The sequence below is a fragment of the Erythrolamprus reginae genome, unplaced genomic scaffold (genome assembly GCF_031021105.1).
Source record: "Erythrolamprus reginae isolate rEryReg1 unplaced genomic scaffold, rEryReg1.hap1 H_1, whole genome shotgun sequence".
NCBI lineage: Eukaryota > Metazoa > Chordata > Lepidosauria > Squamata > Dipsadidae > Erythrolamprus > Erythrolamprus reginae.
In genome coordinates, this window is record NW_027248462.1 from 2844808 (window position 1) to 2908693 (window position 63886).

At 36.5% G+C, this 63886-nt stretch overlaps 4 protein-coding genes across 4 annotated transcripts; 3 read left to right on the forward strand and 1 right to left on the reverse strand.

Annotated features, from left to right (window-relative positions):
- Window positions 1-5097: 5097 nt before the first annotated feature.
- On the reverse strand, window positions 5098-13581 carry LOC139155317 (vomeronasal type-2 receptor 26-like). The gene is made up of 6 exons (XM_070730437.1): window positions 13303-13581; window positions 11920-12777; window positions 10231-10458; window positions 7405-7531; window positions 7028-7033; window positions 5098-5999 (listed from the first exon to the last, which is right to left on the reverse strand). Exons 1-6 carry the CDS (start codon window positions 13579-13581, stop codon window positions 5098-5100), a joined length of 2400 nt encoding a protein of 799 aa, XP_070586538.1.
- Window positions 13582-20607: 7026 nt separating this feature from the next.
- On the forward strand, window positions 20608-31049 carry LOC139155318 (vomeronasal type-2 receptor 26-like). Its single transcript, XM_070730438.1, has 8 exons — window positions 20608-20777; window positions 21165-21223; window positions 21627-21795; window positions 22474-22765; window positions 23828-24658; window positions 24959-25264; window positions 27707-27833; window positions 30136-31049. Exons 1-8 carry the CDS (start codon window positions 20608-20610, stop codon window positions 31047-31049), a joined length of 2868 nt encoding a protein of 955 aa, XP_070586539.1.
- A 10171-nt stretch (window positions 31050-41220) lies between these two features.
- On the forward strand, window positions 41221-49510 carry LOC139155319 (vomeronasal type-2 receptor 26-like). The gene is made up of 5 exons (XM_070730439.1): window positions 41221-41508; window positions 42207-43064; window positions 45633-45737; window positions 47312-47438; window positions 48597-49510. Exons 1-5 carry the CDS (start codon window positions 41221-41223, stop codon window positions 49508-49510), a joined length of 2292 nt encoding a protein of 763 aa, XP_070586540.1.
- A 1945-nt stretch (window positions 49511-51455) lies between these two features.
- Window positions 51456-60184, forward strand: LOC139155320 (vomeronasal type-2 receptor 26-like). Its single transcript, XM_070730441.1, has 5 exons — window positions 51456-51743; window positions 52432-53289; window positions 54748-54963; window positions 58667-58793; window positions 59286-60184. Exons 1-5 carry the CDS (start codon window positions 51456-51458, stop codon window positions 60182-60184), a joined length of 2388 nt encoding a protein of 795 aa, XP_070586542.1.
- The last annotated feature ends 3702 nt before the right edge of the window (window positions 60185-63886 follow it).

The window sequence follows — 63886 nt, forward strand, 5'->3', positions numbered from 1 at the left end:
GCAGGCGGGAGGTATCATCCCTTTTATTTAAAGAAAAGGGTCTCTTTTCAATTTCGATAGCTTCTAGAGAGATTCTTTTATATACATTCTCTGTTTTGTGGAGTAATTTAGTTTTTTCAAAGTCAATTTCGTGCCCTGTTTTTTTAATGTGCTGGACAAGGGATGAGGTCTTTTCTTGTTTTTTGACTGCATTCACATGTTCTGCTATGCGTTGGCTCACTCTTCGGTTAGTTTGTCCAATGTATGTGGCTGCACATGTTTTGCAAGGGATTTCATAGATTCCTTGGTATTCCAATTGGATTTTATCTTTGGGGCTCCTTAGGATATTAGATATTTTTTGGTTGGTGCAAAATGAGGTTTTGATGTTATGTTTGTGTAGAATTTTACTAATTTTATCCGTGGTGCCTTTGATGTAAGGAAGGATGGTGGTGCCATTGTCCTGTTCTTGATCTTGTTTTTTGGGGGGTGTCTCTTTATTGATTAGGTTTGTTATTGTTTTCTCTTTGAATCCATTAGAAATTAGTACATCTTTGAGTTTGTCCAATTCAGTTTTTAGGTGCTCATGGTCAGCTAAGCGTTTGGTTCTGGTGATGAGAGTTTTGGCCACTGAGGTGATTTGTGCGGGGTGGTGGTGTGAGTGTGCATTTAGATAACGGTTGGTATGGGTTTTCTTTTGGTAGATAGTATGTCCTAGGCTGCCATTGGGTTTTTTATAGACCAGTACATCTAGAAAGGGAAGTTGATCATTGATTTCTGTTTCCATAGTAAACTGTATTTTGGGGTGTAGGCTGTTGAGATGTGTGAGGAAATTGTCTAGTTTTTCTTTACCATGTGGCCAAATTACAAAGGTATCATCAACATATCTCAGCCAAAGTTTGGGTTTGTATTTGGCTTGCTCTAAAGCATTATTTTCGAAATATTCCATATAGAGGTTGGCTATGACAGGTGATAGAGGTGATCCCATGGGGGCTCCCTCTATCTGTTTATATCTTTGTTCATTATAGATGAAGTATGTATTGGTCAGGCAGTGGTTGGTAAGGTCTAGGATATATTTGGGGGGTTTGTGTTTGTCTTGGATAGCTGTCAAGGCTTCTTTAATAGGTATTTGTGTGAACAGGGACACGACATCGAAACTGACAAGTAGGTCATCGGGTTGTAGGATTTGTTTTTTAATTATTTGTATAAAGTGGAATGAATTTTGAACATATGAGGTAATAGTTTCTGTATATGGTTGAAGGTATTTGGCTAAAAATTTGGCAAGGTTTTGTAGAGGGGAGCCTATAGAACTGACTATTGGCCTGAGAGGTATTCCTTCTTTGTGTATTTTTGGAAGGCCATAGAGTTTTGGACATATGGAAGATTTTTCTCTGGGGATGATTTTTTGCTGGATTTCTTCGCTGATGGGAGAGGCCTTGATTTTAGATTTGGTGGTTTTTTCCAGGTAGGTGGTGGGATCTGTGCTTAGGAGTTTGTAGGCAGGGTTTTGTAGTAGATTTGTCATTTTTTCTTTGTATTCTGCTGTGTTCATTACTATAGTGGAGTTTCCTTTATCAGCTGGGAGGATTATTATATCCTGGTTTTTCTTTAGATTGATAAGTGCCTCTCTTTCTTCCTGCTGTATGTTGCTTTTAGGAGGTTTGCTAGAACAGAGAATATTAGTGACTTTGAGTCTGATTTTGTTAGCAGTGTCTGGGTTGATTTTATTTAAAGTTGTTTCAATTCCACATATGATGTTTTCAGTTGGTATTTGTCTTGGAGTTATTGCAAAATTAAATCCTTTTGAAAGAATATTGGTTTCTGTAGTGGTGAGTATCCTGTCTGATATGTTATGTACTGTTTTGGTCATAAGTTGTTGTGGAGGGCTGGGTTTTTGCTGTACCTCTAGTATTTGGAGTTTCTTATTATGTGTGTCTGTTTTGTATTGGGTTTCTGTTTCTGCCCTCCAGATTGATATTTGTTTGAATTTATCCCAGAGTAAAGGGTGTATTTGGTTACTGATTTTAAGGTGAAGAGAGAGTAGACTTTTGTTGATTTCATCAAGAATGAATCTTTTTTTGTGGAGTTCATTTCTGATTAGGGCTAATTCAGTTCTTTTTAGGATCCTCTCTATGGTTGGGGTTTTTGGGTGGAATTTTAGTTGGAAGTATTTGGGAATTATTTTTTTGTCCCTGCAGTTGCGTAGGAATGTGAGATCACATAAGATGGAGGCTCTTCTGACTTCAAGTCTTTCATAGGCTCTAGTCAGTAGGAAAGTGTCCTCCACGTAGAGGTAAGATATTTGTTTTCGTAAATTTTCACGGGTATATGTATGTAGATTGTTCTGAGTTCGGGTTTTGCCCTGTGTAATGTTTTGCATGTCTATGCGACGTTTCGGTGAAATCTCATTCACCATCTTCAGGCTGGAGTTCCAATCTTTGTGTTGTTGTAAATGAAATATTTGCAACTGACTTTTCTTCCTGGTATGTAGTGTGGGGGTGGAGATTTGCTTTGAATGTAGCAAATAGATTGGGTGACTATGCTTCAGTGATCTGATTGGTTGGTGTACTCATAGTTATTAGAAGGAATGACATGAAGATTTTATGAAGATTTTATGAAGGCTGATTTCCAAATGTAAAATTCTAAAATCATAATAATTAAAAGGATTGACATGTTGATTATTATGAAGTGTTTATTTTGTTTAAGGCTGGTTTCCAAATCTCTGGCAGGCGGGAGGTATCATCCCTTTTATTTAAAGAAAAGGGTCTCTTTTCAATTTCGATAGCTTCTAGAGAGATTCTTTTATATACATTCTCTGTTTTGTGGAGTAATTTAGTTTTTTCAAAGTCAATTTCGTGCCCTGTTTTTTTAATGTGCTGGACAAGGGATGAGGTCTTTTCTTGTTTTTTGACTGCATTCACATGTTCTGCTATGCGTTGGCTCACTCTTCGGTTAGTTTGTCCAATGTATGTGGCTGCACATGTTTTGCAAGGGATTTCATAGATTCCTTGGTATTCCAATTGGATTTTATCTTTGGGGCTCCTTAGGATATTAGATATTTTTTGGTTGGTGCAAAATGAGGTTTTGATGTTATGTTTGTGTAGAATTTTACTAATTTTATCCGTGGTGCCTTTGATGTAAGGAAGGATGGTGGTGCCATTGTCCTGTTCTTGATCTTGTTTTTTGGGGGGTGTCTCTTTATTGATTAGGTTTGTTATTGTTTTCTCTTTGAATCCATTAGAAATTAGTACATCTTTGAGTTTGTCCAATTCAGTTTTTAGGTGCTCATGGTCAGCTAAGCGTTTGGTTCTGGTGATGAGAGTTTTGGCCACTGAGGTGATTTGTGCGGGGTGGTGGTGTGAGTGTGCATTTAGATAACGGTTGGTATGGGTTTTCTTTTGGTAGATAGTATGTCCTAGGCTGCCATTGGGTTTTTTATAGACCAGTACATCTAGAAAGGGAAGTTGATCATTGATTTCTGTTTCCATAGTAAACTGTATTTTGGGGTGTAGGCTGTTGAGATGTGTGATCTTATTTTCAAGAAAACAGAGAATAGAATAGAATAGAATAGAATAGAATGGAATGGAATGGAATGGAATAGAATTCTTTATTGGCCAAGTGAGACTGAACACACAAGGAATTTGTCTTTGGTGCATATGTTCTCAGTGTACATAAAAGAAAAAGATACATTTGTCAATAATTATGAGGTACAACACTTAGTGATGGTTATAGGGGTCAAATAAGTAATGAGGAAGCAATCAATATTAATAAAAATCTTAAGGATAAAAGCAACAAGTTATAGTCATATGGTCATACAGTCATAAGTGGGAGCAAATGAGTGATAGGAATGATAAGAAAAAACTAGTACTAATAGTAGGGCAGACTTAGTAAATAGTTTGACAGTGTTGAGTGAATTATTTGTTTAGCAGAGGATGGTGTTTAGGAAAAAACTGTTCTTGTGTCTAGTTGTCTTGGTGTGCAGTGCTCTGTAGCAAAATTCTGAGGGTAGGAGTTGAAACATTTTATGTCCAGGATGTGAAGGGTCAGTAAATATTTTCCCAGCCCTCTTTTTGACTCGTGCAGTATACAGGTGCTCAATGGAAGGCAGGTTGCCGGTAATTAATAATAATAATAATAATAATAATAATAATAATAATAATAATAATTTATTAGATTTGTATGCCGCCCCTCTCTGAAGACTTTTCTGTTTTTTCTGCAGTTTTGATTATCCTTTGAAATCTGTGTCGGTCTTGTTGGATTGCAGAACCAAACAGTTATAGAGGTACAGATGACAGATTTAATGATTCTTCTATAGAACTGTATCAGCAGCTCCTTGGGCAGTTTGAGCTTCCTGAGTTTGTGCAGAAAGAACATTCTTTGTTGTGCTTTTTGATGACATTTTTTATGTTAGGTTACCATTTTAGGTCTTGAGATATGATAGAAGCTAGAGATTTGAATGTCTCTACTGTAGATACTGTGTTGTCTAGTATAGTGAGATGTGGTAGGATGGGAGGATTTCTCCTAAAGTCTATCACTATTTCTATGGTTTTGACTGTGTTCAGTTCTAGATTGTTCCGGTCACACCACAAGGTTAGTTGTTCAATCTCCTGTCTGTATGCGGTTTCATCATCTCGAATGAGACCAATCACTTTTGTATCATCTGCAAACTTCAGTAGTTTAATAGATGGATCGTTTGAGATGCAGTCATTGGTGTATAGAGAAAAGAGAAGTGGGGAGAATACACAGCCTGGGGAAGGGGGGTGGCTGTGCTAATTATACAGGTATTTGATGTGATTTTGCCTACCTACACCTGTTGCTTTCTGTCTTTTAGGAAGCTTGTGATCCACTTACAAGTGTGTTCAGGTATAGGAAAAAAACCTCACACAAACAATTACAAACAATCTAAAGATGTTTAATTAAATCTGAGTACAAAAAATCACTAATCACATTTCTTTCCTTATTAAATATTCCTTCTTGTTCATCTTGACATAAATGAAATTATAACAAGATCAGGGAGATTTCTCTAAATTCCACCAAGGTAAATTAATGTATGAAATAACCCATAAAAACAGATCATAATAATCTAACAGTAATTCATTAAGAACAAATACAAAAAGATAATTACTTTTCTTTCCTTATTAAATGTTTTTTCTTGTTCATTTCAGGTCTCAGTAAAATGATGTAGCATTTGGGGAAAAATATACACCCTAGTATACCAGCACTGGAAGATAAGATAGAGAAGATCTCCACAGCTACCATGTATTTCCCTTTGGTGCTCAGGTAGGTTGGAACAAATGTCAGCCAAACACTACAAAAGACCAACATGCTGAAAGTGATGAACTTGGCCTCATTGAAATTACTAGGAAGCTTCCTGGATCGGAAAGCAATATTAAAGTTAACAATAGCCAGGAAGCTCATGTAGCCCAGGACAAAGTAAAACATGATCACTGAGCCTTCATAGCATCCCATTATGATTTCTCCCTTCAGTGAATGCAGGTCTTTATCTGGAAAAGGAGGAGTAGTACTCAGCCAAACAGTGCAAATTCCCACTTGGATGAAAGAACCCAAAAGGACAATAGAAATGGTTAGTCCTTTGCCCACCCATTTCCTCAGTGCAGATCCTGGTTTAGTTGCTGTAAATGCCAGAATTACAGTCATGTTTTTTGCCAATATAGATGAAAGTGCCACTGAGAAGGTAATGCCAAAAGTTGTTTGCCGTAGAAGACATGTCATCTTTTTAGGTCTTCCTATGAAAAGGAAGGAGCAGAGGAAGCAGAATAGAAGGGAAAGGAGGAGGATACAAGTGAGGCTCCAGTTGTTGGCTTTGACAATTGGAGTTTCTTGATGCATCCAAAATATTCCAAGCATGAGGATTGTAATCAAAGATAAAACAATAGCCAAAATAACAAAGAGGATTCCTAAAGTTTCATTATATGAAAGATAGGTAAACACTTTGGGAATACATTGATTTTTTATATCATTGGGATACTGATTTTCTGGACATTTCATGCAGATATCCATATCTGGAAAAAGAAAAAAAAATGTTTTTCCCCAATATAGCATGCTTTCTATGATTATAGAATAAATTGAATATGAATAATATAAATACATGTTACACATTTTGTAAACAGAGAAATTAAATAAAATAAAATAATAAAATAATAAAATAATAAAATAATAAAATAATAAAATAATAAAATAATAAAATAATAAAATAATAAAATAATAAAATAATAAAATAATAAAATAATAAAATAATAAAATAATAAAATAATAAAATAATAAAATAAAATAAAATAAAATAAAATAAAATAAAATAAAATAAAATAAAATAAAATAAAAAAATAAAATAAAATAAAATAAAATAAAATAAAATAAAATAAAATAAAATAAAATTAAATTAAATTAAATTAAATTAAATTAAATTAAATTAAATTAAATTAAATTAAATTAAATTAAATTAAATTAAATTAAATTAAATTAAATTAAATTAAATTAAATTAAATTAAATTAAATTAAATTAAATTAAATTAAATTAAATAGTTCACAAATGATGTCAAACCTGGAAGAAAGAATCAATCCCAACCACCCTTAATTTTATAACAAAAGTCCTGGAATGCACAGAAATGACAAAACTGACTATGGAACTTCAAGATAGAGATGAATCAGATTTTTACAAAGCTTGGAAAAAACTGTATAATGACTTAAACAAAAGTTATTGATCAAGGCAAATGGTGAAGACATAATTGGAACCCTATTATCTGGCTATAATCAATTGTTCATCATCATAAATATGATCTAATAGATATTAAAAAACAATAACAAGAAGAACAAGTAAGGGGGTAAAATACATCCATCATAGAAACCATAACACTAGATCGCACACCAATGACAATCAACTGAATAAGAACATAAGGACATAAGAAGAGCCATGTGAATCTGGCCAAAGTCCATCGAGTACAGCATTTTGTGTCACACAGTGGCCCATCAATATACACAAGGATCTTGAGTAGGAAGAAAAGGCAAAACCTTCCCTTAGTATAATTGATACATTTATCTTCAAGGTTGAATAGATACACATATTCATACAAAATTAAAATCATCTGGAATAAATTTAAATATCTTAAAATTTGAGCTTTAAACCAATTCCAAATGGTGATAATACATATTATTACAGTTATTTATGCGCTCTCCTACCTGATTTTCCCCCCTGAATTTTATGTCTGTATTATGTTTATATACATATTTTTTCTTTCTGTTTTTCTTTTCTTTCTTTTGCTCTTTCTTTTTTTTCTCTCATTTTAATGTGTATATTTAATAAAGATTATTTCTTTTTTTAAAGGAAACAGAAACAAAAAAACAAAATAAAATGATTGGGCTGGATTTTTGCTGGTCATTTTGGCACAGTTTTATCTTGTTTTGTCCTACCTATTTCATCAGAGATCTGTCCTTCTGAACATGGCACACAATCATAGCAACAAAATTTCTCTCCTTCCTTCTTCTTTCTGCTGGAGCCTGGATAGCAGTGCTCATTGCACACAGAAAGAGGAAGCACCTGAACAGTAATATGTAAGAGAGAATCAGAGAATAAAACATCTGCATTAAAACAGCTTTATTATCTTTATAATTATTATCATTATTTTTATTCATACCCACTGTAGATTCAGTGGGTATAAAAAAGGTTCATGGTATATATTGCCATCCTATATGAAACCCTTCCACCTCTCACAATACTAGACAACACAGTATCAACAGTAGAGACCTTCAAATTTCTAGGTTCTATCATATCTCAAGACCTAAAATGGTCACCTAATATCAAAAACATCATCACAAAAGCACAACAAAGAAGGTTCCTTCTGCGCCAGCTCAGGAAGCTCAAACTGCCCAAGGAGCTGCTGATACAGTTCTATAGAGGAATCATTGAGTCTATTATCTGCATCTCTATAACTGTCTGGTTTGGTGTTGCAACCCAACAGGACTGATACAGACTTCAGAGGATAATCAGAACTGCGCAAAAAACAATTGCTGCCAACCTGCCTTCCACTGAGGACCTGTATACTGCACGAGTCAAAAAGAGGGCAGGAAAATATTTACTGAGCCCTCACATCCTGGACACAAACTGTTTCAACTCCCACCCTCAAAACGTCACTACAGAGCACTGCACACCAAGACAACTAGACACAAGAACAGTTTTTTCCTGAATGCCATCACTCTACTAAACAAATAATTCCCTCAACACTGTCAGACTTTTTACTAAATCTGGTCTTCTATTTCTACTAGTTTTTCTCATCATTCCTATCATCCTTTTCCTCCCACTTAGGACTGAATGAATGTAACTTGTTGCTTGCATCCTAAGATTTTTATTAATATTGATTGTTTCTTCATTGTTTATTTCACCTCTATGACAATCATTAAGTGTTGTACCACCTAATTCTTGACAAATGTATCTTTTTCTTTTATGTATGCTGAGAGCATATGCACCGAGACAAATTCCTTGTGTGTCCAATCACACTTGGCCAATAAAATTCTATTCTGTTCTATTCTATTCTATTATTTTGGGCCAGCCCGGTGGCAAGAAACTATTGGAAAAAGATTAAGACCTGGGTAAAAGAAATGACAGAATATGACATAGAGTTAAGACCCAAGAAATACTGTACTTATTAGGGATTATTAAGGGGCCACACACCAAAGCAAATCATATCATTATACATATATTAACTGCTGCCAGACTAGCATTCACACAGACTTGGAAGGATGGAAATACTCTGACAGAGAATATGATAATAAAAATAAATTGATGGACTGCACTGAAATGACAAGATTTACCTATGAACTACAGAATAGACAGAGTTTTTTAATGTTTAGGAAAATTTTTATAAGTGGCTAAAACAAATAAACAAACAAACAGAAATAAATAGTAAATGTAAATACTAACACCAATGAAAATTAATATTGTGATAATTAAAAATTTGGTAGATAGACAAATTTGTGCTGTAGAAATATGAAATGTAAAGATATTTGTGTGCTTCGTTATTGTATTTTGTTTTTGTATTGCTTTTAAAACTCAATAAAACTATTAAAACAAAATAAAAGAGCTTTATTAAACAGCTTAGTTGAAGAAGCAGAAGAAAATGAAAATAAAAATTTTAGTTAATGAGAAGGAACTGGCATTGACTTCTCTGGATGTTGTACAGAAGACCTGAATGGCAGAAAGTTGTCCATTCATAGAATGTGATAAGCATTTGGACTACTTCTAATGGATTCTTCAGCTGATGCATTTTCTGAAGATGACTGAATACAATCCAGATTCTTTTGTGACCAAAATGTGTAAAAACAGAATGTGGTACCATAGGGCAATTCCTGACTTACAATCACAATGTGGTGCAGAATTTTAGTAATGTGAAATACATGATTGTTAAGTCAATTGCATGTTAGCAAAATGGGCATTATTTTGCTGGAAACTAACTAAAAACTCTGCAGTTGATGGTTATATGGGACACTAGCAACAGTTCATTAATCTGAGCCAGTTGCCATATTATTTATTTATTTGGACGTATTTGCGGCCGTACTCCCAGAGGACTCTGGGCGGCTTACAACCAAATAAAATGCAATATAAACCCCCCTAAAATAGTGCAAAATAATTTTAAACCCACAATTAACAATTAAAACAGCTTTAAAAACCATGCATGTCTTTCCTGGTTGGATCCTGATGGCATGCCATCTGATCAATGATCCTAGGCCTGCTGGAAAAGCCAGGTCTTTGCGGTTTTTTGGAAGGCCAGTAGGGTGGGGGCAGTCTGTATTTCAGGAAGTAGCTAGTTCCAAAGAGATGGAGCAGCCATAGAAAAGGCCCTACCTTACAGGCCCCTCAGCCAACACTTTTTAGCTGAGGGGACCCAGAGAAAACCAATCCTGTGGGCCTTTATCGGTCACTGGGAGCTATGCAGTAGAAGGCGATCTCAAAGATAGTCTGGCCCTAAGCCATGTAGGCCTTTAAAGGTAATAACCAACCCCTTGAATTGTGTCCAGAGACCAATCAGAAGACAATACAGTCTGCAGAGGATTGGTGTAGTGTGTGTATACCTAGGTGTACCCACAACAGTTTACATGGCTGCATTCTGGATCAGCTGCAGTGTTGGAATGCTCTTCAGGGGTAGCCCCATGTTGAGCACATTCAATAATCCAAGTGTAAGGTGATAAGGGCATAAGTGACCATTTGGTGCTTTACTTTTGTTATTAACAGGTTCTTCTCACCTGATTAAAGCTTCTGTGCCATACAATTTGATTTTCATTAAGAATTAATTCTTTGCCTGGTGGAGCCCAAGGTTCCAATGTACCAACTTTGACCCGAGAATAGGAATTATTGGGGAAAGTAATCCAGTTTTCAACATCAAAACCCGTAATCAGTTCTCTGTTTTCATCAAATGTAATTGTCTCTCCCATATTGTTGTTGAATATGATGCTTTGCAAAAAAGAATGAAACTGTGTTTTTTTAAAAAAATGAAATAAATTAACAGCAAGATTTTCAGATCATGACAACTAAATAAAACTATTCCAAGCAGAATAGCTTGAAATATACTTTCAAATAAAAATGAGGATTGAGGGTGATTTCAAGTCAATGTTGACTGCTGCCTGGAAAAGATTCTACATTTCTTTTGGCAAAATGTCCAAAATTGGCTTGTTATTACATTCTTTCTAGGACTGAGAGAGAATGACTGGCCTAAGATCATCCACTGGCATGAGCCTAAACAGGAGCAGAAGTTACATCTCCCAATTTCCATTAAGTGCCTTAATGACTTCACCAATCTTTTTGTCATCATATATCTTTCATATTTTATAATCACAATCTTTCTCTTTCATACATTAACATGTTGCCTATTTTGTCAAAATATTGAACAAGATGCTGTCTTTAAGATAGAGATTTATGCTATAGAAATTATTATGTGCGTTATGACAAATATCTGTATGCAAGAATTTTCAGGAACACAACAGAAATTTACTCAAAAAAATCTATTTAGAAAACCTGCAGGTATTTTGCGATATAGAAATTGAATGTACTCAAGAATGGATACTGAAATGTCTTTCTCAAATTCCATGGTGAAATGGCCAGTCCTCATTAGCACAGATGGATCATTTAAAAATGATAGCCAATCCAAACATATTTTACCTTTTCTACTTCCCGAACCTCCAAAATAACACCCAAATTAAACTTAATATATTACTTTTTCTATCTCTACAACATCATTTCATAGTCTGTTGTGTTCTTTGTGGCTCTTAAAATCCAAAACAAATTAACATGTAAAGCTATAGGGCTTAGGAATATCAGCAGTGGCCATTTCTGAACAAAGGCTATGAATCCAGCAAATTATGTAGAATAGAAGACTACTAATATAACAGTTTTTATTTTTTGTAAGAGGAAGAGTTTTCTGCAAAATTCATTGGTAAACAGTGCTATATGACATCATTCCAGGGATGAGTTCTAAGATGCCTCGCTGCCACTTCGCTTCCTCCCAAGCCATAGAGCAAAAAACAAGACCACATGTACAGTGCAAGAAACTCAGCTTTTGTGCATGTGCAGAAGGAACAAACATGTTAAAAAGTTCTTTTAAAAAAATCTTTTTAAAAATCTGTTTAAAAAAAAAAAAGACGGCAGCCCCTGAATGAACTGGTTCCATGAGGGGCGGCATACAAATCCAAATAATAAATAAATAAATAGATAGATAGATAAATAGATAGATAGATAGATAGATAGATAGATAGATAGATAGATAGATAAATAAATAAATAAATAAATTTGACATTACCAGTGGATCAGTACCAGTTCGACTGCACCAGTCTGAACCAGGAGGAACCTACCTCTGCATCATTTCCAATAACATCACTGGAATTAGGAAAACATGATGGCCTAATTGAGCAGTATTTGTGTAGAAATTAATAAAATACCTGCCATGGTTTTAAATTCTGGAATAGTACTCGCTCTGTTCCTACTGCCTTTCTACATTTGGCTTTGGACTTTAGTAATGCATGCAAAGCATGTACCATAATATAGACTGCATTGTAAATGTTGTAACTGTGTCCACTCATGGTCATTTCAAATAATATTGTTGGCAGACTCTCTAACTTCTCATCTCCAGTACATAATAGGTTGGTATTTTCATTTATAGCAGAAATCTGTAATGAGCAATCAAATGCCTGCTCCCAAAAATTTTGAATGAAATTGTCTTCTTTTGCCCAGAATGCCCTTACAGAATGAAGAAATTCTTGGAATCCATGTGGCTCTTTGGAATGAACTGTGAATGATAGAGCACCATAGAAACTCTGTATATCCCACAGTCTCTGAACAGACAGTGATTCAAAATTCCAGTGTGATGTAATAATCCACACTTTACCTAAAGGTGGCCATGAAAACACAGATGCTACAAAGATGATAACTCTCAGATTTTCCATGGCTGGAACTACTCCATAGACTAAACATACCTTGACTTTACTGTTCATAAACAGTTCATCATATCTTAACTCCATTGTAATTAAGTTTATATACTCTTCCAGAAATGCCTTCCTGGGTGTTCTAAATATGAACGCATAACAAATGTTGTTTTGTGAAAGCAAGAGTTCAATTTTCTGCAAAAACATATCACCATAGTCATCATCCACAGCCAAAAGCCCTATCCAATTCCATCCAAAATACTGAAATAATTGAATAATCCCAGTATATTGATGCATTTCATTTGGAACCATCTGGTACAAGGATGGGAATATATTTCTATCTCCACGTACTGGAGAAAATGTTCCATAGGCAAGCTGAAAGGCAAAATATAGCAAATAATCAGAACCACTACATAGAAATTCAGACTTAAGTTGGTTGGTGGAAGTTACATAATCAGTTCATATATGCATAGTAAATGATAATATCAGCTAAAATGGTTGTCTATCTATTTCTGAGCAGATTTTAACAGAACATGAAAACATTTAAGTCATAGCACAATATCAAAAGCCAGGCATTTATGATCTACAAAAGTCTTCTAGTTTGACTACTTGAAGGGAGACAGGTAGGAAAAACAGAGTAAGTTCTATATACCAACCACTTTAAAATTCAATGCCAACAGAAATTTGCTAATCTTCAATATTGTGGAAAACTACAAAGAATTCCAAAATATTTAATTATTCCTATAATTTATTAATATTTATATTAACTGAAAGTACAATAAAATATTCTCCTAGATTTTCCACCATGAAAGTCAAATCTTCAAAATGGACTAAAGGTGTTTTAAGAATGGAAGATATTAAAGAGATTGGGATTTTTTGGGAACCATCTCAAGGATCTACCTGTGGTATCTTGTAGTTGGCAAGAACTGTGGCCATGTTGAATGAAGTCTCTGTGAAACGTCCTCCAATAGCAGTAATAAATGTTTTCTTTAAATCACAGGTAAAGTTGGGGACAAACTTCTGCTGTGTAGACAGTAAGCTCAGGATTGCTTTATAGGTAATCCTTGCAGGGAAATAGTTGTTCACAATGTGGAAACCCAGTGTGATGTTCGATAAGAGTTCAGGATTCCTATTTATCTCCTTAATAGTAAACACCAAAGCAAGGATTTGCTGATACATCTTTGGCAGAGAACTGAAATGAAAACTACCACTTTAACTTAAGTGTTTCCTATCCTTCCATTGTACTTGTGCACTCAAAGCAATAAAAGTGAACACCATGAGGTTCAAAGTCACCCATAGAATCATCTCTACAAGTAATTGAGAATCCAATACTTCAAGCTATAGGTATTGAAACTCAACAGAAATGGGTAGAAAAGACTCTAAAACCCTGAAATAAGCATACTCTTTAAAAAGGTTATTTTACTTTGTCTCATTGCAAATGTTAAGGAAAAACATATGTCACTTCAGAAGGGTGCCTGAGATAACTGCAAGAAAGCAACACTTGTTCCTGCCTTGAATAAAGGTGAGCCTAATCTCCAAAGTACCTGAAAACAGGGCAGGAACCAATGTGTGGAAACAAATCATACAGAGAACCAACCTAGAACTAACTAATTAGTGGATGCTCCACCACAACTTACTCCAGAAGTTGTGGTGCTCCAACACTGAAGGTTTTTAAAAAGAGATCGAACAACCCTTTGTCTTAAATGGTATGAGATAGAATTTGAAAACTTCCAAAGTGCCTTTCCACTCTCTTTTTCTGTTATCATCATAATCATTGTTGACAATTCCCATGTAATGAAACACAGATTTTCCTATAGATAAAATTTATTTATGACTTCTAACAGAATTACCATAATAGTGGAATGTTTTCTCCAGACAGATTCTTTCTTTTTCACTGTGAATTTTCAGTCTGTGTGTTTGCATGTTTGATTTGTTGTACTTCCACCTTCTTTTAATTATTTAATGTCTTTTGAACTAATGCCATGGTGGTGGTGGGGAGTATTTGTATTTTAGAAGATGCTTTGCAATGTTCATTTTTTTGTTTGTGAGATAATCTTCCTTATTGTGTTCGAATTAAATAAGATTCTGCATGGGGTACCATATCTTAGAATAAATAAAGCTCCCATGTGTTTACTTTACCTTCCGTTTAGTCATCTGAAGTAATCTAATCACAAACAGAGAGAGTATATCTGTTTTGTCTTACTCCCATCAAGGTAATACCCTTATTATATGAGGATTTGAGGAAAAAAGCTTCAAATGACACTTCTCTATACACTGTTCAACAAATGATATGAATATAGGTAGAAGCACTGCTAGTACTAGTCTCATCTTCTGACAAATTGTCATAAACTATTGCCAATACTTTATGAATCACAAAGTGAACATCAGAATAAACATATATGGACTTTGTGCAGTATGTGAAGGCATATGGAGTTTTCTACTCAGTAGACAACTTTTTACACTTCAAAATGAGAGAAAATTAACAGCATTAAATCAGTAATTAACAGCAAATTCCCAATGATATTGGGATATGAAAATCTTCAAAGACTTATCACTATAATGCTGCTGCTTAACTCTTTTTCACACAATTATTTTGCACTTATTGGTCTGAAGAAAGGAAAATAGAATTATTTACATAACTTCATTTATTAAGGTCCGAGAAGGATCTTCTTTGAAGGAAGGACTGTTATGAAAGAAGAAAGCTTGAGAGACAATTGCCCCAAAGATAACATTTCCTGGCTGCGCAAATTGATGGGCTATAGGAAGAGGGTCATCAGGTATGCTACAATTCATAGCGTATGTTTTGCATGTGATATAAAACAGCATCATTGCTATCAATTCCATCCTGATGTTGACAATTTCCATCCAGAAAAAGAGATGATAGAGAAATGCAGAAAAATATCAAATTGCTGCACCATTAAATTGCATTGTATTTTTTCATTATCCTTCTATACTGTTTATAGTCTCTAAGACAATTGCCACAGTACTAAAAAAAATTATTTGAATTAATGCTACTTTTTAATAAGATTATAATTGAGAAGCTACCTTTTGATCTTCATTTCTTTCTTTGAAAATTAAAAGTAGAACACTTTTTCCTCATTGTGTTTAAATTAGATTAATATAATTATTAATGGTCAACTAGGTCTTAAAGTCAATAAAACTTCCACTTATTCAGATTTCTTCTATGATCTCGCTGCAAGGTAAAGATAAATTCCTTTATCTAAAAGTGATCGGAGAATCCATGCACAGGGAGAAAATTTTTCCATGTATGTATTACTAAGTACATCCTCTCATTTATAAACATTAGAAGAAGAAATAAAAAGGGGGGAGTCAAAAAATACAGAAACAATTGAGAAAGAACTAGAGACAAAGCAGCTTGGAATATGAAATGAGGATTAGAATACAAATGCTTCAAATGATAGCTCTCTATACCCTTTTCAACAAATTATATTTTGAAGATACATAAAAGCATTCTCGTTAGGCTGACTTTCTAACAATTAAGTTTAATAAGGAACCTATAATTTGGACCCTTGGGGAAATAAAAATAAACCTCCTCCCCAATTCTCAATATTTTGCATATCTCTCCTGAGAAAACTGCTTGAACTATGTATTTAATAACTATAAATTGTTTTGATATTTTTTTACACCATCAAAGTGCCACAAGTCATTTTTTATCAATTTAGTTACCCAAGTCAACATTCATATATAATAAATTGATAGCAGTGATTAAAACTGAAAAGTATAGTAGGTAAATCTAGTATACTAGATTCATTTTCATGCATACATTGATCAATCTAAGTTGCCCACTAAAATCAAATAAATATTTTGATAACAGAGGTAACAGTAACAGAGTTATAAGGGACCTTGGCGGTCATCTAATCCAACACCCTGCTCATGCAGGAAACCTGTACCAGGGATTCAAACCACTGAACTGGCAACCTTTCTGATCGACAAGGTCAATGTCTTAACCACTGAGTGATTTTAATATTTATCTGAGATGTTATACACAATCTGCTCCAACAATTCTCCAGTCGATGCAGAAGGATACCATGGTTGATGGTATCAAAAGCTGCTGAGAGGTCAAGAAGCACCAAAATAGAGGAATATCCCCTATCTCAGGCCTGCCAAAGATCACACATCAATGCGACCCAAGCATTTTCTGTGCTGAAGCTGGGTCTGAAACCCGACTGATAAGGGTCTAGTTAATCAGCTTCATCCAATCATCACTGGAGCTGGAGAGCCACCACCTTCTCAACAACCTTACCTATAAAAAGAAAGTTGGAGACAGGCCAATAGTTGGTCAAAATAGCTGGATCCAAAGACGGCTTTGGAGGGCTGCACAATTGCCTCCTTTAGTGGGGATGGAAAGCACCCCTCCCTCAAGGAAGCATTAATCACTCCTGGATCCAGCCTCATATCACCTCTTTGCTGGCCAAAACCAGCCAAGAGGGGCATGGGTCCAATTAACAGGTGGAGGAGCTAATTGTCCACTTCATAGAATTCACCAAGTTAAACATGTCCTATACAACCAGTCAGCATCCAGGTCTGGCCATATTTGAGAAACTTTATCGGTAAGAAACTGTCCAAACTCCTCAGCTCTACCCTGTAAGGGCTTGACTGCTTCCCCCATGTCAAGGGTAAGGTCATGGTAAACAGGGCAGCTGGCCGTGATTCTGCAGATGCAATTAGGATGGAAATATGTGAACATTATGCTGCCTGATTCGCCACTAGATAAGTCCCAATAAAGGCTCTTAACAGTGTTGGGTAAGATACAGATGTACTGCATCTCCACTGTTGGAATATCATGGTATAAAATACCATGGTGATCTAAAATAAGAGTGCAATGAAGAGTAATAAAGATGATAAGGAGTCTGGAGGCCAAAACATATAATGATTCTATCTAGTCTAACAAAGAGAATGGCTAGTACTTGAGAGGCTATCACAGAGAAGAAGGAGTTAGCTTATTCTTCAAAGTACCTGAGGGCAGGAACAAAGTTATGGGTAGAAGATCATTAAAGAGAGATCCAACTTAGAATGAACTATAAGAACAATTAATCAGGCAACGATGAACTCCTGGAAGTTTTTTAAAATGTATATATAAAATCTTGAAAGCAATTTATATCTTTCTCATAAAATATATATTCTTTTGCACAGCCTCATCCCCCAAAAATTCTTTTTTATAAAATGCTATATCTAGTGAAAAGAAAAGATTTTGAAAGCGTGCCCTGATTTTGTCTAATTTATTTGTCTGAAGAACTATCTGAGGGATCATTATACCATTCCAATATCCCAATGTATAGTAATTTTCTTATGAAAATGCACAAAGTTGGTTTATTAAATGAGTGAAACAAATTACCCTTTCCAGCATGTAATGGTGTATTACACTTGTTGATATGCTATCTTAAATTTGTATTATCCAAGTTCTCAGATTCTTTATTTATAGTTTCCTTCTCCACATCATGAGTAGAATTTGCAGCTCAGACAGCATCTGCCAGGATTCTCTGTATAAATGGGAATAGTATCACACTGTCTTTCACTTTATGATTGATTATAAGCTAATAACATATACTTTATTTATTTATTTATTATCAATCTTAACAGATATAACAATAAACATGATTATGAATAGTATCTCACAAATTGTAGCAGAGAAGCCCTTACTGCAATACAGTGTACCTCCTCTACCCAGGGTCTGCCAGGATACTGAAATAGCTACATTCCTGGTAGAGTGCAAAAGGTTGGTAGTATTAACTCCTGAGCTTGATGGTAATGGGAGTTAACCTTCAGAATATAGATGGGATCCAGATGAAGGACCACCCTATCCTGATGTAGAAGACATAGATCATGCCTTACAGAGAGTGCTGACAGCTCAGAGATCCTCCTGGCTGAGGTAATGGTGATCACCTTGTAGGTCAGATGGCAAATGGAGAACCTACCTATAGCTTCATATGGAACTCAGGTAAGAGAGTCTAGATCCTAGGTAGGGAACCTGTGGGACAACCAGGGGATGTAGGTGACAACACCCCCCCCCCCCCGATGAAGGTGGAGGTTGGGCAAAAGAAGGGGCCTCCCCAAGCCCTGAGGGAAGGCTGCCACCTGTCTGCAGATGATATTTGGAGACAGGCCTTTATCCAGTCCATCCTGCAGGAGCTTAAGCAGTCATGGGATCTGGATACAGGTAGGTGAGTATCTAGCTTGGGTGCACCAGAAGCAGAACCCCTGACAAGTCACAGATGTTGATCTACGCCTGACTGAGGGAGTCCTGTTGTAGTGGATGGTTCATGAAGGAGCCACCAATAACACTTTTATATTGGCAAACCAGAGCTGCCTGAGCCAATTAGTAGCCAACAAAATAACCTCCAACACCTCCTGTCCTATCTTCTGAAGAAACCTGCTGATGATGGCGCTCCGAGTTTGCGTAGAGGGGCGGCATATAAATCCAATAAATCTATCAATCTATCTAATCGTATACTTTTGTTAAGGTTTGCTCTGCTTTTAGTTAAACTAAAACAAATGTGCAGCAGCTGCAAAAACAACAACAGCGTAGCTCTAGGCTGCATTACAGAGGGATAGAATCAAGATCATGTGAAGTGTTAATAACACTTTGTAATGCCTTTAAGGCCACACTTGGAATACTGCACTCGGTTTTGGTTGCCACAATGTAAAAAAGATATTGAAAGAGTACAGAAAAAAGCAACAAAGATTATTAGGGGACTGGAGACTAAAGCATAAGGATAATTGATGTAATGTGAGTAAACGTAGGTGCACCCACAACCACTCGCACAGCTGCATTCTGGACCAATTGTAGTCTCTGAATGCTCTTCAGGGATAACCCCAAGTGTTGCAATAATCCAACGGCGAGATGATAAGGGCATGAGCGATTGTGCGTACTGATCCAAGTGGGGTCACAATTGATGCACCAGATGAACCCAAGTAAAGGTCCCCCTAGCCACAGCTGTTAGGTGTTGATCTAATCTTAGCTGTTGGTCTAGGAGGACACCCAAATTGCAAACCCATTCTGAGAGGGGCAGTTTCTCCACCCAAGAGCCAAGGACGGACTGTCGATACATTATTTAGGAGACAGCTGCTTGGTCTGTGCCTATTGATATCCATCCAGACCGTCACAACTTTCAGGCACCAGCACATCACATCTACTGAACTGACATGGGACAGAGATATATAACTAGGTGTCATAAACACATTGCAGATATCTCACCCCAAACATCAGATGACCTCACCCAGTGGTTTCGTGTAATTATTAAATTATTAAATAGGAGAGGAGAGACCAAGTCCTGAGGCACCCCACAAACAAGGGGTCTCAGGGTCAATCTCTCTCCTTCTGCCAACACCGACTGTGAACAATAAGAGAGATAGAAGTAAAACCACAAGAATATGGTGCCTCCCAACCCTAGCTCCCTTAGTTGTTTCAGAAGGATATCATGGTCAATGGAATCGAAAGCTGCTGAGAGGTCAAGTACCACCATGATAGAGGAATGACCTCCATCTTGGGCTCACCAGAAATCATCCATAAGTGTAACCAAAGCAGTTTCTGTGCTATAGCCAGGTCTAAAGCCAGATTGACAAAGGTCCAGATAATCCATTTCATCCAATGACCGTAGGAGGTGAAGTGCCACCACTTTCTCTACAACCTTTCACACAAAGGGAAGGTTGGAGACTGGACAGAAGTTCTTTAATTCTGCTGGATCCTTCTTGAGGAAGTCTCACCATCACCTCTTTTAAAAGTTGTGAAAAGGACCCCTCATTCAAGGATGCATTAACTAAAACTTGAAACCAGCTTCATGTCACCTTCCTGCTGGCCAAAACCAACCAGGAGGGGCACAGGTCCAATGAACAAATTCATCACTCCCACAGTCTTGTCTACCTCCTCAAGAGTCACAGGCTCAAATTCATCCCATATAATAGGACTAAGACCTGCCCCTTTCATCTCGGTCAGAATCGCCCAATCAGTGTCCAGGTCCATCTGAATCTGAACAATTTTATCCAATAGAAACTGAACCATTCCCCCTACATTAAGGAGGGAATAAGTCACCCTAAATAGCACAACTGGGCATGAAACACAGATGCCGTAAGTGCAGAAAAATGTGAGCATTTTGTTGCCCATATGACCACTAAATAAGCCCTAATAAAGGCTCTTAAAAGTGTTCGGTCAGACTCAGAGTTACTGGGCCTCCAGCATTACACTAGATGTCTCTTCTGGCGTTTCATCTCCTGGAGCTCCTTTCTAAACCAGGGAGCTTTCCTGGATTCATCATCATGGAGAGGTCACAAAGGTGCAATTCGGTCCAGTGCACCCGGTGCTGCCTTATTCCAGGCAGCCACCAGGAACTTGGCCAGATTGTAGACAAGGAAGTCCGGTATCACCCCATGTTCCTTTGGAGTCCATTAGGTGTCTGGGATGGAACCATTTAATCTGCTCTGCCCCTCTGTAGTGGGGGAGTAGCGTCCTAAAGTATAACCTCAGTAGGAAATGATCTGACTATTGCAAGGGAAAAGAATCTATACCCCTTAATTCTAGGTCATCTCTCCACTGTATATATCGTGCAGCTTGAATGTGGCTCCAAACAATCCAAAATTGATAAAAAAGTTTAATTTTTAATATGAAGGAATTAAGAAATTTAGGGTATAATAGATCAGAAATACCTTAACTATATTTAATCATATTAAATTTTATTATTATTTAAATAGTTTTTAATTTTTTCTACCTTCATTCGTTTCTTTGTTTTACTTATTCTTAAATGTAGCTATGAACTTTTGGGGAAAGTCACAATTGACAAGATCAGCAAGTATAGTTCATTTCCACGTACATGATGATCTTGTTATAATTCTTATAACATGTAAATATTACTTTTGTATAATAGATTGCTGTATAAGAGAATGCTATCTTGAACATTTAAGCATTTCATATGATATTGTGCTTTCCAACAAATATTCTTTGGAGATCTGGTGATAAAACCTATCATTATCTCAGATCACTATGATTCAATTTCAGTTGTCCCAAACTCACATACATTTTAAAAATTAAAAGCTAATGTAGCACATTTGTAAACAGATGTGGATGGCAAGGGAAGGAACAAGGAAAATTTTCAGCTTAATGGACATTATCATCTCATTTAAAATAAAAGACAAAAGTAAGACAATGTAAGCCATAGAGATGGACATGACATTTTTTATGCTCTCAGTGTGGTTGTTGCTTGTATCTCTAGGCAAGGCATATGGCATTATATGCAAACTGAGCAACCCCTTTAAGCAACCACAAGAATATTATCAGATTGGTGATTTTATCATTGGTGGGGTTGCTTCTCAGTCCTATCCATTTTCAGAAGCAATAGACTTCAAGCAGTATCCAAATCCATGGCTTTTTGAATCACCAGTGTAAGTATTTATCTGTCTATCTGTTTCTTATCCTTTGTTTAGTGGAGTGGTAAATTTTAAGGATGAGAAATACACCCATAATTTGTAAGTCTGAAATCTCTCAATCACATCAATCATATTTTTAAAAAACCTGAGGGCAAACTCACAACTATAATCACTCCCATTTTGCTTTATGAGAAAATCTCTGGGTTCAAGTGTGGAATTCTTGTTGGAACAAACTATCTTTAAGCCACAGCTGACAGATGTGATGTGAAACTTCTTCTTCTTCATGGAAAAAACAGTCCATTTGATTTTTGAAAAAGCGTCTTTGAGATACCTTGAAGCTAGGTGTTTGGTTTTGCTTTGTTATACATATACACTTTTAATTAAAAGAATTTCAAAATAGAATTAGATAGGGAAGAGAGTTTGATGGACACCAACTAAAGAACATGTTGGAAGGAATATTACCATCTCCAAGATTCAGTTTGTGTGTTACACACTGTCAGTATACTTTAAGATAACATTCTTGATATTGCAATTGTTTGTCTCTGCTTTCTCATTCACTCTTCTCTGCATTTTTTCTAAGGCCCCATATTTGCCTGCAATTTTCATCTCTTTGTTTCTTCTACTTGTTTTCTTTGTCTTTTTTATCTCTTTGTAGTATGACCATTTGATAAAGAATACAACTTCTCATTCCAGTGAAATGCCAATAAACAATCAACATATACTCTCCTTAGTATATGCAGTAAAGGAGATCAATAGGAATCCAAAAATCTTACCAAACATTAGCCTTGGATTCCACATCTCTAATAGCTATATTGATGCAAGAATGATATATCTGAATACTTTGAAGCTTCTATCCAGTCAAGAAAGGACTATTCCTAATTATAGTTGTGAGAAACAGAATATGTTACCAGTTGTTATTGGAGAATCTGACTCCGAACACTCACTACTGATGGCCAACATTTTAATCACCTACAAGATTCCACAGGTAGGATATGTATACAAGAAATTTTGATTTGCTATTCCATATTCTTTTTAGCCCTTTCTAAGGCTTCACAAAATGAAGGAAAACAAAGGAAAGGGAATATGGAAAAAAATATTTGCAATTAGTTGCTGGGACCTTATTATTTATCTAAAATTCCCGTTATAGCTGTTAAAATTCTCTTTATGGCTTATGTACAAAAATGGAATATTCTAAAGAGATTTCAATATGGAAAATGTATGGAAAATATTGTAAATACAAATAACACACATACACATATATTTAAAAAAACATTTAAATAAATACAAATCTGTTAAGGTTTCTCATATTACATTTACACTGTAGTTTTCAAGTGCATCAAGTATGTAACTGTGATACTTCAAAAAGTTCAAGTCAGATATTTTTCCATAAATGAATATTCATTCTGTTGTATGCCTACAGAGAGGGCCGGCATACAAATCAAATAAATAAGTAAGTAAGTAAGTAAGTAAGTAAGTAAGTAAGTAAGTAAGTAAGTAAGTAAGTAAGTAAGTAAGTAAGTAAGTAAGTAAATAAATACTAAACATTAGTTATCAAATGCTTTACAATAGAAATGAAACAAAACAGAGAAGAGTTGTACTTTTTTCCTCCCATAAAGGTGGAGAACTTGAAATGTTAGCAGTTACAAAATCTCTCTCACACACATACACTCCATACTCATGTGAAGAATAAAATATAAAACCAAACAACATAAAAATGCTTTACCATTAATTATTGTATTTGATTAAATAGTCAAGATAAGACATGCAAAACTATCACAAATTTTAAGAGAGAGATGCACTGCAGCTCAAATAACGTTTTAACTCTAATTTTTATATCAAAAACATAATAAAATTTCTGCATTGTAACATTTATTAAGAAAATAGAAATATCTAATTTTGTATATACAACAGCAATATAGTTTAATTGAAAAACACAGGGCTGCATGAACTTTAATTTGTAAATTTATATAGAAGAATTTATAAAATAAATAAACTGTTTACCTGATTGATTCTTTTTTTAAAAAAATTGTGTTTTTTTTTAAATTAGGTTGCTTATTGCTTTTTTGCTATAGAGAAGGACGCTAGAAACAGTATACCTTACTTCTATCGTATGGTTCCTGGTGAAGCACAGCAGTTTCATGGAATTGTTCAGCTACTCCTCCATTTCCAATGGACTTGGGTTGGAATTGTTGTAACAAATTCAGATAAAGGGGAGAAGGTTATGGCAACCATGTTATCTATGTTTTCCCAGAATGGAATCTGTGCAGCTTTTATGGGAAGAATACAACCCTTAATTGATTTACTCCACATTGTCCATTTGACACAACATATTCAAAGTATGACCCATTTTCTCCAAAATATCACAACCAATGTAATTGTCATGTATTCAGATACCCAAACAATGTGGAGCTTCAAAAATATGTTACAGTTGGGAGAAGTAAGTTTGGGCAAAGTGTGGATTATCACAGCTCATTGGGACTTTGGATCACCAACATTTCTCAAAAAGATGGCATTAGAAATTTTCCATGGTGCTTTATCATTCACAATTCAAATTAATGAAGTACCAGGGTTTCAGCCCTTCCTTGAGCTCCTTAATGTACACTGGCCAAAAGAAGATGCCAGTTCCAAGTTCATTTGGGAGAAGGAGTGTTTGATACCCTGTTTTAATATACACACAAAAAAGTGTGTTTGGGATGGAAGTGCAGAAAACCTACCAAAATCTTTTTTTCAAATTAGTATGACTGGTCAAAGTTATAGCATCTACAATTCTGTCTATGCCATTGCTCATGTTTTACATAACTTCAAGTCTTCCAGATTTAGGTTGAAACCAACTACTGATAAAATGGGAGTGGGATTTTTGAATCTAGAACCTTGGAAGGTAAAAAAAAAAACATTCAAAGTGTGCTATTTATTATTTTGTTTCTTTCTTTCCAATTTGTATGCTGTTCTGTAGATAACTATCCTGCACTTATAATAAATGATAAATGAAATAATAAATGCTGCAAGATATGATACAAAATGTAGAATACAAATTGAGAACTTCTGTTTCCATTCCTTATTATGCAATATTGTAGGTGGGGCCAAACTCCTATCAGGACTCACCATAAGTTACATTTGCTGATATTATAACAAACTGAATTCCATCAACTTTCATGGAGAGCTTTAGAGTCCGAGATAGAGACAGATCCATAGAACAAGTGTAAGAACAACCAAAGAAATAATTGTCTCTCAAACTGTTTTATTTCTTCCAAATCAGCTGTATCATTTCCTGAGTAAAATCTCATTTAACAACAGTGTTGGGGACCATGTGTCTTTCAATGAAAATGGTGAATTAAAATCTGGTTATGACATAACAAATTTGATTGGTTTTCCAAACAAATCCTATTTCAATGTCAAGGTTGGAAGGATTGATTCATACTCTTCATCCAGCAAACCATTCGTCATTAATGAAGATCTTATTGTATGGCACAAAGAGTTTAAGAAGGTTAGACCAAAGTATATGTTCTCTACATTCAAATCGGGAAGATATAGCAAAATTGATGCTTGGCATTCACTCTTTTGCACATAGAGTGGGTGAATGTTACTACTAATAATAATAAATGAAAAGGTGGCTTTATAATTCTCTTAATGAAATAGTGGTTTTATGAAATATACCATTCTAAATTTTGATAAACAATAACCAGCTTTCAACATATTTTTCAAAGGCAAATAAAACTTCAGTTGTCATAGGGCAGTACTTCTCAATTATTTTCTGTTATAATCCCCCCCCCAGGAAGAAATAAACATTTCACATGTCCCCCAACTCTTCGCAGGGACTGTAAATAGTATCAGTAGCAGGATTCCGCCCAAAACACAGCTGAGGAGCTGATCAGCTGTGCTTTGATGAAGAAATGATAATTTTAAAAAATAATAATTTCAACATTGGTGTTGTGCCAGCAAAAAGGGGAGAGAGGAGAAATTTTAAAATGTGGCTCATAGGCAAGAAACTGAGAGTTACCTTTCACTCCAGGGGCTTCATTTCTCCCCCAACCCCCACACATCCTCTCCCTCCACCTCACTTGCCTTATTTGTTCTAGGGTTGCAACCAGAGGTTTAATAGCTAAATGCCCTCCCGCTCCCAAATCTGTGTCTTTTGTTTCACCACTGCTGAAATCATTTCTTCCTAGCAACTTTCTCTTTTATTCAGTTAAGATTGCCAGCCTTCATTTATCATTCTCTCTCTCTGTGTGAATCTGGGCATGAGTAAGCGAAGCTGTGTTTATTTTCTTCTCGGATCTTGGGAAGAAGAGGACAGAGTAATGAGATCCCTGCCTTGCCTGCTTCTCCCCCATACATACATGCATGCAAACACGCCTTTCCCCCCTCCCTGCAACTCTGGGTGTGGGTGTTGTTTCACTTGGTTCCGACTGCCTGAGTCTGTGTCCGTTCTGAGGAGAACATGAGCTTCCCAGGAGGTAGATTGGCTGACTTGAGTTCACCAACCAGGCTGAGATGCCTCTTGCTCTTCACCAAAAAATCCTTTAAAAGATGATAGCACCCATGGATCATGCACCTCCCTGACATCGCTCCACACCTTCCAGGGGGGCATGCACCACTATTTGAGAAACACTGCCGTAGGGGTATCACATATTCAAGATGCATTCTTGTCTGTTATTTTATTATAACAAAACTCTCAGCATCTAAGATTCTTGAGTGGTAAAGACTAGACAGACCTTAAAAATGCTTATTCTGATTATAAGTCAATGCTTCCCCTTTTTTCAGATCAGAAAGCAAATATAGGCAGGTATGGTTTATAGGGATGGTGAAGTGAGTTACAAGAAACAACAAGAATACACAGTAGCAATTGTGCATCAATAAAATATATAAATTTCTATGCTGCCCAGAGTCATCTTCAGATGGGTGGCATAGAAATTAAAAAGATGATAGATAGATAGATAGATAGATAGATAGATAGATAGATAGATAGATAGATAGATAGATAGATAGATAGATAGATAGATAGATGTAGGTAGGTAGGTAGGTAGGTAGGTAGGTAGGTAGGTAGGTAGGTAGGCAGATGATATGTAGCTAGGTAGTCAGGCAGGCAGGCAGGCAAACAATCACATATACATTTGGAGATTATTTTTAATGTAATAGAGAAAAATATTTTACTTATTAGCATCAGAGCAAATTTCAACATCCACTAATAAGTGTTTGGATTCAAGAATAGTACCACTCAAATTTATTCAGTGCTTCAGTCCTTGCACCTCATATTCATCTACTAAATTTGCTTTTATCCAAAACTATAAATTGTTCAGGCAATATAATGACATAATATGATTCTATTTAATAGAATATGATTCTATTAAAACAGAAATTGGAAAATTATTTCAGGAATCATAGTTTGGTTGTTGTTCACCAAATCATAAAACAGGGCTACAAATATGATAATCAGTCATTATACTTGCACTATATAGCTTTTTTATCAACTGCCACAGCAGCTGGTATTAGGTATAGGAAATCCTGATTATGGAAAGGGAGATTTGCAGGGGGAGGTTCAAGAACGAAGTGGAAGGAATACTGTATCTGAAAGATTCAAATGGCACTTGAGATATCATGTACCAGAAAACTTAAGGTAGATGAGAGAAAGAAGAGTTAAATAATTTTTTAAAAGCACATAGATAATGCCAGAGCATGCCCAAAGAAGAGCATTCCCACCAGTAATGGATTCTAAAACCGGTTAGTGTGTATGCTCACGCACATGTGACACTTTTATGCATGTGCAGAACTATCCCGGGTGAGTGGGCAGAGCCTCCCACCTCTGGTGCTATTGGTTCTTAGAATCTGGTCGAAACAGGAGCAACTCACCATTTATTCCTTCATGACACAAGACCCAAATACTGTTTCAAGAATTAATAAACTTCTATGGTTTTCTATTTATACATAGGTGCCACCATCTGCTGTCTGCAATGAAAAGTGTCATCCAGGATACAGCAGGAAAAAGCAAGAGGGAAAGCCATTTTGTTGCTATGACTGTATTCCATGTCCAGCTGGAAAGATCTCAGATCAGAAAGGTAACTATTCCTCCTTCCCTTTTTATTAAGAGACAGTTTGGTGCAGTGGTTTAAAATGATGGATTAGAACCCAAAAGAATCTGAAAGACTGTGAACTCCATTCCTACTTTAGGCATGAAAATTTGATGGATGATTCTGGATGAGTAATTCTCTCTGTGCTAGGAGAATCTTCTGAACAATATTACCAAGAAAAGTGAATGGATTTGTTCCTGGGGTCACCAGGAATCAAACCTGACTCAAAAGATTGTAATAAGAACACATCAAACAAAGTATTCAAGAACTTCCTATGGTTTCATGGAAGACATGTAATTCAAAGGATTTCAGAGGGAACATGCATGGGGGAGAATCTCTAGGAAATTCCAGACTGGAAGAAATAAAGAAATTGATGTGATAGATCAAAAACTAATTTAAGACTTTTTATTTATAGGATTACAGATCAAAGTTATAAATATCTTCCATAACTACTTTTTAAATTAATAAAAATGTAATGAAGTATTAAAAATCCATAAGCAACTAAGTCGGAAATATATCATAATGAAACAATAATTCTGATTAATAATATATGCAAATACAATATAACTTGATTAGGATTTTGCATCTGGACCAAATTTTGCCTATTTGTAGCCCTTGGCATCCCCTCTATTGCTGAAAGCTAATGGTATTATTTTTTGATCTGAGATCAGAAATACATGAAAACTGGAATATAAATTATAAATTAGGTACAATATGGTTTTAAATGAAAAGAAACAAAATATGCAAATACATGGTACCTTGTCTTATGAACGCCTCTTCTAATGATCTTTTCGAGATATGAACCCAATGTTTAAGATTTTTTTGCCTCTTCTTCCGAACTATTTTCACCTTACGAACCCAAGCCGCCATCACTTGGATGCCCCACCTCTGGACTTCCATTGCCAGCCGAAGCACCTGTTCTTGTGCTGCTGGGATTCCCCTGAGGCTCCCCTCACTGGGAAATCCCACCTCCAGACTTCGGTTGCCAGCTGAAGCGCTCATTCTTGCATTGCTGGATTTCCCTGAGGCTCCCCTCGCTGGGATTCCCTTCATTTTTGCCAGCCCTGCTTTGAATCCCAGCAAGGAGAGCCTCAGGGAAATCCCAGCAGTGCAAGAATGGGCACTTCAGCTGGCAACGGAAATCCAGAGGTGGGGTTTCCCAGAGAGGGGAGCCTCAGGGGAATTCCAGCAGTGCAAGAATGGGCGCTTCAGTTGGCAATGGAAGTCCAGAGGCTGGGATTCCCAACGGCGCAAGGCAAAAGGGGTGAGTTTTGGGATTGCACACATTATTCACTTTTACATTGATTCCTATGGGAAACATTGTTTCATCTTACGAACTTTTCTACTTATGAACCTTGTCACGGAATGAATTAAGTTCGTAAGACGAGGTACCACTGTATTTGTATTTTGAGTCTTAATCACATATCTCCACTCATGATTGTTCTGTAGGAGGTTAAGAATAGCCTTAGACACAAACCAGTTGCTTGTCCTTACTTTACATAAAAGTAGGAACCAAATTTGTTTCTTTGTTTCTAGTACAAATTATAATTTAAATATCTTTGGACCTAAATATTGTAGTGGCATGGGTGGTAAAGAAAAATAAATGAATGAATGAATGAATGAATAACCACTTATAACTTTTATAATTTTCAAATAGTTATGAATAAAGAGTATAACTCAACAGTGTCTCAAAATAAATGATTATATTTTTCTGTAAATTGTAATCTCATGCAATTTCATATTTTGGTTTACAAAGAAAATGCATTTTGATTATCTCCCTTCTCATTTTTCTGCAGAAAATTTCATCCCAGTCTCTCTTTTTTTACTCGGTTTGAAAATGTTTTATAAAAACTATTTATAATTTGTAGAGATCAGAAGCACTGAAATAAGAGAGGCACCAAACAAATTTAATAAATAAATAAAAAATTTTCCTGGTACATTTTTGATCTACTGATTTAGCCACATACTCACTGACCTATTTATTTTCCCCTAATATGTATAGTTTTGAACATCTCAGTTTAAAACAAAAATTAGACCATGCATGTAAAACTGAGAAAAGGGTGAATATCCAAACCTGATAAGTATGAATTATATTGTGCACAAATGAATGATTTATAAGTACTAGGCTTTATAACAGTCCATTTTAAATTCTATAGAAAAAAAGCCTGTAGAATATTGTGTGGATCCAATATAAATCTCTGCCTAATCTAGACTATAGAAAGATCTGTGTAAATGAAATAATTGCACTATACTTGACAGACTTTGGAATGTAATCTGTTCTATTCTTCAGACATGGATGACTGTTTCAAGTGTCCAGAAGATCAATACCCTAACAGATCTCAAGATAAATGCCTAATAAAAAGTTTAAACTTTTTGACTTATGATGAAGCTTTGGGTATTAGTTTAGCCCTTTCATCTTGTTCTTTTGCTCTGCTCACAACTGTGGTGCTTGGAATCTTTATTAAGCATAGGAATACTCCCATTGTCAAAGCCAACAATCTGGATCTCTCCTACCTCCTCCTAATTTCTCTTCTGTTTTGTTTCCTATCTTCTTTGCTATTTATCGGCCGTCCTGGAGAAGTGATCTGCCCTTTACGTCAAATAGCTTTTGCTATCACTTTCTCAATAGCTATCTCTTGTGTATTGGCAAAAACCATCACTGTAGTTTTGGCTTTTATGGCCACTAAGCCAGGATCAGCTATAAAGAAATGGATAGGGAAAAAATTGTCAAATTACATTGTCCTTTTCAGCTCCCTAATTCAGACAGGAATTTGTATTTCCTGGATTTGTATAGCTTGCCCTTACCCAGATATGGACATGACCTCCTTAACTGAAGAAATTATACTTGAGTGTAACAAAGGTTCAATTGTTATGTTTTGTTGCATTATGAGCTATCTAGGATCTCTGGCTGTGGTCAGCTTTATTACGGCTTTCCTGGCCAGGAAGCTGCCCAATAGTTTCAATGAAGCCAAATTTATCACTTTTAGCATGCTAGTATTTTGCAATGTTTGGATATTTTTTGTTCCAACATATCTAAGTTCAAAGGGAAAATATATGGTGGCAGTGGAAATCTTTGCTTTACTGAGTTCCAGTGCTGGATTACTTGGTTGTATTTTTCTCCCCAAGTGTTACATAATTGTCCTGAGGCCTGAACTGAATAAGAAGAACCATCTAACAAGAAAAAATATGGGTTGTGGAAATTGATTATAAGAAATTTAATTAAAAAATGGAAGATTCAAGATTTCTAATCTAGCTTGACCTTGTCTGCTTGTTGGGTCAGATTCATTTGCCAAATAAAAAAACTGAGATGCATTCAAAAGTGAAAGAGAACAAAATAATATGTCTCTAAGTTAAATTCAGTATTTTATGAAGACATTGTTTTCTGGTTTGTATAATAAAGTTTACTTAGTTAACATGGCTGGCTTCTAACCAGCTGCTGAAGCTTCCTCCGATGTAGGTGTGGTTTATAAAATAAGAAGATACACAATGTATCTGTATAACATTGTTTTATGTTTTGTTTGTGATTGTTTATTTTATGTAATTTCAATGCAGTGCAAAAATGTATTTATGATGACAGTTCTCCTCAGGCAACACTAACTATGGAGAAGGAACAAGGATTAGCTTTCCAACAAGGTGTTCTCCCAATCTTGTATTGTACAGATGTATACAAGAAATTGTATAGATGCATATATTAACTATTAACTTGAAAAGGGCCCACATGGAAAATATATTAAAATTTCTTAATTTTCTCTTAACTGACTCGTGTCATTGTATCACAAGAATTACAATCCAAGCTAAATAAATAAAGGAAAGAAATAAAGCAATTTTATTGTTGTGATTGTTTTTTCTATGATTCAGAAAAGAACATTTCTAAATAAATGGAAGGCATAAAACTGCTTTAAAAGGGAAGAGGAGGAGGAGGAGGAGGAGGAGGAGGAGGAGGAGGAGGAGGAGGAGGAGGAAGAAGAAGAAGAAGAAAAGGAAAAGGAAGAAAAATCTCTCAAGAGAGAGAGATACCACTTGTCTCCTATCTCCTATCTCCAATGCAATCCGTTCATCAAGAATCATAAAGTACAACACTTAATGATAATCCAGATACAAATAAGCAATCAAAACATATTAGGAACCAGTCAATATAAATCGTAAGGATACAAGCAACAAAGTTACAATCATATAGTCATCAGTGGTAGGAGATGGGTGATGTGAATGATGAGAAGATTGATAATAGTGCAGACTTAGTAAATAGTTTGACAGTATTGCTGGACTTATTTGTTTAGCAGAGTGATGGCCTTCAGGAAAAAACTAGTATCGTTTTGAAGATAGGAGTTGAAATAGTTTGTGTCCAGGATGCAAGCCATCAGTAAATATTTTCACAGCCCTCTTTTTGACTTGTGCAGCATACAGTTCCTCAATGGAAGCCAAGTTGGTAGCAACAGTTTTTTCTACAGTTCTAATTATCCTCTGAAATATGTATCTGTCTTGTTGGGTTACAGAACCAAAACAGACAGTTATAGAGGTGCAGATGACAGACTCAATAATTCCTCTGTAGAATTGTTATCAGCAGCTCATTGGGCAGTTTGAGCTTTCTAAGTTGGTGCAGAAAAAACATTCTTTTTTGTGCTTTTTTGATGACATTTTTGATGTTAGGGACATCACAAGAGTTTTCAGGTAGAGTGCTAAGACCAGATAACTGCAACGAAATATGATCCTTCCAATCATTCTTCTCCCATCCTGTCAGAATTAATCCCTCCGTAGCCCCAACCATCTTGCAAGAACCATTGAAGCTTCTAGGATGAGAAGTCTTCTTTCTCAAGGAAAAAACAATCAACTTGCCTTTTGAAAAGTATCAATGGGGGTTTCTTTGCAGGGGCTCAGGGGCTCTTCAGCAGTGTTGGCAACATTAAGAGGTGGGGATTTCAAGGTGGCTGGTGGCCAATACTAGTGATGTTCCCTCCTGTTCCAGGCAAACCTTCTCAGAAAGTGCATGCATGAATTCTGAGCAATCTCCCAGCTTCTCCAGTTCAGGTCCTTTTTGCAAAAACATCTAACACACAGCAGCAGGAACTTCCCAGTGCCTAAAGGAGGGGCAGCAGCCTTAAGCACTGCCTTGTCTTGCAGCTGGAACTATTTGAGGCTCCAGGTGGGGGCAGACTCTTCGCCAAGAATGCAATATCAACAGCCATGAGCTGGCTTCAATGTGTTCCTTGGTCAGCCTTTTCCTAGAGGTGATGTGGATCCTGACACATCAGATCCTGAAGAAGCAATGGCTGTGAGGCCAGGTGGCTCGCTCCCAAAGTCAATTCCTGCCCAACTGCACACTGGGATATGGGGCTAATTATCTTTCACAAGCCACAGTTATTTGTCCAAAGTGCAATTGCCTGAGGTGAGGAGGCAGAGGAAGAACAGCGGGGGACCAGTGGTGGGGGAAGAGTGCTGGGAAAGGGGCAGCCAGGGACGGATGCCTGCAGTGAATCAACTGGTGCAAGTGACCCATTTTAAGTGGGTGTGATCAGACAGCTGTGACCAGTTGTCCCATTCTGATTTGACACTGTTTAGTTGACAGGACCTGGAGGAGACCAGTTCTGGGGAATTTATTGGTCACTGGAACTATGAGGTAGAAGGCAGCCAACTGTGTTAATTAAAATATTTAATTGCAAATAGCAAGTTCATATACATGGAATTGATAACTCTGTTGCTGAAGTCATATTTTCTGCAGTCACGTTTGGAGCGATTTACATTTAGTTTGTATCCATTACATGCTTTTGTGTTGTTGTTGAAGGTGAAGTAGTCACTAGCAGGAAGAACATTGTGGTGTATGATTTTATGAACAACAATTAAATCAGTTTGGAGGTGACGTAATTGTAGATTGTCTAATTGTAGCATTTGAAGTCTGGAGGAGTAAGAAGGACTCTTCTTGTGAAGTATTTCTGGACTCTCTCAATTGTGTCAATGTCAGTTATGCAATGTGGGTTCCATACAGGCGAGTTGTATTCGAGTATGGTCTGACAAATGTATTGTAAGCTCTGGTTAATAGATCAGTGTTTCTGGAGTAGAAGCTATGTAAGATTAGGTTGTAACTCTTAGTGCTTTTTTAGCAATGTTGTTACAGTGAGCTCTGGCACTTAGGTCATTGGGTATGAGTACTGCAAGGTCTTTGTATAACTAGAAAAACACTCCGTCATAATTATGTCATTATTATAGATTAATTATTTGAGTCTTTATTAGGGTAAGATATCACAAACATACCCTGACACACTCATCAAAAATGCCAATACACTTATGAAACAAATCTCTCTAAGCAATAGTGCTAAACTTTTTGCAAGCAAATGTGACTTTGATTATTTCAGAAAACCACACTTGAAATTCCTGATGTTTCTACAGGTTGGGCCCATTTCTGTTTGTAATTACAATTGCTCTCCCAGCTACCACAAGGGGAAAAAAGGAAGGGCTTCCATTTTGCTGTTATGATTGCATGCCATGTCCAGCAGGAAAGATGTCAAGCTGGAAAGGTATGAGTCACTACTTGTAACAAACAAGTAATAGACATCATACTTTTCAGATAATAATAGACTTTTCATTTGCAATCCTGAATATACGTTCAATCATACACAACAAAGAGCAGAGCATAAATATTTCTTTGACCATTGTAGATTAATAATAAATAATAATAGAAAGTATAGCCAAATTTCCTGAATTTTCCAGAGTATTTCAGTTTTTATAGCCAAACATATATATCCAAAATCTTCCAAAAGCAACCTTGTGGATAATCAAGGATATTGAATAAACTGCAGAATATTGCTTAACTGACTTTTCTTTTGGTTTCTAAAAGTCTGAAGAAAGAATTAAGGGTCGTATCATACTCTTTTTTCCCCACAGGAGGAACATATATCAAATTTTGGAAAAATCTGAAGGCAACCACCTTAGCCTTTTCTACTTTACTACCACAAAATGGGAATAGTCATGGAAGTGAAAACAAGTAGTTTTCCCATTGATGTAGGGTTGTTCTATGAACCATGCAGATCATCCTGGAATGACTTACAATAAACCATAAACAGTAGTCTGCAAATAACAATGGCTAGAATAAAAAACATGCTAGGGTAGCAGTAAAGTAACTACATTATGGCTTGATGGTCTACATCGATTTAATTTTTTTTCTAGATATGGACGCCTGTATTGACTGTTTAGAAGATTTTTATTCAAACATGGGTCAAAACCAATGCATTCCAAATGCTATCAGCTACCTCACGTATGAAGAACCTCTTGGAGTTACTTTTGGGGGGTTTTGGCCCTCATTCTTGCTTTCATCACAGCTCCTGTATTTGGAGGTTTTTTGAAACACCGGGACACATCTATTGTCAAAGCCAAAAACCGACATTTTACCTACATTCTTCTCACCTCCCTCATCTTCTGCTCCTTTCTATTCATTGAACAGCCAAAAAGATTAAGCTGCCTTCTCAGGCAGATTGCTTTTGCTATAGTCTTCTCGGTGTGCCTTTCCAGTATTTTGACAAGAAAACATTTTAGTTATTCTAGCTTTTATGGCTACAAGACCAAACTCCAGACTGAGGAGGTGATTGGGGGGAAATTAACAATTATTATCTTCCTTCTCTTTTCCTTTCTTCAAGTGGGAATTTCAATTATTTGGCTATGTATAGCTCCCTCATTTTCTGACGCAGGGGATGCTACCGGGAGTCTGGTAGGGGCCAGCACGCCCCGCCAGATGAACTGGCCTAGTCTGAGCCGATACAGCCATGGAGACAATGCAACACCAGGATGGAAAGATGAGTGGTAACATTAGGAAAGAGATGAAGAAGTACTTACAGAGGGAAGAAAATATTTAAATCTGGTGCTGGTGACCGAGAATGGTCAAAAGTGATTTTGAATTTTTATTTTTCAATTGGATTTTCAACAGAGCTAAAACTGCCAGAAATAGAACTGGAAGTGACTATTTGGTGATGGGGCAAATATCAAAGGCTTCAGAAAGTAGCAAATTGCCCAAGATTGGACTTCTAAGATACTTTTTAAATTGTGAACTTTAAATTCTCATTGTGGAGGCTATGTTTTTTCTCTTTATATTCATTAAATGAAAAGGAATTCTATATACTGGAAGATTTGAAAATTTGTCATCTACCACCACCTTGTGGACAGAGGAAATATTGCAACCAGTTTGTGTAGATGTTTTTGCTAAATGTTGACATTGTTGGAAGCATATCTCATTTGTTTGGCCTTCACATATGGTTTCTATGAAGAAAGGAGGAGGTCATAAAATATTTCAGATGGAACTGACTGAACTGACTGAAAACACATTGGATAATATTATTTTAAAAGAGGCCTGAGATACTTTAAGAACATAAACATAGATATGGAAAATAGAGTAGACAGCAGCACTGCAAAGAAGAGGAAGAGGACTGAGTTTTCCCACAAAGCTATAAATTATGAAAAGAAATAACTATGTAATTAAATGAATTGGCATTATTAATGATTTTATTTTATTTGAGTTAAAATGGAATAATTGAATAAGAAAGAGAAAATTGAAATAGTTATCGATGAGAAAATTGAAAATGGTTATGATTATTATGATTATTATGGATGAGAAAATTGAAAATGGCTATGATTATTTTGGATGATTAATATTCTTGATATTTTTATTGACTATTTGAATTATAAATTTACTATTTGATTTATAGTGATAAACAAAATAGGAGGAAAGGGAAAAGGGATATAATACAAGTAATGATGATTAAAGGAGGATTTAATATGGGATGATAACTAGTATTGATTACGTTGGGCATGATAGTGAAAGATAGATGGAGCAAGGAAAAGTTAAATTAAATAGATTTGGGAAGATTATCACACTGAGTTCGATACTGGAATATATAAAGAATACGGAAAATACATAGATTAGGGAAATATATAGATCAGGGAAGACTATCACACTGGGTATGACAGTAATGTATAGATTAGGGAAGATTATTACACTGAGAACAGCAGTGAAAAATATATAGATTAGGGGGAAATATTACTATATTGGGATTTTTAATGGAAAATACTTTTCTTGAAAAATAATAGAATATGTTAAATGATTTACTGGTATAATGAAAGAAATGAAAGGAATGAAGCGAGTAGGAAATACATTTTAATTTTTTAATAATGACCCTTCCTCCTATGTGTATTGATAATGTTATAACCAAATCAAAGTATGGTATGAATGGTTATTTTTTTCCTTCCTGTAATATAAAGAGAAGTAAATTTGGAATTTTTTTTCTTAAGGGCAGCTATGATAAAATGAGGATTTAAACAGCAGGAATGAGTTAAGTAAGAATATAAGAAATGGACTGAAGCATAATGGCATAGTTTTGGTAGAAAAACAGCAAATAGCCAAGAGAAATTTAGATAGCTAATAGCATTTTTGAATTCAATGAAAGTGAAAAATAATCTCTGAAATCCAGATAATAGAATCTGAAAAGGAGGTAGCACAGGATGAATGATGTGTACCAGAATAAAAAGGATAAATAATTAGGAAACTTTGATTAAAAATTTGGCATTTGATATTATATTGTATTGTATTTTAATTTGAGGTATGTGAATTTGAATCTCTGTAAGGTGTGGAAAAATAACACACACCCCCAAAAAAAGAGAAAGTAATGCCTCAAAATTTAATGTAAGGTCAATGTATGTGAAATGGATAATTAGCCCGACAAAAGTTAGTTGGTTGGTTGGTTGGTTGGTTGGTTGGTTGGTTGGTTGGTTGGTTGGTTGGTTGGTTGGTTAGTTTTGTCAAGTACATATTGGTAGTATACATAGATATAATGCTATACATAGATGTACATGAGATGGGTACTAATAAGAGGGAAACATTAGAACAGGGGACAGTAGGCAGGCTGGTGTGCTTATGCACGCCCCTTACTGACCTGTTAGGAATTGGGTGAGGTCAACAGTGGATAGTCTAAGGGTAAAGTTTAGGGGGTTAGGTTATGATATAGATAGTAAGTTCCATGCATTAACTACTCAGATGCTAAAGTTGTATTTTTTACAGTCAAGTTTGGAGCAGTTTACTTTGAGTTTGTATATGTTGTGTGCTGTGGTTGAAGCTGAAGTAGTCATTGACAGGAAGGATGTTGCAGCAGATGATTTTATGGGCTATGCTTAGGTCATATTTAAGGCAATGTAGTTCTAAACTTTCTAAACCTATGATTGTAAGTCTAGTTGCTTAGAGCATTCTGCTGCGAATGGAGAATTGCAGGCCTGTTCCAGTAAAGCATCTCTGCACATTTTCTAGAGTGTTTATGTCCAAAATGCGTTGTGGGTTCCAGACAGATGAGCTGTATTCAAGGATTGGTATGGCGAACGTTTTGTATGCTCTGGTTAGTAGTGTGAGATTACCAGAGTAGAAGCAGAAGTTATTAAGCAGACTACTTATATATTAATGTCATGTGTCTTTGGTTCATATATCCTAGTTCAAGAACATATGGGAAGTGAAATATTCTTTGTCCTAAAAAGCTTTGGAATATAAGTTACTGTTCAGCAAACATGGAGATGATTACCAAATGAACAAGGGTCCTTGGTGTTGTCTCCTGGAGTGAGCAGCAAGTTAGTCTGCAATACTATATTCTAACCACTGTGCTACTACAGATCTCCATGGTGATCCATAGCTAATCAGACTACATACCATCACAAGGTTTTACATTTATTTATTTATTAACTTATTCAATTTTTGTGCCACCCTTCTCCTTAGACTCAGGGTGGCTTACAACATGTTAGCAATAGCACTTTTTAACAGAGCCAGCATATTGCCCCCACAATCCGTGTCCTCATTTTACCCACCTTGGAAGGATGAAAGGCTGAGTCAACCTTGAGACGGTGATGAGATTTGAACCGCTGACCTTCAGATCTACAGTCAGCTTCAGTGGCCTGCAGTACAGCACTCTACCTGCTGCGCCACCCCGGCTCATACATACATTTATGGACTATCAAATTCATTGTTTGGATGGAATCCATTCTATATATTTGTCCATTGAGGCATCCATAGGATCTGACACATCATAATCCGCTGCTTTCATAGGTGAATGAAATATAATACAAAAATGGTTGAGCTTATATGACAACATAGTACTCATTTCATCCATTGCTTCCCCTCCTTCACACACCAGCATGTATATGTTTGTGCAAACACCCTCACACACACACACACACACACGCACACACACACTCATACATAGCAGCAACCACAACTACAGAAATAAACTGCATAAATTATAGTAGGCTTCACTCACTTTGGGTATATTAAATTATTTGGGTATATTAAATTATTTATTTATTAATTCATTCATTCATTTATTGTAAATCAGATTTCTATGCCACCCTTCTCCTGTGACTCAGGGCGACTCTAAATTACTCTAAATTACTGCTGTTATGTTTTGAGAAACAATTTTTATAAACTGCATGGTATTTAGATTTAGAATAAATAATTTTCTAATGTCAGCTGCATCTTCTGCACCAGAGGACTTGTTAAAAGTCATTATTATATCCTCAACTCTAATTAAGTCATACCAGATGAGCATCAAAGTTGTAAGAGGGGAAATGATATTTTAAAAGACCCATAAGGACACTCTCTAGTTGTAGGTGATGCAGAAACCAGAACATATCTGAAGGATTTACTTTTGGCTCTTGTGAATTATGAAAAAGAAATATATATGTAACCTAAACAATTGACTATTTATCATTTTTATTTCTCAACAAAAGTATATCTATTCAGCTTGCATCAAATTCTTTCCATCAGTAGGAAAACCTATTCCCTCAAGAGGTAAAATCCATTACCTTGATCTGCATAACTTATAAATGAGTAAAAAGGAAACAAATGAATAAATACAAGTATAGCATGGAAGAGCAAACTATAATCAGTAGACATGGGATGAATACGAAGAACATTGACAACCATTAAGAGCAGATCTTTCATTCAATAGTAATAACAATTTAGATATTACTGATAAAAAGAGAATATTAATCTGCAAGGAATCCTGGTTTCAAAATGTTAATATTCATGTTATTATGTCAAATCATGTTCAAGACACATTCCTTTTCTAGCAATACAAAGACTTCTTCCATTACATGCAACATAAAGGATTCAATCAAAATTTCACATGAATTCTATCAACTGGGAAACATTGCTATTGGACAGATTGTTTCTCAAATCTTTTTCCTCCGCATTTCAACTAATTTCAATGAACAACCATCCCTTTTTAGCATCAAGGAAGCCATGTAAGCATTTCATTCTTTTTTTCTACCAACTCCTTCATCCCTAAGCATCCATTCATAAAGTCTGAAATAACTGGAACCTGAGAAATTTTGATGAATTGAAGATGCTGCATTTATTTATTTATTATTTATCTTTTTTGTCAAAATATGTACAAGACAATAGGGATGGTATAAATATAAACAAAAGCAAAGTAGGTATGGGTAAATTTGGACAATAGGACAGGGAAGGTAGGCACGATGGTACGCTTATGCACATCCATTACATACCTCTTAGGAATGGGGTGAAGTCGAGAGTCTAAGGTTAAAGTTTTTGTAGTTTTGGGAACAAACCACAGAATCAGGTAGTGCATTCCATACACTGATCATTGTGTTGCTGAAGTTGTATTTTTTGCAGTAAAGTTTTGAGTGGTTTACATTGACTTTGAATCTATTTTGTTCTCATGTATTGTTGCAGTTGAAGCTGAAGTATTTATTCACAGGTAGGACATTATGGTAAATGATTTTATGAACTACATTTAGATCAGACTGAAGGCAACATAGCTCTAGATTATTTAAGCCCAAAATTTAAAGTCTGGTGGAAGAAGGTATTTTTTGCAAGCAGAGGAGTGGAGAACTCCTCTTGTGAAATATTTCTGGGCTCTTTCCATTGTATTAATGTCTGATATGCAGTGCAGGTTCCAGACAGGTGAGCTGTATTTGAGGATTGGTCTGGCAAATGTTTTGTGTGCTCTGGTTAACAGTTTCATTTTATGACATTGTTGTTCTTTCTTTATATCATGTATTTGTTTACTTCTGGAGAATCATATTTATTTTATTTTCAGTATTTTATTAGAATTACATTTATTTATGATGATAGTATTTAATGGTAATCTAAAAAGTGAAATGTATCATTTCACTTGTCTCACACTCATGTTTGCGAACCGGTAGAAAAGGTAAGTGAAACCTACCCCTGCTGTTATTCTATTATTCTGTTAATTCATTTCTTTCAGACATGCTAGACTTTTCTCCACACAATTTATGACATTCTACATTTGCTAGTATTTATAGAAGAAAAAAGTTTTGATTTGCTAAAGTATTCTGTATTCTTTTTTCACTGCACTTTATATAACTCTGCAGTGTGATGCCGAAGAACTACCAGTACATTTTGGCTCTTGTATTTGCAATAAAAGAGATCAATGAGGATTCCATGATTCTTCCCAATGTCACTTTGGGTTTCCGCATCTTGGATAACTACTGTAATAGACAGATAACATATGATGCCACTCTGCGTCTGCTTTCCACAAAGAACAGGTTTATCCCAAACTACAAATATGATCATGAAAACCATTTGATAGCTATCATCGGAGGACTTGATTCTGAAACCTCTCTTTATATGGCCACAATATTAAACCTTTACAAGATTCCACAGGTGATACTTTGGGATGTACCTGCAAAACATTACACAAATAAAATACTATGGTATATTTATAAGACATTGAAGGACAATTAATGTTAATTAAACATAGAGAAATAAATCAATGCCATAAGTAAAGTTTAATATATAACATAAAAAAAGCATATCTTTTATGTGAAAGACATTTCAAAATAGTTCTCAGGAGGATCACTTCAGATTGCAACTCTGTGCCAGAAATTAAGAATGTAGGTAAAATAGTTTCTACAGGTGTCCCTATGCAAAACATTTGCTACAAATAGTAATAAAATTGTCAGAGTACAGTATTCTAATCCACTTTCTTCAGTACATGATTAATTCATAAAGGCATAAATATATATATTTCTTATTTAGGTTCAGGAATAAAATATAAATAGAGTGAGTAAATTGGAATTCTCAAGCTTGATGTGATTGAAGTTCTTTTCAAACCCATATTATAAAATATTTTGGTTACAATTGCATGTTAAAAATTATACCTATAATTTTAGGACAATTCTTTCTTTATTATATATATATATATTTGTGTGTGTGTGTGTGTGTGTGTGTGTATGTGTGTATGCATGCATGCATGCATGCATACATACATACATACATACATACATACATACATACATACAAATCAGTATATGTCAGTATTACAGAAATTATATCATTTTTATTGTAATGAATGCTTTTAGATCACATATGGATCACTTGTTTTAGGACCGAGTGATGAAATTCTTCTTTCTTCTTTATATCAAATGGTTCCAAATGAACACAGTCAGTACTCTGGGATTATTCAGTTACTGATATATTTTAGATGGACATGGATTGGCCTGTTTGCAGTGAATGATGACAATGGAGAAAGGTTTTTTCAAGCCATTGTGCCTATGCTTTTTGAAAATCGTATCTGTTTTGCTTTTATCAAGAGAACACAGAAATGGGCTGATCTGGCTGAACTTTTAGACTTATTTCTAGATGATCTGGATAAATTTCCCAATCTCATGAAAAATAAAGCCAATGTATTTATTGCCCATGGTTCTCTGGTATCCATGAATAATTTAATGTGGTATCTTCAGATGTCTGCTTGGGATTCACGCATTGGTAAAGTGTGGATTGTGACAGAACCGTGGGATTTCACATTAACTGACTATCAAAAGAATATGGATATTCTTCCTTTCCAAGGTACTATTTCTTTTTCAGTTCATTCAAATAAAGTACCAGGATTTACAGCATTTCTTGAGAATGTAAAGCCTTTCTGGAGAAGAGAAGATGGTTTTATTCAGGATTTTTGGGAAAAGGCTTTTAGCTGTTCATTGAAAAATTATCAGATAACCAAAGATGAGGAGCACATGGAAAAATGCACAGGAAGAGAGAAGCTGGAGAGCCTTCCAAGAACTTTCTTTGAAATGAGAATGACTAGCCAAAGCTACAGTATCTACAATGCTGCCCATGCCATTGCACGTACTCTACACACTATTTGTAAAACTGAAGAAAAATACAGGAGAAGGGTACCTGAAAGAATTCTAAAGTTTTGGAATCTCCAGCCATGGCAGGTAATTAGCAATTGGCAGTAAAGGTTTTCATATGCATTTTATAATAAGGGCATATGGACAGTAGATTCACAACAGTATATCTATATTATAGGATTTAGCATCACCATATCTAGTATTGGCCACAGTCCTTTGCTTTAAAGTAAAAGATGGAGGACCTATTATGAATAATTGTTACTTAAAGGAGGTTTAAAATATCAATTGCAAAGTAGGGGGGGGGGGAATTGAAATTATCCTGGAACAATAGAGATAGAAACCTAGGATGGCAGTTTATGGTCTAGTAATATTCTTTTTATTTGAAGATTGAGCTATATAACATTATGAAAAGATGTAGTGATGTACTGTACTATACTTCTATTGATAGCTGGCTGCCAGCAGTTCAGCAGTTTGAGTGAGGTTCAAATTTCAGTCTTCCATCCTTCTGAGGTCAGTAAAATGAGGACCCAGATTGTTGAGGGCAATATGCTGAGTCTGTAACTGCTTAGAAAGAGCAGTACTGTAAAGCAACATGAAGTGGTATGTAAGTCTAAATGGTATTGCTATTATTTGCTCATGTTGAATATAATATCATATAAATAAGGTTTCTTAGACAGTCTATTGTGGCATTTGCAATATTGCCAACTGTATTCACATATTTGTTTCCCAATTCAAAGATTTGCTGGAAATTAAGCAAGGTGAGCAAGGACTATCTATGGGTATATTGCTCACTGAAGAAGCTTGAAAGAGAAAGACTGGATTTTAAAATAAACTGTATCAGGACAGAACTCTGCAGAGGAAAAATAATAATCAGAAAAAAATTCTCTCAAATCATTTGCAGGAAACATAATTAGGCAATGGTTCAAAATGTTGGAGACTGTTTCCTTTCAAGATATCTTCCCTATTCCCTCTCTTGATTCTAGAGACCATAGCTAAGACTATGCCCTTTACTCTGTGGTTCAAACAAACACAAAGCTACAAAAATACAACAAAATAAGAGAGCAGATTTATATATAAATATAAATATACATATACAGCATATTTACATATAAATGTACCATTTTAATTTATAACAAGTCAGAAAAGATAGATGTTTCCTATGGTCATTACTTGGTTTTCCCTGCTTGTTTAGTCTTCACTGCAACAATTCTTGATCTTCAAACTATCTAGATTTTTTCAAACATTTTTTCTTTATGTTTACATTGCTACAAAAAATGCATAAGGAACTCTTCCAGCTTTTCTTATCATCCAGCACTTATTGCAAACCTTTTCTCTCTGTGCTAGCTTGGAATTGAAACTTTTATTTATTTTTATTTATTTGTTTGTTTTGTCAAGTACATATTGGTGGTATACAAAGATATAACAATATTTATATGCATGATATCAGTGAAGGGCTACCAAAAATTTTATTACCACAGGATGCCCTTAGTGCAGGACACCCTTATGCAGATGTTTTCTTTCAACATCCTTCAGTGTGAATTGGGTGCTCTGGGGTGGAGCTCCATTTTCGTTACCCTACTGCATTCCCCCCCCCCTCCGTCCGAGCAGTAGCCTATCCCTGCATAATACTGGTAAAAGAGAAACATTGGGACAGGGAATGGATGGATCTCTTAGGAATCAGGAGAGATCAACAGTGGATAGTTGCAGGATTTTGGTTTAACTAGTATAGGGAAAGAAAGGTTAGGGATAAAGTGATAGCAGTATTTGAGGGGCTGCCACAAAGAAGATAGCTCCACAGTCCACTGATTTTCCAAAGTATATTCTGAAATGTATAGGGCAGTGATGGCGAACCTATGGCACGGGTGCCACAGGTGGCACGTGGGGCCATATCTGCTGGCATGCAAGCTGTTGCCTTAGTTCAGGTCCAACATGCATGTGTGCGCCGGCCAGCTGATTTTTGGCTCACACAGAAGCTCTGGAAGGGAATTTTTGGCTTCCAGAGAGCCTCCAGGAGGATGGGGGAGGGTGTTTTTACACTTGTCCAGCTCCAGGGAAGCCTTTGGAGCCTAGGGAGGCTGAAACACAAGCCGATTGGGCCAATCAAGTTGGGAAACAGGCCATTTTCAGCCTCCAGAAGACCTCCAGGAGGCAGGGGAAGGTGTTTTCACCCTCCCCAGGCATTGAATTATGGGTGTAGGCATTTGCACATGCGCAATGGTATGCACACATGCTCTTTTGGCACCCAAGGAAAAAAAGGTTCACCATCACTGGTATAGGGTATTCTGCTTTAGCAGAGAGTTGGACTAGAAGATATCCAAAGTCCCATTCAGTTTTATTCTGTTCTATTCTGTTCTGTTCTGTTCTATGTGAGCAGTGGCTGGAGGTCAACATTTGATCAAATTCTTTTATATAAATAAATGAATATCTTTATTACCATAAAGTGATCAGAACTAAATGCAGCATAACTTTATAAGTAAACACAATTTATTTCCCCATTTTACAGTTTCTCTTCTACGGTTAATCTGAGATGCCTATTTAATGCTTATAGGCCTCCAGATGCTTCTAACAGATTTACAAAATAATCCCACTGCAGTAAATGTTTTTAGTTTGTTTTTCAGGATTTCTACAATGAATGTTCTTCTTGCTTTGATTTAGTTCCATTCCTTTCTAAGAGGTATCTCGTTCAACAACAGTGCTGGAGAAATTGTGCATTTTGATCAAAATGGTAAACTAATAACTGGATTTGATGTTATAAATTGGGTAATTTTTCCCAATCAATCATATGTTAGAGTCAAATTTGGAAGTCTGGATCCTCTGGCGCTTCAAGGCAAGGAATTATCCATTTGTGTTGAAAGCATTGTGTGGCACAAAATGTTTAACCAGGTGAGAGGGAAAAAATCTTCAATTCTTGGTTTAAGAAATCTTATCTCAAACTCCTGATTTTAAAAAAGGAATCATGCAGACTGTCTTCTTAAATGCCAGTAAGAATCATAATCATATATAGTCACATAGCTAAAGAAAAAGTCTGGAAAATGAGACAACCTTGATCATTTTGTACACAATGACTCAGAACATGTGTTTTGGATAAAACAGTCTTCTAGTTTCCAGGAAGCCAATTGTGGGCAATGAGTTAAATTTAATTAGATTAATTTGCCTAATGGCCATGGTGATTTGTAAACAACTACTGCAAAAAAGTATTATAAAATTTGGTCAGTCATTTTACAGCTGGCAAAACTTAACAGTTATAAATTTAGATTATATGAAATATGATTTCAACAAATCCCTCTTTGTTTTTGGCATTTGTATGTTTGTGGGTATATGGTTTATAAATTATCTTTCATTAATAATAATTCCCAAAGCAGAATAAAAGTTTGTTTGTTTGTTTGTTTGTTTGTTTGATTGATTGATTGATTGATTGATTGACTGATTGTTCGATTTCTATGTCGCCCGACTCTCTAGGGTCTCTGGGCAGGGCTATATCGTGCTATATTTCCCTAAATAGATAAATCCAGTAATATTGTAAAGAAAAATAAAATAAAAGTATTTAACGAGCATGCCAAAAACACACATGTACAGTAAACTCACATGAATGTGCATATGCACACACATACACTCATCAATGCAGAAACATACAAAATGCATATGCAGAACGCAATTTTTGACACTTAAAAGTAATGCAAACATATTCTGCCCCTTGGAGAGGGGCGGCATACAAATCTAATTTATTATGTTGTCAGTACAACACAGCAAACGAGATCACTATGCTGGATTTCATCACCAGTTGGGCGCTTCCCAAGCACCTAGGACTGCGTGATGTAGCGGCGAATTATGTTTGCCAATCCCAGTAAAGCGGCCTTTTGCAATTGACAGATGGAGATTTTTTTATTATTGTTGTTGTTGTTATTGTTGTTGTTGTTGTTGTTATTATTATTATTATTATTATTATTATTATTATTCCAGTATATTTCTTTCAACCTAGTTTTCAAGAATCAAAACATATATTCTCAATTCTGAATATACTGATCAGAACGTCTTTCCTTATTTCTTCAACTCTTAACCCTTTGTAATTATCATTTCAGGGGTTTTTTGTTTTAAAAAATGTCATTTGGCTATTACATTTATATGAACAGAATTATATGGGGAAAGGTCTTCTTGATATAATGAAATATAATATATATATAAATTTCATAAAATATAATGAAATTTAGAGTTTTATAAATTATTAACTCCATGAATTGGATTAAATATAATTCTTTCTATTCCATTCTGATCATACGCACATTGTATATTTCTCATATTTGTTCACATTTCTCAATTCTACATATTTATGTTAGATATTGCCAATTTCTGTATGTAATGATCAATGTCATCCTGGTTTCCATAAGAAAAAAAAGGAAGGGGAACCCTTTTGCTGCTATATTTGTGTACCATGTCCAGAAAGAAAGATTTCTAATCAGAAAGGTATGAGAAAATATATATACATACATACATACATACATGTCAAAATCATCCTGATATTCCCAAATATGGGATGAAGCAACTTTGCTTTCCTTTTGCCTCTTGGCCCCACGCAGGTGCCACTCCAAGGCAGATAATTTTTTTATAGTGAACAATTATAATTTTACATGGTTACATATTTTTGCTGATAGGTGAAAAGGAAGGGAGCCTAGTACAGATCTATTTCAACCTTGTTGTGGTTTCGTCAGCCAGACATACCCTTACTGGGATTTGAACTAGACATATTCTTACTGGGATTTGCAAAAGGAAAGCAAACTTGCTTCTTCCCATGTTTGGGAATACCAGGGTGATTTCGACAAAAAATCAACCATATAGCCCTTTCTTAGTAAAAGCTGATTCGGAGGTGAATCTGTAGCACAGAGGTTATCCTGCCTTGCATGCAGCATGCTATAGTACGGGTATATCTGTCTGAAGAGACCATAACAAGATCAAAATAGACCTATACTAAGCTCCCTTCCTTTTCAGTTATCAGCAAAAATATGTATAAATATTTAAATAAATATGTAAATAACATATAATCCTTCTCTGGTGCAAAGCTGAAGGGATTAGAGCCTGTAGCCTAGAGGTTAATTCTCTGCCTTACAAGGAAAAGGCTGCAAGTTCAAATCCCAGTGAGAGGGTATGGCTAGCTAATGAGGCCAGAACAAGGCCGAAATAGATCTATCCTATTCAACATATATATACTTGTCTTCATAGATTTTCACGGGTATAGGTATGTAGGTCTATGTGTAACACACACACACAATGCATATACATGCTTCATTTGAAATTAATATGCAACAAAGATAGAATGGAAAGTTCTCACTGCTCTATACAAAATACTATGTGATACATGTGTCCAATGAATAATCTTTAGTTAGAGTTCAATGTAACCAATGTAACCAGTATCATATAAGTGCTGAAATGATAAAGAAAGTAGAGAACCATATAATCAATTTATTTTTTAAAAAATGGGATAAAAATAGATTTAAAATAGATTTAAAATGAAGAGCCCTTTTTTGACTTTACAGTACAACAGGCATTAAACTCACAATTTCTTTCCTAGACTGCTCCACATTATATTCTTCTTATTTAAAATCTACATATTCCTTCTATTTTCAGATGTGGATTTCTGCACTGAATGTCCAGAAGATGAATATTCAAACTTTCAACAGAACCAATGCATCCCAAAAAATTTAAACTACCTGTCCTATGGAAAGCAACCAGGAATCACTTTAATGGGATTTTCAATTGCTTTTGCTCTGACAACACTTTGGGTCCTTAGAACTTTTTGGAAACATAAGGACACTCCTATAGTCAAAGCAAACAATAGAAACCTTACCTACACTCTTCTCTTCTCTCTCTTTCTTTGCTTCCTTTGCTCTCTCCTCTTCATTGGGAAACCAACATCTACCACATGTCTTCTTCGACAAACAGCCTTTGGCATTGTTTTCTCTTTGGCCCTTTCCAGTGTTTTGGCCAAAACAATTATTGTTGTTCTAGCCTTTGTGGCTACCAGGCCTGGGTCCCAGGTAAGGAAATGGGTAGGGAGAAAGTTAGGAGATACTATTGTCATTTCCTGCACCTCTATCCAAGTGAGCATTTGTTCTTTTTGGCTATTTACTTCCCCACCATTCCCAGATAGGGACTTCAATTCTCTCCATAAAGAAATCATTCTAGAATGCAATGAGGGCTCTACTACCATGTTTTGTCTTGTCTTGGGCTATATGGGTTTTCTGGCCATGGTCAGTTTTTCTGTGGCTTTCTTTGCCAGGAAGTTACCTGATAGCTTCAATGAAGCCAAATTTATTACATTCAGCATGTTGATCTTTTGCAGTGTTTGGTTGTCTTTTGGTCCAATGTACCTCAGCACTAAAGGAAAATATGTGGTGGCTGTTGAAGTCTTCTCCATCTTAACTTCAAGTGCTGGGTTGTTGAGTTGCATTTTTTTCCCTAAATGCTACATAATTTTAATCAGGCCTGAACTGAACAACAAAGATCAATTAATAAAGAGACAAAGCAGGGCCATCTTATAAATAATTTATCTAGGAATTAAGCTAAATTCATAGATGTTCATTTATATATACATATGTACCTGTCTCCTAATACATTCACATATTGGTTGAAGCTAGTGTATGTCACAATTACCATTTTCTGCTTCATATTTTGTGAAATAATTTTTAGACAGGTCCCTATAAAATCTTTGTTAAAAGAAGACAATGTTTATTCAGATGTCAACAACTTCAGCACCTGTGGTCCTATCTTTCACTATCATTAAGTGCATGCTTCCTCCTTATTAAATTAGTAGCTAGTAGTAATAGTAGTTCTTCATACTGATGAAGAAATCAACAAAATGCTCCTCTGCAAAGTATCATTGGGTCTTATCACCATTACTTCATTTTTTTCACAATGTCCATTTGTGTTCAATATAAATTACTTTTCCAGCAAAGTTCCTTCCATTGTATGCAACTTAAGTGAACCAGTCATAATTTTACATGAGTTCTACCAGCCAGGAAACCTTGCTATTGGAGAGATTGTTTCCCATGTCTTCTTCCTCCACTTGTCAATCGATTTCAGAGAAAAGCCCTCAGAGATTAGTATGAAAGAAGCCATGTAAGCAATTTCTATCCCACGCTGAGCAGAAGATGAATTTGTACAGAATCTGGATTGCTGCCTTCTGAATGAAATCTTCCCTTAATATTGAAGAATCATACCTGTCTTATTTTAAACATTTTGCAAAGACGCCATTTATATTTGCAGTTATTAATGCTTTTCATATTTTGAAGTTTGCTTGTCAGATTTTTTATCACCATCTTCTTGATTCTCAAGCTCTTCAGTCAGCCAGTCAGTCATTTTCTGAAACTCTGCACTTTAATTTTGTCTATTTAAATTACAGTATTTCATAGAGGCTTTATTGTCTGAAACTCTGCTGATTATGTACATAGCTTCTTTTTTTCTTTAATTTTTCTGTAATTAATAAGTGATTTTGCTTCCATCACTAAAACATGTCCTAATGACAATTTTACTAAAACCACCAGACTTATAATATTTTTTAAAAAAATACAATTATTTGTATGTTACCAAACTTTTTCATCTCTGATTTTATTTATTTTTTTATCAGAATACATTCAAGTGGTTAGATTCTATCAATGGGTTGCCAATTACATGATAGGTTCCATTTCTGAACTGTTAGCAATCAGTGATCAGCTATACTTTGAAATTGCAACATATCCTGTTCCACTGTTCAATTCACCCAATGGAACCAATATCTGAATCATTAAAAAGCTGTATTTTGTGTTGGTATAGAAAAAGTCACTTAACAAAGAACTCATAGAGTTCTCATTTGGCCAAACTCTGCTCTCTTATTTTGAGCCATTTAATAAATAGAATATATTTCATTACAGCATCCAAGGAATAAATAGGAAATCTAATGCTGGAAAGGCAGGGAAGGGGTAAAGAGGGAGCACTGTGTTTGATCTAGATTTAATTGCTTTGCTACAACTTTAGGTGTATCTTACAGTTTCAGAAAGGACAGAGATAAGCTTGCTTCTCTGGCTTTCCCCATTTCACAACTTTCTCAGTCCACTGAGCATGATTTTTCAAATGAGAAATCTGTCCTATGTATGTAACCTAACCACTAAGCAGAATTTATATCCTATGAGAATGTGATGCTAGCTTGAATAGGAACTATAGCAGCATATGTAAAACAGATTCTCTGTTTAAAAGCTTAAAATTCAGCATATTAAATGTTATATCAGATTGCATGAAATGTAACATATGAGGAAATCTCTTAGGCTTTACTTATGGAAAATACACACAAGTTAGGTTTTACTTTTATCAGAGTACAATATTTTCTTTCATGCACTAAAGTCAAGATTTTCTAAATTTGTTTCTCATTGTGACATAAGATGCTTTGTTTGAATTTTGCTAAAGCATGAAAACATGTTTCTTTGGGGGGGGGGATTGTAACTTTTCAGTGTGATGCCAAAAAACTACCAGCACATTCTGGCTCTTGTATTTGCCATAAAAGAGATCAATGAGAATTCCATGCTTCTTCCTAATGTCACGTTGGGTTTTAATATTTTTGACAATTACTACAATGGACAGCTCACGTATAATACTGTCCTCCGCCTACTTTCTGCAAAAAAGAGATTTGTCCCTAACTACATGTGTGATGTTAAAGACCAGTTAGTAGCTGTCATTGGTGGACTTGATTCTGAAACCTCTTCATTTCTGGCCACAGTTTTATCTATTTACAAAATTCCGCAGGTAGAGTTGGATGGAAACAGAGGGAATGTGCAAACTGTCTAATAAAAGCTTATAATTAAAAATGTCATGGTCATAGATGACAAATTATGATGGATGAAAAATTAATATTAGCAAAATTTACAGAAATACAATTAAGGAGTAAAATAGAAACACATTTAAAGGAGTTACTTCCAGCTATACATATTTTAAGATGTCACTCTTTGTAGGAGAGAGATAAGTGGGGGAAACTATTCTTGTGGATATTTTCAAGTATATGGAATTGAAATGTGTTCCCTGTTTTTAGTTAGCTTGTCCACAATGACATCTGACACTAAATCAGAATTTCTCAGAGAGCTAAGGAATCGTCTTTAATTGAATATTCAGGCAGAGAATGGGTTACTAAAATTGCTGTAATTTAGCCCAGGATTATAGATCCTTAATTAAGTAAGGAGAGAATGGGGCAAACTTAAAATACCTGAATAATAGCAGAGAAACTCCTAGAATCAAATGACTTGGGGGCCTCAAGTTAAAACAAATTAATCTTAAAATTCAAGCTTTATACCATTTTGAAGTTTTTTCAGAATTTAAATTAAAATATTATTTCACACTCAGAGATGTCTAGCAAATACAATGCATGTTCAGAAGTGCTTTTAAAATGCAATGTACAATAATTATTAGATTAAACAAAATATTGAATAATTGTTTTTAGATTACTTATGGATCTTTTGTCTCAGGAATGAATGACAAAACACTGCTTGCTACCTTATACCAAATGGTTCCAAATGAAATTCAGCAGTACTCTGGGATTGTCCACTTACTGATACATTTCAGATGGACTTGGGTTGGACTCTTTGCAGTGGATGATGACAATGGAGAAAGGTTTTTCCAAACATTGGTTCCAATGCTTTCTTCAAATAGCATCTGTTCTGCTTTTAGCAAAAGAACACCCAAATGGACATATGTTGCTGATATATTAGACTTGTTTTTAGATGACTTGGACAAATTTCCTTCACTCATGGAAAGCAAAGCAAATGTTTTTATTGTCCACGGTGCACCTCCTTCCATGCTTAATTTGAGCTGGTATCTTCACATGGCAGTTTTTGATTCAAACCTGGGCAAAGTGTGGATTGTGACAGAACAGTGGGATTTCCGATTAAGCACCTATCAAAAGAACTGGGATATTCAATTCTTCCAGGGTGCTATATCATTCTCAGTTCATTCAAATGAAATACCGGGATTTAAAACATTCCTTGAAAATGTAAATCCTTCATGGGAAACTAAAGATTGCTTTATTCAGGACTTTTGGGAAAATGCTTTTAGTTGTTCAATGAAAAATCATAGTGTAATTACAGAGGAAGAGCCCAAGAAAGTTTGCACAGGAGAAGAAAAGTTGGAGAGTCTTCCAGGGACTTTCTTTGAGATGAAAATGACTGGACACAGCTATAATGTCTACAATGCTGCCTATGCTGTTGCTTATGCATTACATGTTATGCATGATTCTAGGTCAAAATCCAGATCAAAAGTTGCTCAAAAAAGTTTGGAAGTTCTGAGCTTTCAGCCATGGCAGGTAATGTTACTCTAAAAGACCAGTTTTATTTTTATACATAATTTATAATAATAGTAAAGCGGAATCTCTCTCAAATTGAACCTGATTCATGGTAACAAAATGGATACTTCCATGTAGCTATTTTCACAATACAGTGATCCCTCGAGTTTCGCGATCTCGAGTATTGCGAAACGCTATATCGCAAGTTTTCAACCCGGAAGTAAACTCCACCATCTGCGCATGCGTGCCCTTCCACGCATGCGTAGATGGTGGAGTTTCCCCACCAGGCAGAGGCTTCCCTGGGTCTTCCCCCTCTTGCCCCGGTAAGACCCCAGCGGCGGCGCGAGCAACGGCGTGGGCGGGCGGGCGGCACGCGCGCGGGGAAACCCCAGCTCCGCTTCCCAGCTGGGAAGCAGCCCCAGCAACGGCGTGGGCGGGCGGGCGGTGCGCGCGCGCTTCGGGACACCCCAGCTCCGCTTCCCAGCTGGGAAGCGGAGCTGGCAACGGCGGGCGGCGCATGTGCGCTTCGGGACACCCCAGCTCCGCTTCCCAGCTGGGAAGCGGAGCTGGCAACGGCGGGCGAAGGGCAGGCGGCGGTGGAAGTAAAAACACCATCTGCGCATGCGCAGATGGTGTTTTTACTTCCGCACTGCTACTTTGCGAAAAATCGATCATCGCGAGGGGTCCTGGAACGGAACCCTCGCGATGATCGAGGGATCACTGTGTAATACAGAAACTTTGCACCAAAAGAGAAGTAAGAGCACTGTGATTTCATAGGGCACCTAGATATATTTCATTGTATAAAAATAAGAACATAATATGCTAGCAAGCTTGTTACGTGTGCATTATCTTAACTTTTTTTTAATCACACTCTTTGGATACTTCAGAATCATACATTGATAAAATTGAGGTATATGATATAAATGTAACAATCTGATCACCCTAAAGAAAAATAGAATTTCATACAATTTTGATTCTTGGGGTTGTTGTTGTTTCTAGTTTGCATTGGTCATGCTGTATTTTTAAGTTATTTCCTAAGATTTGTTTTCCGCTTTTTTCCCCCTAGTTTCATATAGTTTCCATGATAGTTTATTTATTTATTTTTTCCTTTTTACAATATAGCTTTTTAAAAAAAATATTGTATGGTCATATTGCTACTTAGTGTTTATGTAACACTACAAATTAGTATTATTTAAATGGGACACTATGTGAGTAGGTCAATTATATAAATTTGTTTCATAAATAAATATAAATTGTTATACTAAACCATTTGAAGCTTGATAAATAAGTTTAATAATACAAAAGTTCTATTACTTCTTTTCAATTTTCCATCAAGCTTATCATCAATCGGGTTCAAACGAGTTTTAAGGTAGCTTCTTTTAGTGATATTAAACACTATAAATCTCCCTGCAATAAATGTTCATCATTTTCATTATGAATGAAATACAATATATTCTTGTTTCCTTTTTGAAAAGATAGGCCAATCCCCTTCTAAAGGGAATCTCATTCAACAACAATGCTGAAGAAATAGTGCATTTTGATGAAAATGGAGAATTAATAATAGGTTTTGATATCAAAAATTGGATAACTTTCCCCAATGAAACTTTTAATCAGGTCATAGGAAAGATGGATCCTCATAGCAAAAAGTTAACAATCCAAGATGAAAAAATTGTGTGGCATAGAAGATTTAATCAGGTAAGAAAAAAAATCTTTTTTAAAAAAATTCACAATTATCAGCAAGAAATTCATATGATTGTTTGGGGAAAGAGTAATTATATCAATCCATTCCAATCAATTTTCAAATTTAGTTTTCGGGCAGACAAAAACAATTTATAGTAATGTTAGAAACATAGAAGATTGACAGCAGAGAAAGACCTCATGGTCCATCTGGTCTGCCCTTATAGTATTTCCTGTATTTTATTTTAGGATGGATATATGTTTATCCCAGGCATGTTTAAATTCAGTTACTGTGGATTTACCAACCACGTCTGCTGGAAGTTTGTTCCAAGCATCTACTACTCTTTCAGTCAAATAATATTTTCTCATGTTGCTTCTGATCTTTCCCACAACTAACCTCAGATTGTGCCCCGTGTTCTTGTGTTCACTTTCCTATTAAAAACACTTCCTTCCTGAACCTTATTTAACCCTTTAACATATTTAAATGTTTCGATTATGTCCCCCTTTTCCTTCTGTCATCCAGACTATACAGATTGAGTTCATTAAGTCTTTCCTGATACGTTTTATGCTTAAGACCATTTTTGTAGCCCATCTTTGCACCCATTCAATTTTATCAATATCTTTTTGTAGGTGAGGTCTCCAGAAGTGAACACAGTACTGTATTCCAAATGTGGTCTCACCAGTGCTCTATTCAGTGAGATCACAATCTCCCTCTTCCTGCTTGTTATACCTCTAGCTATGCAGCCAAGCATTCTACTTGCTTTCCCTATTGCCTGACCGCACTGTTCACCCATGATCTGGACTCTATTGGGGAATACAAACCAAGATGACAGGGTCAGGTCTTAGTTCCATAATTTGGGAAGAGTTTGACCTGGTAACCCCTGAGAATGTGGACAAAGCTATGGGAGCTGTATGTTCCTCCATCTGCTTACTGGACCTTTGCCCCTTCTGGCTGGTCTCAGTGAGTCGGGAGGTGACATGTGGCTGGATTCAGGCATTGATTAACACCTCCTTGAATGAGGAGTCATTCCTGCAGCCTCTGAAGGAGGCAGTGGTGCAACCTCACCTAAAGAAACCATCACTGGATCCAGCCGAATTGAAGAACTATAGGCCAATCTCCAACCTGCCCTTTTTGGGTAAGATTGTTGAGAAGGTGGTGGCACCCCAGCTCTGATGATCTTTAGAAGAAGCTGATTATCTAGATTACTTTCAATCCAGTTTCAGGACCGGTCACAGCATTGAAACCATTTTGGTCGCGCTGATGGATGGTCTCTGGCGGGCCCAGGATAGGGGACATTCTATCCTGGTGCTCCTCAACCTCCCAGTGACCTTCGATACCATTAACCATGGTATCCTTCTGCAACGACTGGAGGGATTGGGGGTGGGAGGCGCCATTTTATGGTGGTTCTCCTCCTATCTCTTCAGTTGTTCACAATGGGTGTTAGTGGGGGCAGAGGTCCACCCCTCAGTCTCTCCTGCAGGGGTGCTGCAGGGGTCTGTCCTCTCCCCCCTACTATTTAACATTTACGCCAAGCTGTTGGGTGAGATCATCCGATGGCATGGGGTGAGGTATCATCAGTATGCTGATGTTACCCAGTTATACATCTCCACCTCAGGCCAATTCAGTGAAGCAGTGGATGTTATGTGCAAATGCCTGGAAGCTGTAAGGATCTGGATGGGGGCCAAGAGGCTCAGGCTCAACCCAGACAAGACAAAGGGGCTGTGGACATTTCCTCCTAAGGACTCTTTGATCTGTACGTCCATTGTGATGGTGAGGGAAACATTGTCCCACTCAGATGGAGTCCACAACTTGGGTGTCCTCCTAGATCCACAGCATCTTTCTGCTGTAGCCAGGGGGATCTGTGCCCAGGTTCACCTGGTTCACCAGTTGTGGCCTACTTGGACCAGGAGACTCTACGCACAGTCACTCAGGCCCTCGTCACCTCCTGTCTTGATTATTGTAATGCACTCTACATGGGGTTACCCCTGAAAAGTATTTGGAGACTGCAAATAGTCCAGAATGCAGCTGTGAAAGCTGTCATGGGTGTACCTCGATACACCCATACAACACCTTTGCTACTTGAGCTGCACTGACTTCCTATTAGTCTCCAGGCACAATTCAAGGTGTTGGTTATTTCCTATAAATGGCTCAGGGTCAGACTATTCACAGGACCATCTCTTGCTGCATACTGCCCAGAGGCCAATAAGAGCTCACAAAGTTGGCCTCCTCTGGGTCGCGTCAACTAAACAATGCAGGTTGGTGGGACCATGGGGAGAGGCTTCTTGGTGGCTGCCCCAGCTCTATGGAACAAACTACTGCCCAATGTCCGTACAGCTCCCACCTTACTGGCCTTTCATAAGGCCACGAAGACCTGGCTTTCCTGGAAGACCTGGGGGCCATAAATGTACGTCTTTGATGACCAACTGTATGAATGATATGCATGTATGTGATTGTGACTGTCCTTTTATAATAACTTTTCTTTCATGAGGTCTTAGTTTTAGATAATGTTCAACATCTTTCTATCATTTTGTATCTTTTTATATTATATTTATATTGTTGTTGTAAGCCGCCCTGAGTCTTTCGGGATTGGGCGGCATAGAAGTCAAATAAATAAATAAATAGATAAATAAATAAATAAATAAGTAGATAGATAGATAGATAGATAGATAGATAGATAGATAGGTAGGTAGGTAGGTAGGTAGGTAGGTAGGTAGATAGATAGATGATAGATAGATAAATAAATAAATAATTTTGAGACTGTCAGAAATCATTACCTCTAAATCCTTCTCTTCTGAAGTTTTTGCTAACACAGAACTGCCAGTACAATACTCATTGAGGATTCCTTTTCCCCAAGTGCATTATTTTACATTTGGAAATATTAAACTGCAGTTTCCATTGCTTTGACTACTTATCTTGTGAAGCTAAATCATTTGCCATATTACAGACGCCTTCAAAAATATCAACCCTATTGCAAACTTTGGAGTCATAGGAAAATAGGCAAACCTTCCCTACCAAACCTTCCCCTATGTCACTCATTACTATTACTATCGCTATTAAAAAATAGGACCCAGAACAGACCCTTGTGGCACACCTCTTGTAATCAGTCTCTGCTCAGAATACTCACCATTAACAACACATCTCTGATATCAAAGTCTCAGCCAGCTGCAAAGCCACTGAAATATTCAGGGATTAAGTCCAATCTTCACTTGGCATCAAGAATAATATATTATGTGAACCAAAAAAGACCATTATCTTTTAGCAAGTGACATAGCTTTTAAATTATGATCTGTAAATAATTCTAGCTTTACTGAACTTGGGATCAGAAAACCTATAGAAGTCATGGACAGCTAGAGGTGATTTGAAACAAACTGCAATAAGAGATGTTTTCAACAGAAAAACTGAATAAACTGAATAAAAGACTCAAGAATACTTTTAAGTGGAATTTGATTTCCCTTGAATGACCTACTTTTTATTACTTTAATCTGCATTCATTAATGTGTGTGTTATAGCCAAATTCTCAAAACTCTGTATGGACTTCTAATAATTGACCTGTTGCACCACTTTTTAACTGATCGTTTATAGTTGTTCCTAGAGATTTAATTGTGTTTAGCAACAACATGAATCAGGAACAGTTGTGATATGGTATCCTTTATACTTTCTAAAACCATAACTTTCAAAACTTTCCAAATTCTGAAATTTATTTATGGACATTTTTTATAGGAGCCACCCATTTCTCTGTGCAATGACCACTGCCATCCTGGTAACACCAGGGCGAAAAAGGAAGGGGAGCCATTTTGCTGTTATGTTTGTATTCCATGTCCAGAAGGAAAAGTTTCATTTCACAAAGGCAAGTGACAATTTTTCAAAAGTAAGATTTCATGTATGGTTTTCCCAAATTCCAATGAAAACAGGTAATATAATAAGCTTCAAAAATGTTGTTGTATTGAGAATCAATATTATAAAATAAATAGCCCTGTATGAAGTTCTTCACTTTTCAATTTTAGCATCTAAGATTGTCATGATATGCAAAAATTACTAAATAAAACTACTTTGATACTAGAAAGTCCTCTGTTTTACAACTGGAGTATTAGACTATGAGTGGAAAAGACTACTTTTAGTTTCAATTTATTTGGGCAATCATGTTCTCTCAAACTATTGTACCTTAAAAGGTTGTTATGAGGATGATGGTTGGAGAAAAAATAGATAACAATTATACCTCTTGGAAGAACAGGAAAATAATAAATTCAGAAAGAGAATATCTGGAGATATCAAAAAGGGGAAAGGAATGAGAATCAAATCATTATGCTCTTTCAACCCACATTGTTATACTTTTTTTCAGATATGGATTTCTGCAATGACTGCATAGAAGATCAATATTCAGCTCCAGACAAAACTCAATGTATTCCAAAGGGTTTAAACTATCTCTCACATGAAGATTCTTTAGGGAAAGCTTTAGCTTTCTCTTCAATTGCTTTTGCTCTGACAACACTTTGGGTCCTTAGAACTTTTTGGAAACATGAGGACACTCCTATAGTCAAAGCAAACAATAGAAACCTTACCTACACTCTTCTGTTCTCTCTCTTTCTTTGCTTCCTTTGCTCTCTCCTCTTCATTGGAAAACCAACATCTACCACATGTCTTCTTCGACAAACAGCCTTTGGCATTGTTTTCTCTTTGGCCCTTTCCAGTGTTTTGGCCAAAACAATTATTGTTGTTCTAGCCTTTGTGGCTACCAGGCCTGGGGCCCAGGTAAGGAAATGGGTAGGGAGAAAGTTAGGAGATACTATTGTCATTTCCTGCACCTCTATCCAAGTGAGCATTTGTTCTTTTTGGCTATTTACTTCCCCACCATTCCCAGATAGGGACTTCAATTCTCTCCATAAAGAAATCATTCTAGAATGCAATGAGGGCTCTACTACCATGTTTTGTCTTGTCTTGGGCTATATGGGTTTTCTGGCCATGGTCAGTTTTTCTGTGGCTTTCTTTGCCAGGAAGTTACCTGACAGTTTCAATGAAGCCAAATTTATTACATTCAGCATGTTGATCTTTTGCAGTGTTTGGTTGTCTTTTGGTCCAATGTACCTCAGCACTAAAGGAAAATATGTGGTGGCTGTTGAAGTCTTCTCTATCTTAACTTCAAGTGCTGGGTTGTTGAGTTGCATTTTTTTCCCTAAATGTTACATAATTTTAATCAGGCCTGAACTGAACAACAAACGACAATTAATAAGGAAGAAGTAAATTCCAATTTGATTTTGGTTCCTGGCAATATTCCAGTGTTAATGGAGCAGTTACTCCAGGATATTCCTGGGGTAACATCCTACTTCAATAACATCCTAGTGTCTGCTGAAAATCTCTCACAATTAATTGAACATGTACAAGCTGCCTTACAGAAATTTTAAAAGGTGGAGTTCACTTTAAAACAAAATAAATGTAAACTTATTATTAAGGAAATGGGATTCTTGGGCTACAAGGTTGATACCTCAGGCCTGCATCCAACCACTGCTAAAGTTAAGACTATTCAAGAGTCTACGGAGAGGGGCGGCATACAAATCTAATAAATAATAATAATAATAAAGAGGCTCCAGCTCAAAAAAACCCAAAATGGAACTGCAGGCTTAATGGAATGGAACGGAACAGAACGGAACGGAACAGAACAGAATAGAATTGTCAAAACAGATATAAAATTGATTCTGAAGAATATGGAATAAGCCCTAAATTAAATATAATAGACAAAATTTTATTAGGCCCACCCACAAAATTCATAACAAAAATGTATAATTATTTAATAAAATTTGATAGAATTTTAGAAGAAACAGTAAAACACAGTGTGTTGGCATGGATGAAGAATTTTGGATATCCAATTCACTTAGAAGAATGAACAAAACTGTGGAAAGAAAACTATAAATTAACATTATCAGTACCGTATAAGGAAAACCTCTATAAGATGTTTTACCGATGGCATTATGCTCCCGCCAGGTTGGCTAAGATCTATCCTAATATAGATCCCATATGCTGGAAATGTAAAAAAGATTTTGGAACTTACTACCACCTGTGGTGGCTATGCCCACAAGCACTTAATTATTGGCTGAAAATTAAAGGATGGATAAAAGATATACTGCAATTCGATTTAGAATTAAAAGCAGAGACCTTATCTTCTAGGGCTTGCTAGAGGGCAATACGTAAAATCAAAATACTATCTGATCATCCATATAATAACTGCAGCGAGACTAGCCTATGCACAAATGTGGAAAAATAATAACCTCCCAACAGATAATATGATTATAAACAAATTCATGGATTGTGCTGAAATGTCCAGGCTCACTTTTGAACTACAAAATAAACACTGTCTATATGTAATTTTTCCCCAAAAATTTGTTCCCAATACTCCAATTCAATCTTATACCCAAAGATTTTGGTCCATGGTATCATTGATTCTTCTACAACTTCCTCCTCCATTTTAATTTTTAGAAGACAATTATATACCTTAGTTGTTAAGTATGCAGCTTAAATTACTGGGGAGAAGTCAGAAGTTCTTGGTTTTGCATATTCTATTCTGATTGGTTGGCCGCTTTGGCACTAAAATTGTATCAATGTCAAAAGTTGCCTGTTGCTGGGGCTAGTTTGTATAAATACTGAAAAGACGCAGCATATGCTCGCTCGCACTAAAACTTGCTATATAGAATCCATTTAAGCTTATTGCTCCTCTCAGAAATAAACACTGATAAACTGCTTCAGCCTGGTCTGAGAGTTATTACATTGGTGACGAGGAGGTTGAACCTTCACTTAAATACCAGGACTACCCCTTCTGTAGTCCAACTGCCGAAGTTCTTTGATCCAGAAAAGACAACTTGGACAGCCTATATGGCTAAGTTTGATATTTTTCTAGAGGCAGCTGGAATGAAGGACGCGCACAGCGGACATAAATGTTCCTTTTTCCTAAATTACTGTGGCACGCAGATTTTTGATCTCGCTGAAACCCTCACAGACCCAGAACCGGCAAACTCCTTTTCTTGGAACACACTTTCTTCCAAATTGGCCGCTCACTTCAAACCAACGAAGCCGGCCAGAGTATTTTGTCATCAATTCTCAAGCCGAGGGAGAATCTCAACCAGTTTGCAACACACCTTTTGAGCTAGTGACAGACCACAAGCCATTGCCAGGTCTGCTAGGAGAATGCAAACCGACACCGCCTTTTGTCTCACCCAGAATGACTAGGTGAGCTATATTTTTAGCGGGTTATGATTACACCCTCAGTTACAGGGGAGGGTCTCAGATCAACCATGCAGATGGGTTAAGCCGTTGCCCCCTGCTCCAATTAGTGAAGTTCTACTAATAGAATTAGCTGACCAATCTCTAGTAACAGCAAAGGAGATAGCAGAGGAAAAAAGAAAGACACAACTCTAAAAGCAGTAACACAGCGCTTATTGAGGAGGTGGTCAACAGACAGTGATGACAGCTTCAAGTTTCAAGTTTTATTGGATTTATATGCCGCCCCTCTCCGAAAACTCGGGGCAGCTAACAGCAATTATAAACAGTATACAATAATAATCCAATACTAAAAACGAATTAAAAACCCCTTACTATACAAAACCAAACATACATACAAACATACTATGCATGCAATTGTAACGGCCTAGGGGGAGAAGAAATCTTAATTCCCCCATGCCTGGCGACAGAGGTGGGTTTTAAGTAGCTTACGAAAGGCAAGGAGGGTGGGGGCAATCCTAATCACTGGGGGGAGTTGGTTCCAGTGGGCTGGGGCCGCCACAGAGAAGGCTCTTCCCCTGGGTCCCGCCAAGCGGCATTGTTTAGTTGACGGGACTCGGAGAAGACCCACTCTGTGGGACCTAACTGGTCACTGGGATTCGTGCGGCAGAAGGCGGTCCCTGAGGTAATCTGGTCCAGTGCCATGAAGGGCTTTATAGGTCATAACCAACACTTTGAATTGTGACCGGAAACTGATTGGCAACCAATGTAGACTGCGGAGTGTTGGTGTGACATGAGCATATTTAGGGAAGCCCATGATTGCTCTCGCAGCTGCATTCTGCATGATCTTAAGTTTCTGAACACTTTTCAAAGGTAACCCCATGTAGAAAGTGTTACAGTAGTCGAGCCTTGAGGTGATGAGGGCATGAGTGACTGTGAGCAGTGACTCCCGGTCCAAATAGGGTCACAATTGGTGCACCAGGTGAACCTGGGCGAACGCCCCCCTCGCCACAGCTGAAAGTTGTTTCTCTAATGTGAGCTGTGGATCGAGGAGGACGCCCAAGTTTCAAACCCTCTCTGAGGGGGTCAATGATTCTCCCCCCCCCCAGGGTAATGGACGGACAGATGGAATTGTCCTTGGGAGGCAAGACCCACAGCCACTCCGTCTTGTCTGGGTTGATTTTGAGTTTTTTGACACCCATCTAGGCCCCAACAGCCTCCAGGCACCGGCACATCACTTCCACTGCTTCGCTGACTGGACATGGGGTGGAGATGTATAGCTGGGTATCATCGGCATATTGATGATACCTCACGCCATGCCCTTGATGATCTCACCCAGCGGTTTCATGTTGATATTAAATAGCAGGGGGGAGAGGACCGACCCAAGGCACCCCACAAGGGAGAAACCTAGAGGTCGACCTCTGACCCCTCACTAATACCGACTGTGACTGACCGGAGAGGTAGGAGAACCACTGAAGAACAGTGCCTCCCACTCCCAACCCCTCCAGCCAGCGCAGAAGGATACCATGGTCAATGGTATTGAAAGCTGCTGAGAGGTCAAGAAGCACCAGTTCAGAGGACAAGCCCCTGTCCCAAGCCCGCCAGAGATCATCCATCAACATGACCAAAGCAGTTTCTGTGCTGTAGCCAGGCCTGAATCCAGACTGCTGAGGACTAGATAATCGGCTTCTTCCAAGGACCGCTGGAGTTGGAGCACCACCACCTTCTCAACAA

Bases quoted from the DNA above. Each gene is read 5' to 3' on its own strand.
- LOC139155317 (XM_070730437.1), bottom strand. From the start codon at position 13,581: ATGTATCAGCAAATCCTTGCTTTGGTGTTTACTATTAAGGAGATAAAT. The intron at 12,778-13,302 runs GTAGATCCTTGA...TTTGCCTTTCAG, and splicing joins CCAACTACAAGATACCACAG to CTTGCCTATGGAACATTTTC. The intron at 10,459-11,919 runs GTATTTTATTAA...AAAAAAACACAG, and splicing joins AGAATTTAAAACCATGGCAG to TTTCATTCTTTTTTGCAAAG.
- LOC139155318 (XM_070730438.1), top strand. From the start codon at position 20,608: ATGTCTCTTCTGGCGTTTCATCTCCTGGAGCTCCTTTCTAAACCAGGG. The intron at 21,796-22,473 runs GTAAGTATTTAT...TTCTCATTCCAG, and splicing joins TGGCTTTTTGAATCACCAGT to TGAAATGCCAATAAACAATC. The intron at 25,265-27,706 runs GTTAGACCAAAG...ATTTATACATAG, and splicing joins GGCACAAAGAGTTTAAGAAG to GTGCCACCATCTGCTGTCTG.
- LOC139155319 (XM_070730439.1), top strand. From the start codon at position 41,221: ATGCCGAAGAACTACCAGTACATTTTGGCTCTTGTATTTGCAATAAAA. The intron at 41,509-42,206 runs GTGATACTTTGG...GAATGCTTTTAG, and splicing joins ACCTTTACAAGATTCCACAG to ATCACATATGGATCACTTGT. The intron at 45,738-47,311 runs GTAATTTTTCCC...TATTTATGTTAG, and splicing joins GATTTGATGTTATAAATTGG to ATATTGCCAATTTCTGTATG.
- LOC139155320 (XM_070730441.1), top strand. From the start codon at position 51,456: ATGCCAAAAAACTACCAGCACATTCTGGCTCTTGTATTTGCCATAAAA. The intron at 51,744-52,431 runs GTAGAGTTGGAT...AATTGTTTTTAG, and splicing joins CTATTTACAAAATTCCGCAG to ATTACTTATGGATCTTTTGT. The intron at 54,964-58,666 runs GTAAGAAAAAAA...CATTTTTTATAG, and splicing joins GGCATAGAAGATTTAATCAG to GAGCCACCCATTTCTCTGTG.